The sequence below is a fragment of the Trifolium pratense genome, linkage group LG4, assembly GCF_020283565.1.
Source record: "Trifolium pratense cultivar HEN17-A07 linkage group LG4, ARS_RC_1.1, whole genome shotgun sequence".
Taxonomy (NCBI): Eukaryota; Viridiplantae; Streptophyta; class Magnoliopsida; order Fabales; family Fabaceae; genus Trifolium; species Trifolium pratense.
The window spans coordinates 32,763,429-32,816,574 of NC_060062.1; the positions used below are offsets into that span (position 1 = coordinate 32,763,429).

The 53,146-nt window shown below is 34.1% G+C and overlaps 5 protein-coding genes, 1 long non-coding RNA gene and 1 other non-coding gene across 8 annotated transcripts; 2 read left to right on the forward strand and 5 right to left on the reverse strand.

Moving 5' to 3' along the window:
• Nucleotides 1-2,085: 2,085 nt before the first annotated feature.
• LOC123922506 (putative FBD-associated F-box protein At3g50710) lies at nt 2,086-3,478 on the reverse strand. Its single transcript, XM_045975221.1, has 4 exons — nt 2,786-3,478; nt 2,501-2,665; nt 2,354-2,415; nt 2,086-2,299 (listed from the first exon to the last, which is right to left on the reverse strand). Exons 1-4 carry the CDS (start codon nt 3,476-3,478, stop codon nt 2,086-2,088), a joined length of 1,134 nt encoding a protein of 377 aa, XP_045831177.1.
• A 9,405-nt stretch (nt 3,479-12,883) lies between these two features.
• On the forward strand, nt 12,884-15,462 carry LOC123923141 (cytochrome P450 71A1-like). 2 transcript variants are annotated; one of them, XM_045975803.1, is made up of 3 exons: nt 12,884-13,427; nt 13,611-13,852; nt 14,577-15,415. In XM_045975803.1, the coding sequence occupies exons 1-3, from the start codon at nt 12,926-12,928 to the stop codon at nt 15,189-15,191; spliced, it is 1,359 nt and encodes a 452-aa protein (XP_045831759.1). In that variant the 5' UTR covers nt 12,884-12,925; the 3' UTR covers nt 15,192-15,415. The 2 variants fall into 2 exon arrangements, with proteins under 2 accessions (XP_045831759.1, XP_045831758.1); XM_045975802.1 differs by having other exon boundaries at nt 12,884-13,852; nt 14,577-15,462.
• Nucleotides 15,463-22,338: 6,876 nt separating this feature from the next.
• Nucleotides 22,339-23,282, reverse strand: LOC123923147. The gene is made up of 2 exons (XR_006814285.1): nt 22,665-23,282; nt 22,339-22,521 (listed from the first exon to the last, which is right to left on the reverse strand). It is a non-coding gene; the product is annotated as an uncharacterized LOC123923147 (long non-coding RNA).
• Nucleotides 23,283-26,040: 2,758 nt separating this feature from the next.
• On the reverse strand, nt 26,041-29,151 carry LOC123923144 (serine/threonine-protein kinase Nek1-like). Its single transcript, XM_045975809.1, has 9 exons — nt 28,750-29,151; nt 28,506-28,672; nt 27,516-27,562; nt 27,358-27,403; nt 27,163-27,243; nt 27,019-27,061; nt 26,893-26,942; nt 26,725-26,806; nt 26,041-26,426 (listed from the first exon to the last, which is right to left on the reverse strand). The coding sequence occupies exons 1-9, from the start codon at nt 28,949-28,951 to the stop codon at nt 26,422-26,424; spliced, it is 723 nt and encodes a 240-aa protein (XP_045831765.1). The 5' UTR covers nt 28,952-29,151; the 3' UTR covers nt 26,041-26,421.
• Nucleotides 29,152-36,187: 7,036 nt separating this feature from the next.
• LOC123922507 (F-box/FBD/LRR-repeat protein At4g26340-like) lies at nt 36,188-37,615 on the reverse strand. The gene is made up of 3 exons (XM_045975223.1): nt 36,938-37,615; nt 36,555-36,713; nt 36,188-36,472 (listed from the first exon to the last, which is right to left on the reverse strand). Exons 1-3 carry the CDS (start codon nt 37,613-37,615, stop codon nt 36,188-36,190), a joined length of 1,122 nt encoding a protein of 373 aa, XP_045831179.1.
• Nucleotides 37,616-48,292: 10,677 nt separating this feature from the next.
• On the reverse strand, nt 48,293-48,399 carry LOC123882512. The gene has a single exon (XR_006799842.1). It is a non-coding gene; the product is annotated as a small nucleolar RNA R71 (small nucleolar RNA).
• On the forward strand, nt 48,293-49,398 carry LOC123922508. Its single transcript, XM_045975224.1, has 2 exons — nt 48,293-49,276; nt 49,375-49,398. The coding sequence occupies exons 1-2, from the start codon at nt 48,293-48,295 to the stop codon at nt 49,396-49,398; spliced, it is 1,008 nt and encodes a 335-aa protein (XP_045831180.1).
• The last annotated feature ends 3,748 nt before the right edge of the window (nt 49,399-53,146 follow it).

The following is a 53,146-nucleotide window of genomic DNA, read 5'->3' on the forward strand; positions in this document are numbered from 1 at the left end:
ATTTAATTAATAGATACTCTAAGGAAACCAACTATCTATAAGCTACCATGTATATATCATGATGAGCGCAAGACCTATCAAGCTGATAGGCGCAGCTTAGACTCAATTTGTTGTAATTGAAAGGTGTTTCAATATGAATACATGTTTTAATCAAGAACACTTCTATGAAAATGACTTGTTATTTTAGCATGTGTATTTGGCATTAAAAATGTGCTAACTCCACCACATTATAATCAAAATTATGGAAATAGTGAGCACCTTTACTGTTTTATTAAGATCAAGGGTTTGTGCTTGTCCAATAGTAGACTGTAGAAGCGGAAGGTTACTAAATATTTTATTCTGGTTGAAGAATATTTTAATGACTACGTTTATGTGGGAGTGGATTTATTTATAAAAGTTTGTGCACTATGCTACTGTTAGACTTCTTATTAGAGTACAATATATACTTAATGGATGTAGGCCGCTTGCTAGTTATTTTCTGGTGTTTCCTTGCATACTTATATGTTAAAATTAGAATTACAGACTACAATATGTTACTATGGGAACATAATGTTTGTTAAAATGAAAAAAAAATAAAAAAATATTGGGGACGGTCCTCTTCATGTCGTCAATCCACTTGTTATACCGTTGTTTTTGTCAAAACAAAAGCTAGTTTAAATTGAATTTGACAAAATGAATAAAAGTAAAAATGCAGAAACTTTATGTGTAAGGCAAGTTAAGAATTTGAAAGATAAATTGCGTTCGAATGTAACAATTTTACATTAGATAGTTTACATAATCTTACATTTGGCCTTGGATATTCGTTTCTCTCTTTTACGCGGATGCTTTGAATATTTGGTAAGTTTTTTTCTGTATGTGATTTGTAACCCCGATTTCAAATAATGAAACCAATATATATATTGAAATTCTCCATTCTCCCGCGCGATGTTTGGAAAAGAATGGAGGAAGGACGTTGTCTCCGTGACAGACGGAGACCGATGGCAGCGGCAAAAGCAAGAGGAGATGAGGCAATCGAAGATGGAACGGAACAACTAAAGAAAAAGAGCAAGGTTTTAAATTGCGGTTGCGGTCGTGGATGCGGTTGCGGTTGCAGGTATTGCGATTGCGGCTAATGCGGACATTGCGATGCAATTGCGGCCGTTGCGACATGAAATAATTTTTTATCCGCACAAACACAGAAAAAATACTATAATTATTGTAATTCCTTATATATCTTTTACTTATAATTCTATATAAATTTTAATTCATTTTTAAGTCATCGAGACATAAGAAGACAGAAACTCTAAAATGAAAGGACATAAAAGGAAAAAATAAAGGTGAGATTCTCTAAATTTTTACGAAAAGGAATATTGGATTGAACCGTTGCGGCCGTTGCAGTCAAAACTCCGTTGTGTTGCGGTGAAATGCTGTTTCGTTGCAGCATCACGTGTGATTTGAGTTCACACCGCAATATTGCGGCCGCATCAGGTGATGCGGTCCGCAATTTAAAACCTTGAAAAGAAGACAACCAGGCTATTTTTTACTTTTTGTTAAAACAAATAAAACAAATACTTAATTATACTGTTTTAACAGATACTCATTATATTAGGCGTGTTCAGGTGTCGGACACTGACATATGAATATATTTTTCAACTTCCTGCTAATTACATCCATATGACTGCTAACCCTTTTTCAGACTAGTTTTTACTTCAACACATAAACAACTTCGGTCCATTATGTGATGTAGATCTGATGTGTTAGCATATGTGCTGGAACCGCTCTAACAAAACAGAGTGACTATCAAATGAGAGTGCAAAGTTGCAATATTAGAAACAACTTAAAGATAAAATAAACTATCATGTAATATATGGTAGCATATAGATAGTTTATTTCAGAAAAATAGAGAGATTAATATAATCTAAACAATTCAATAAGTTAATATGTCCAGCCACTTATTCAAAAAAATAATATGTCCAGCCAATAATAAAATATAGTGTATACGAAGCAGTTCTTCCACAGCAATGGCGGTTCACCGTCAAATTAGATCATAATAAAAATTGTTGCTCATGTTCATTTATTTGAAGAGACAATCCTACCTCCATCAAACTACCGCCAAAATTCATATTCGGTGAAACTAATCGAAAGTTCACATTCGGTAGAAATCCTCGGACATGATTCTAATTCTTTTAAAGCATCCTGATTTGAACGTGGTTCAGCAATGGCGTTGATCTTCATGACTCGTAAAAGTGGTGCATTCTTTAAAATATATGTTGCAAATTGACTTCCATCAATGATGCCGTCTAAGTTTAAAGTACAAGATCTAAGGTGAGAAGAAATGCACTTACTCACCAAAAAAAAAAAAAAAGAAATGCACTTTGGAATAGATTTTGGGTTTTTCCAAATTCTGTCCAAAGTTTGGTTGTATAAGTCAAACAACTGCAAAACATATACCAAAATAAGATTTATGCAACAAACACAAAGAAAAGAAGGAACAAAAAAATCCACAAAAAACAAAAGAAACCTTAGTAATAGTAAGAATTTGAAGCTTGGAGCAATTTTTGAGCACTTTCATTACATCGTCGTTCCAGTGATGAATGTTATTAAAGCGTAATTCAAGGTGGATTAAGTTTTGAAGTACAAGAAAGTCCCTGTAAAAGGATTTGATCTCTCGGTCGAGATGCAAACCCTGTAATAGTTTTGAATGTTATTAAACCTTTTTTAAATGGCAAAACCAATCCTTAAATTTCAACATTATAAATTGTTCCAGAGGGAACAACATATTCATCAAATGAAATCAGTATATTACCTGGAGATGTAAAACTTGGACATTAGGAATTGCTTTAATAGGAACATAACATGTACTGATATTGGCTCTGGTCAAATTGGATAAGGTTTTAACCCTACCAGCACCATCCCGTTGTTCTGAACAGTAAATATCACGAGTTTCCAAATCCTCCAAAATGGGACACCCATTAAGAAGCTTGTTGAAATTGTCCTTAGTTGTGAAATTAACGTAAATCAAACGAAGGGTCTTAAGCGAAGGAAGATCGACAGAGATAAAATCATCAACTTTTAGGCTCGTCAATTTGAGAACAACAAGTTTTGGAAATATGAAATTACTTGGCCGCAAGGTGATCATAAGGTAGTGAAACGTACTACAGAGTTCAAGATTCTCGAGAGGGTGCTGTTTTGCAGCTTTGATCCAATGGTTGAAACGGTAGCTATGTTTAGAATGACAGTTCAGGTGAAATGTTTTGATAAGTTTTGTGGAGAATATGACTTTGTCGACGAAGGAACTGAATGTTATGTCACTCAATGTTATCCAAGCAACGGATTCGTAGTGGAAGTGGAGAGTTGTGAGTAATTTGAAGAGTGGGGTCCACCGCTTCGAGAGAACGGTAGTGGTGAAAGCAACTTTGGTTGGAAGAAAAGAGAGTATGTGACAGAGTAACTCATCCGGTAAATTGCTGATCCTATCAATGGGTGTTGAGTTCTCCATAGTCAACAAGAGAGAGAGAGACAGAGTTTGGCTTTGTTTGGAGGTTCCCTTATGAATACGGCGGAGTCTTATTTAGGTTTGAGCGATAGATAGGATCTGTTTTGAGAAAAAAAACAAAAAAAACAAATATATAAAGAATAAAAAAAAAAAACAGATGATATTCTTAAAAATTGAAACAAATTATAGATTCGAACAAAATAGAACAATTTATATGTCATAAAAATAACAACAAAACAGATACATACGATCAACTGAAGAATCTATTAAAAGATAAAAGAGTATTAAATAGTCAATGAAAAAATAAGATAAATATGCATAAAATTAGGAATACAGAAATAGAAACATTCCGTAAAAAAAAATAGAAACATAAACAACAGTTTTTAGAAAAAATAAGATGAGTATTCGTAAAATTTAGAATATAGAAATAGAAACATAAATAATATTTTTCATAAAAAAAAACAAATAGACTAATTTTATTTTTTGAAAAAAAAAATACTATTAAAGATTAATAATAATAATAATCTATAACAATATATAAAAAGGATAGGTGAGTTTGGGATGAACTTTTCAATATACCTATTTTACCCTTGACTTAGTTTCACATCTTCCATTAACTAATCAGTTTAAAAAAAAAATTCAAATCATAAAAATGTGAATAAGTGGCAAATGGGTTGCCTATACATGAATGATTACCAAATTAATACTACATTTATACTATATAAAAAGAGAATACAAATATTTTTGGTGTCGATTTTTCATAATACCAATAATATCCTTATTTTTTTAGCAATAAAAATCTTTTATTAACAAATTCATCATAACATAAGACATTTTTTTTGGACATAAGTTAGACACGGCAGGTGCGGAACGCGCCTGTCTGACCCGCTAGTAATAATAATAATAATACAATAAAGTTATGGACAAAACTTAGAAACACTACCATATGTACTGTTCTTACTGTTCTCCTCTAATAACATGACAACTAGAATTTTTATCTACGTCAAGCCTAGCAAAATGTTAGCAAACACTCTGTTTCTGTTAAAAACAAATGCCGTTAACTTTCACTGACCATTCCTTGAAAGAAGGTTTGTGATCTTACCGGATCAAAGAGACGACTTCGCTGGCGTTGTTCCGTTGATACCCTCGGTGAGACGGAGAGGGGTTGTGTGTACCTACAGACACTCTGACGCTCAAGTCAGTTTTGGTGTGGAGTATAGGTTTTATCTGAGTAGTAATGCGTACCTTGTGAATGGTAGTGAGGCATGTATATATAGTTTCCCAGCGCTGGGCCAATACCCTTGATGGCATTAATGACCATCAAGTGGCTGTCGGAAAACGGCTAGAAAAGCCATGATGAGCAATTAATTGTCATCATTTCGGTGTTCGGCCGTTACAACGCGTCGAGCGTTGTGGCCGTTTGACTCGTAGAGACTGTTTATGGGCTATTCCTCATTGGGCCTTGCTCGACGGCCTAATTTGCAACTCCTCAGTTGTTGGGCTTCTAGGCCAAATCCAGAACAGGAGGCCAGGTCCCAACAACTGAGGAGTTGGAAATTAGGCCGTCGAGCAAGGCCCAATGAGGAACAACCCATAAACAGTCTCTACGAGTCAAACAGCCACAAGCTCGACACGTTGTAACGGTCGAACACCGGAATAATGAGCATTAATTGCTCATCATGACTTTTTCTAGCCGTTTTGCGACAGCCACTTGATGGCCATTAATATCATCAAGGGCCTTGGCCCAGCGCTGGGATCTATATATACATGTCTCACTACCATTCACAAGGTACCTATTACTACTCAGAGAAAACCTATACTCCACCGAGATCGACTCATCGGATTTTGTATTTCTCCGCAGACTTTTAAATTGATAATAACAATTTGCCTTTAAATTTACGTTTAAATCTTAATCCCTCACTGCAACACATGTCAGCTGATGACGTATCGTCACACTCTCATAATCCACGCTTATTCGAGGAACATTAGACTTATTTTAGAATTTTTAAGCAATAAATCAAGAGAAAATCAACTCGGAAGCAAGGTTACTTGAGATACAAGAAAGCAGGAAATTATGCAGGAAAAGTCACAGTTGAACTACGCTGAGGGCGTAGTCCATCACGCGCCGCGTGATGATGATCTCAGATCACGCGCGACGTGAAGCCTTGATCAAGAAAGGGTGCTCTCTGACTAGTGACCACGCGCGGCGTGGGAAGGATCACGAGCGGCGTGATGGATGAAAATTGAACTACGCCGGGGGCGTGGGGAGTTACACGCGCGGCGTAGGATGAAGATAAGCAACCACACGCGACGTGATGGATCTGACGCGCGGCGTGGTTGCAATTCCTATATAAGAAAACTGGATTTTTCTGCAACTGGGTCGAATTTTTCTGCACTGGATCATATATTCTGAGATTTTGAGCAAGAACGAAGGCCTGATCCTGGAACAAAGGGTACAACTGCAACATCTTCAACACAATGGAGTCAAGAACCATGAAGTTGGAGATAGAAGCTGATCGGAGCACGATGAGGAGCTAAATTCTTCATCGAGGTAGGATCTAGGATAGCTTAGAATGTAGTGTTCTTATGTAATCTGATGTATTCGTGTGGAATTACTCTTGTAATAGTATTCATTTAATGCAATTCTGTGATTAATACTTTATGAATCTTGATCAGCTTTATAATGAACTTAGATTTGAATCACGTATGAGAATATTGATTTAATTTCTGAACTGATTGCATTAAGCACTTGAGTGTTTCCGGTCGAGAGATTGAAACATAGAGTGTAGCGAATGATTAACGCGTTTTTAAATACTTCGTAGTCGGTAGCTTACATCCGAGAGATCGGAGGAGTATCGACAACTGATAGGGTGAATTTTGACAAGAGATTGTGATTCGCCATATTGTTGATCTAGTTGTGAATACTTGAGTGATTCCATATGATATGTTAGAATGCATGTGATAAACTATAGACTAGGTGATTCCGATGATTCTACCTCACTTTTCTACCATTTGAACTAGCACATTTTCTTACCGTCAAACTACTCAACTAAACCCCTAAACATGTTTGTTAATTTCAATTATGTTCATAGACACAATTCCGTCGTATAACCGCGCAATCCCTGTGGATCGATATTCTTTTATTACTTTGACAATATTTATACACTTGCAAATTAGTAGTCATCAGCCATCATGTCTAATTCATATTTGAAACAAAAAGCACCATTTGTGCTTTGATTTCCATCTCTTGAAATTTTGTTCTACAAAATATATGTTGGATGGGGGATCTTATGAATTGTTATGCGCAGCGTTAATCGACATTGATTTCCTTAAAAAATAAATTGTTTTGTTGCTCTGTTCAGTGTTATGTATAAAAATGGGTATCTCAAAATCAAAATCCGTCATCATTGTAATTGAATGAGTCGTGGTTCCCACACGATTTCAATAGGTTTTAAATTCGAAGCAAGTGGTGTCGGCTGCCGGCGAATGATAACTCAGGCTCGTTAGAGAGGGAAGTGAGTGAGTTGGATAATAAGAGGAGTGGGTTATGGAAAACGAGTTAGAAGGAAGTGGGTGAGTCGTTGTTCTGACTTGTGAGTGACTGAGGTTCCGAATGAAAACTCAGGTATGTTAGAGTTTTTTTTATCATTAACCGGAATGAGCACGGACTTGATTTGACGTGGATAATATTAAAATTTCATTTGTCATGTTATTAGAGGTAAACAGTAGAACAGTACATAGGGTATTGTTTCTAAGTTTTACCCTAAATTTAATTACTATAAATTTTTTTACTAACTATCCTAAATACTCCTAATCAAAATTGTAATATTTATTAAAAAATATACACCGGATTATAATTTGTGAAAGTTGCAATGAACTTTGAATCATGGAACTATTTTAATAACTTCTCCAAAGCAGAGGAAGTATGCAATAAGTTTAGAGAAAATTAAACATGACAAACTGTTCAATAAAATACCCTACACTAAAATAAGGATTTTGCATTAGAGTATCTACTAAATTTTTCAGTAGCATTCTATAAAATATATGTTGCAAATTGAAGTACATCTACCTTTTGGTTATGGTATATAGTACATGATTTGAGATGAAAAGAAATGCATCTAGGAACAGAATTTGGGTCTTTCCAATTTCTGGGCAAATTTTTTGTTGTTTGAGTAAGTCAACTGCAAAACAGAGAGACTAAAATAAGATATGTGAAACACACGCGAAGAAAAGAAGGAAACAAAAGAACCCACAAGCACAAGAAACCTTGGGGCAACTGCGAAGCACTTCAACTACATTGTCCCAGTGATGAAAATCACAAAAGGATAAATCAAGGTGGATTAACTTCTGACATACAAGAATGCCTCAGAAATAGGAACTTGTCTCCTCGACCTCCGAAAGCGTCCACATCATCTACGGTTAAAAGTTAGTTCAATGCAAAAAAAAAAAAAAAAAAAGTTAGTTAGTTACACTATAAAAATGAACTTGAATACTATTAACATTAAAGGTAACATATATTTATAGTTAAAGTTTAGGCTAACATGGCTTAATCAGTAAAATGGTCCTTTAAAGACATTTTTGGTTTCAGATTGATTCCTTAAAGAAAAAAAGGTCCAAATAGGTCCCTTAAAGAAAAAAAGTCCGAAAAGGTCCCTTAAAGACCTCTTTTTAGGGACCAAACTGATTAACGGAGATGTCTTTAAGGGACCTATTCGGACTTTTTTATCTTTAAGGGACCTATTTGGACCTTTTTTTCTTCAAAGGACCAATCTGAAATCAAAAATGTCTTTAAGGGACCATTTTACTAATTAAGCCTAAAGTTTATGCAGTTAATTAAACACATTGATATTATATATATATATATATATATATATATATATATATATATATATATATATATATATATATATATATATATATATATATATATATATATATGCACTGTTTTTTTTTAAAAAAAATTAGTTTAAAGACCCGTGTATTTGCACGGGTCATTGACTTTTATTCGATATTTAAATTTTTCATTATATTATGGTAAAAAAATTGTAACGACCCAATTTTCATATTATTAGTTTTCGTGTGTTAAAATATTTTATTTAACGTGGCATTTTAATTAAGTTAATAACTTGAGTTATTTATCGAGTACTTTAGTTATTAAGCGAGTAGAGTGAGTTAACGTGTTATTGGGCCAAGCCAATTGGGCTTGAGGCCCAATGGGCCTTGTGTGTGTGAGGGGCGCCCATAAGGGCATAGTGAGGAAGAGAATTCATTTTCTCATGTTCTTGTGTTCTTGAGAGAAGAGAGGAGAGAGCTTGAGGAGCTAGGGCAAGAAGAAGAGCTAGGGATTCAAGAGCTTCGTCGTGTTTTCTTCGAATCCAGGTAAGAGAGTAGATTTCATATTCGTGGGTGACTCGAGGAAGGGGAGAATGTCGATTTCTCCTCACCCGAACTTCCTCCACCCCATTTTCATTTTAGTTTGGATGGATTTTCTTAATGGAAATCGATTCTAAGGTTCATAACATGTTTAACATGCTCTTATCATGATGTATGAATGAATCTAATGGTTAAAAACGAGATTTATAAAGGATTAAACTCAAGAACATTGTGTTCTTGAGTGTTTTGAGTAAAAGTGTTCAATCTTTACTTTTTCGATGTTTATGATGTAGATCTGAGAAATGAACTGTCCTTTTGTGTTTAGATATGCTTGTTGCACCTGAATATAAACTTATTTGGGGTTTATAACATGAAAAATGGGATTTTTGGGTGAATTGGTGTGGAAAACGCAGGTTTTGAACTGTCCTGACAGGAGGTGTTCGCTCAGCGAACGTGTGGCGAACAGCTCGCCACAGCTCGTTGCAGCTCGCCACGAGCAGGTGTCTCTCTGGCGTTGTTCGCGTAGGCTCGCTAAGCCTTCGCTCAGCGAATAGTTCGCTGAAGCTCGCCAATGCTCGCCATGAGCAGGTGACTTCCTGGTGAGGTTCGCCATGTCTCGCTGAGCCTTCGCTCAGCGAAGGCCTCTGCGACAGCAAATTGTTGTTGATGTTTATAAGTGTAATTAGGCACTTGTAACATGGATTTAAGGTATCCTAACATGCAATTAAGTGTTTGTAACCATGATTGATTGCTTGTTGATGAATAATGAATTGTTGTTGATTATGATTATGATGATGTTTATTTAAATGTCAAAGAAGTATATTAAGGTGTTAATCAACTTAATAAAGAAGGATATTAGGATTATGTTATTCTAATAAAGAAGTATATCGAATTATGTTATTCGATAAAGACGTATATTAAGGTATAGTGTTATCTTAATAAAGACGGAATGTTGGATAGTGTTCCACATTTATATATGACGAGCTTAATGCTAATTAAAATGATTGTGAGTGAATTCATGAAAAACATATACATGCATTCATGAATTGTTGTTGTATATTGGCTTGTCCAATAAAGACGGATATCGAACTATATTTGTTCGATAAAGACGAATATTAGAGGTGAGATACTCTAATAAAGACGATGGTACCACATGCATTAGTGGTGTCTGGAGGACATAGCATGAATGTGAAGCATTATATTGCATTAGGGATTATGTGTGCATTTTATGATAAATGATGTTTGACACATACTTGGTAAATGTTGATTGTTAATCCGTATGTGAGGAGCAGAGTCCGTCATGACTATAAAATGAACAACGCAGGGTCCGTCATGACCATAATCTGAACAATGTATTTGTGGTGTTAGATTACATTAGGAAGTTTATGTATATTCCTATTTGTAACTGAGTTATGTGATATTTGTGGATGTTTTGGTATTGTCCGAAACGACGTGAAACTATATGTTTGGTGTATTTTGGGGATGATTGATTATGTGATAAATGAAGTATATGCATGATATATGAATATGCATGAATGATGGTGATGTATATGTATAATGTATGATTATGCATGTTTTTATGAAGAAGTGTTTAAGTACCATTTACTTACACTTGTATGTTTTGAGTGTTGTCTAACTCTCTTTTATGTGTTATGTGCTGGACCGTTGGGGGTCCAGATTGACAGGTTTTTGTGGTATTCGATGTCGAGTCGTCGGTGAAGCTCTGCTCTGATTGTGACACGGGAAAGGGTTGTATTTAGACTATAGGGTCTTTATGACTTTCGATATTTATTTGTAAAACTATACATTTTGATAAATGATTATTTTGTATAAACACTGTTTTTACTAATTTAATTACATTAGTATTATTTTGATTGAAGAGTGTAATGCTCGAACCATGACTTTTATAATAACAAACTTTGATTTTCCGCCGCGTATTGTGAAGGAAGATTTTACTAAAGGTAGAAATATATAAATAATGGGTTTGGGTGTTACAAAAATTATTTAGAATAAAATATTTAAAAAATTATTATATACTAATATCTTGACTGATTATGAACAGTGTCTCATGGTGTTGTTCTTGCATGAGGAAAAAAGCTCCAAATTTGGATTCCAATTTCTGATTCTTGCATGTGAGGAGATTGGATATATGAACTTAGAAGATTATGGTTGTTGTTGTTATGATCTCGTGAGAGAGAGAAGAAGATTGGGGAGCAAATGACTTGTTTTGGTTTTATTCCATTTGCATGTGTAACCATTGGTCCAATATAAAGGTGAATGGGGGTGTGGAGAAAAGAGAGGGCTGGTAGAGAGATATGGAGGAGTGGTGAGAATCTCTGAAGCCCCAATACTTCAAAAATGACGAAGTATCGTGTTCGATACGTACTCGATACTGATATTCGTTTTGATACTTTCTGATACACGTATTGAAGAAGTATCGGCAAATTTTTTTTTTATCAGCAAATAATTTGATTAAAATACACCGCATCGTACAAGATGTACAATGAGGCAAAGAGTACAGTACAATCCCAAGGGGAATAGGGACGAAACAGAAAACATTACAAAAGTCACCAAGAAAAACAAGCCAGTACCTAATAACAAAGTGGATCAAAAGGCCAGTCCCTATGCTGAACCAGAAAAACAAGCAAAAATAGTATCGGTAATTAATATTATTTTTTTAAAAAAATATAACCGATACTTTTCCGATATGCATATCGGAAAAGTATCGGGCAATTAATGCTCTTTGATGATGGAAATGTAGGAGAAGAGACTGATACAATTCAAGTTTCATTTTAAGTATCGAATGTTAGAGTATGATGTTCTTTAAATCAATAAATCAACTACTATTTATTAACCCACAAAAAAAAAAACTACTTTCATAGTAATCCAAAACTCCCACATTCAGTGACCTTGAGAAATACAGTGTAAATTAAGATTATTTTTCCCATCGTACTGTCACCTTTTTATTTTATTTTTTGATAAATCGTTCTGTCACCTTTTTATTTCAACATGTTTCATAGCAATCCAAAACTGACACATTCAGTGACCTTGAAAAATAGAGTGTAAATTAAGATAGCTTTTCCCATCGTTCTCTCACCTTCTTGTTTCAGTCTGTTTCATAGTAATCTAAAACTCCCACATTCAGTGACCTTGAAAAATACAGTGTAAATTATTATCGCTTTTCTCATCATTCTCTCACCTTCTTGTTTCAACCTGTTTCATAGTAATCCAAAACTCCCAAATTCCATACCTTCCTTTGCTCACGTTCCCTATTTCAAGTTAAATCTCATCTCTCTATTGACCTTGCCCACATTCACTTTTTGCCACTTTTTTTTTGGTTAGAAATTAAATGTCATCGACCCTTGATATTGTACAACATTTTGATACGAAAAGTATTGTTAAAGTAATTGTCAGATGGTGATTCATATGCTCGTTGATTACTATTTGATCTTTCATTTAAGGTGAAATGTTGGGATACTGAAATTATCTAACTATAAATAGAATAGAACAATCCATTTCTTACTTTAAGGGTTTAGAATCAAAACTCTAAATTAAGAATTAAAAGTTAATTTCGTGTAATAAAAAAAGTTTATTTATATTAGTTTCTACTTTCTACGGTTATTTTAATTGACAAATTTCAACATAATTAATATAATTTTGTGGTTATTCATTAGTTTATGTCTGACACGACTTGAAAAACAATCAAAATTAATGTATTATCAAATAAATAAATAAATAAATGTCATCAAAGAAATATGATTTAAACGATAAAATTTAATCTCACAATAAGTTAGACAAAGAATTTAATCTAACTATTACAACATGAACTTAATTATAGAGATAGAGATACCCGCCTACCTGACCCGCTAGTGTACATAATAGAGATAGAGATACGTTTAAATATTTAATCTAATTATAGTTAAAAATAGTCTGTTTTTTAATATTTTAATTTAATGAAAAGTAAATTCATTCAAAAAATTCATTCAAAAATTAATTGATTTGACTACTTATACCTAACAATCACAAATTAAAAGCACTCAAAAAAGAATAACCAAACAGAGGCGATAAGGTTGCATCATGGGGTTTCTCGTGCTTCTTTCTCTCTTGTCAATCTTTATTCTATTCATCATCCATATACACAAAACAAAGAGTAGAACATCATCAATTCCACCACCAGGTCCTAAACCACTACCTATAATTGGAAATCTACACCAAATTGATCCTTCATTACCACATCACTCCTTATGGCAACTTTCCAAACACTATGGTCCTATCATGTCTTTGCACCTTGGCTATATCCCAACCTTAGTTGTTTCTTCATCAAAAATGGCCAAAGAAGTAATGCAAACCCATGACCTTAAATTTTCAAGTAGACCATCTTTACTAGGACTAAGAAAATTGTCTTACAATTGCTTAGATTTGGCTTTTGCACCTTATAGCCCTTACTGGAAAGAAATGAAAAAACATTGTGTTGTTAATCTCTTTAGCACTCAACGTGTTCATTCTTTTAGATCCATTAGAGAAAATGAAGTGGCCCAATTGATTCAAAAGTTGTCACAATATGATGGTGATGAAAAAGGTGTGAACTTGAGTGAAACAATGATGTCTTTCACAAATACACTTATATGTAAGATAGCTTTAGGAAAAAAATATTTTTTTGATTATGAGGAAGAAGTTGAATTGGGAAGTGAACAAAGGAGAAGTAGATTGAAAATTTTACTTAATGAAACTCAAGCTTTGTTAACTGAATTTTACTTTTCAGATCATTTTCCTTTGTTGGGTTGGGTTGATAGAATCAAAGGAACTCTTTGGAGGCTTGATAAAACTTTCAAGGAATTAGATTTGATATACCAACGAGTCATCGATGATCATATGGATAATTTAGGAAGGCCTAAAAGCAAGGAACAAGAAGTAGTTGATATTATTGATATATTATTGCAGATGATGAATGATCACTCACTTTCTTTTGAGCTCACTCTTGACCACATCAAAGCTTTGCTTATGGTATGAATCACATTCTTGTCTCATTAAAATCATTTGACCTCTAGTTTTTTTTTTTTTCCCACAAAAATTTGAATTTTGGTTCATTTGTGAGAAACTAGTCAATTCTGCTAAACCTATTAAAGAGCTATGAAATTGTACGGATTAATTAGTAGATTTCAGTGTAAATTCATGGAGGAATTTGTAATTTACTCCTCATATCATATGCAGTGATGAGATGTAGTGACTGCAAGGAACCAACCACTATAAAATAATATAATTCATGTAATTAATTGCAGAAGTATTATGTTTTACAATTTTAATGACTATGGCTATACATTAATTAGACTCACAAAATGATTAATTATCTGCCTAAAATTATTTTATATGGATTTGGATTGTGTGCAATGTGACTGCATGTAGTTATCCACATTTGGACCGTAATGTCGTTACAAAGCTTTATTATTTACACCACACATAATCGAAATAAGTTTTATATATGTTGTATTATTGTTATATTACTCAATTAGATAATTTGGGCTTCGGCCCTTGTAACAAAAAAAAAATTGAAAATTTGAGGTCAGAAAAATCATGTGAAATTTTTCAATTCATCTGTCTACATCTGCTACTTCAATAAATAAGATAAGGGTCATGCTAAACAGTGCCTCCGGGACACTAGTTAAGCATGATAAATATATTGATTAATAGTTAAGTTTATGCAGTTAAATAAACACATTGATCTATGCAGAACATCTTTATAGGAGGAACCGACACAAGTACAGCAACAGTGGTTTGGGCTATGACAGTATTGATGAACAATCCTAGAGTGATGAACAAGGTTCAAATGGAAATCAGAAACTTATATGAAAACAAAGATTTCATAAATGAAGATGATATTGAAAAGCTTCCTTATCTTAAATCAGTGGTCAAAGAGACATTGAGATTATTCCCTCCGACACCATTATTATTGCCAAGGGAAACTATACAAAACTGTAACATAGATGACTATGAGATTAAACCAAAAACTCTAGTGTATGTTAATGCATGGGCCATAGGAAGAGATCCTGAGAATTGGGAAGATCCTGAAGAGTTTTATCCTGAAAGATTCTTTATGAGTTCAGTTGATTTTGAAGGGAATAGTTTTGAGTTGATTCCGTTTGGAAGTGGAAGAAGAATGTGCCCAGGAATAAAAATGGGAGTGCGCACTGTTGAACTTTCACTTGCTAATCTTGTTCACTCTTTTGAATGGAAATTGCCTAATGGTTTTGATAAGGATCAAGTTTTGGATACACAAGTGAAACCAGGGATCATTATGCATAAGAAAATTGATCTTTATCTTGTTCCGAGGAAAAGGAAACAATAGTGTTTTGTACTATTGACACTATGTTCTTGCTTGCATCAAAGTTCTACTATTGGGTTACAAATTAACAAGTCTGGCCCGACCTATATGGTTGGGTTAATGGACCAACCCGGTCAATTTTATTTTAATTTTTCCTTTTATTCACTTTTTTTTATGCCGCTTTGATGTATTTGTTTCTCGCAATTATTAATTTTATTGAGATTCAATGCAAGTGTAAATAATTTTAAATCAACACTAAATATAAATTAAACTCTAGTTTGATTCATGTAAAAAATTTGAATAAATTTAATGAATAATAAACTTAATTAACATTTAAAATTTTTAGTTAAATATATCCCTTTTATTAAACTTAAATATTTAAATATATTTTTATAAATAAATAAACTTATTATAATTTTTTTGATAAATTAGTTAAGAGCATCTAGATATTTAAATAGAGATAGAAATCCAAACTCAGTTGCCACTCCTTCCTCATCCTCCGATATTGACCACTTAATAATCCGGCCTTATTGTTTAAAAAAAAAAAACCCGGCCTTAGCCGTGAGTATTTGAGCCCATATACACTTCATTGTTTGTGTCATGAGAGTTCCACAACTTAGCTAATTCTCTAGAACTTGAATTTGTTCTTTTAATTCATCGCGGTTGCTATGAATAACACACCGAAGCACATTGTTTGATACCCTAAGCCTTTTTGAGCCTAATGTATTTTTGTGATCTTTCCCAAGTTTTTGTGAAAAAGAAAAAAAAATGATTTTCTTGAAGTTTAGATTTCTTTTCTAATGATTTATGCACATCGCAAATCATTAAGTTTGGAGTTGCCTTTAAAATTAGCAACTCACTAAGATTAGGGTGGGTGTACTAGAGAATTTTGTAAAAAAAATTTGATAAAAAAAAAAACAAAGACAAAAGTTGAAAAGGAAATAAAGAGGTCAAAAAGTGTGCAAATATTTTTTTTTACTAAAATTAAACGATATTCATTCATTCAAATTTAAACAGTACATCGATGCAATACAAATTCAAATTCCTAAAAACAAAAAGGATGAATCTGCGAATAAACTCACAACATCCATGTTAACAGCAAATTACATAAGCCTATGAATATGACTATATTGAAGTGTCTGGAATGTCCATGTTTCCAGATATGTAGCGTTGATGACACAAAAGTTGACATTGAAATATGAATTTGCACTTGATCGAAACTAATCCTTCAACCCGAAACAAATGAACACCGCACAAAGATGGGATGACAAAATACACCGCACAACGGCGGGACAATACCGCACAAAGACAGGACAACAAAATACACAAAAACAAACAAATATGTGAAAATCACACTTATTTAATATAACGAGAAAGAAAAACAATTTGGAGGGGTGATTTTAGGTCAAGATATCACCCCTCTTTGGTAAACTAAGAAGAAGAAAAAGAAAAAGTGGTGACGGCTAGGGTTAGAAGAGTTGAGGAAAAAATGTGTTTAACTATAAGACAGCTAATTCACAACAAATCTGTAGCTAACCCTGTTTTAGTGGAGATTAGCTACGAATTAGTTACAAAAGCAGTTGTAGCTAATCCCGTATTTTCTTGTAGTTAAAGAATAAAGAAAAGTAAAAGAATTACACATAAACATTGATGATGAAAAGCTTCAACTCCAATGATTGTTGTTGTTGTTGAACAACAACTTCTCTCAAAGCTTAGCATAGTGTTTCTCTCAATTTCAATTAAAATTCTCATAACCCTAGCAAAACATGACTTTTTTGCTTAAATAAACCAAAATTTCGTAACAATATAGTACCTCAGCATGGCTGACATTAGTAATCGGGGCGCCTCGTGTAATAAAGTGGTGCCTAGGCGTGGATTTTAGGGTTTGGGCGAAAAACAACAAATTTAAATCTTTTCCATGGTTCGGATTGGTGGGGGTAACTAGGAGTGAATCCTATTTATTGGATCAAATCTAGGATGTGGAAACTCACACTGGGGGAGGGGATTGTTGGTTTCAAGTGTGAGTAATTAAATCCTACATCGAGTATGAATGGAAATTTTTGTATTTATCAAAGGAGATGACCCATATTAACCTAAAACGTTACGGTTTTGAGTGGAGATATATGACGTCTCTCTCTTGTTATCCTAGAGCTTTTGACCCGATGTTTTTCCGAACTTTTCTGAATAAGTGTCCAATAACACTTCCACAAAGTGCACCCATTGAATGCAAGAATCATTTTTCTTGAACAAGTGAATACAAGAATCAATTATTTTTTTTGAACAAGTGAATGCAACAATCATTGACCGGAAGAAATTAGATATATGTCTTATGGAAGCTATTATGTCCCTTAAAAGCAATAATAGACGAGAATGAAAAACTGAGTGGCATGTTGTAGTGTAAACTAAGATTTTATCAGATTTTGTTTTTTTTAAAAACTCAGTATTCGGTATTAGGACCGATAAATTCGAGGGGACCAATCCTACCACCCACATGTGGGGGACCCATTTAAAGCTAGAGGTTTTTGCTCTGTATGAACTAGCCCGCCGAATTTTGCACAAAAGGGAATCGAACCTGAGACCTTGAGAGTTGCATACTCCAAGACCCAAGCCAACACCACAAGTCCAACCCTTGCTCTAAGATTTTATCTGTTTCTAGTTTTTCTTTTTGCAGGTTTGGAGTGTTTGTTTTATCCTTGTGTAAAATATGGAATATATAAAAGTTGCAATGACCTTTGAATGATGGAACTATTTTAATATGGATGTTAGCTAAAGGAAATAAAAGTGAAAGTGGTGAATTGCCTCTATAATGCATCCTCTCATACAGTCATACCAAATATCTGAATTGATTTGATTCAGACTTTTTTGCTCTTAAACAAGCTCTCTTATGAATCTACAACATATACAATTGAAATATGACTTCTATCAAACTCAACAACATATACAATTGTTCTATAACTTCTCCAAAGCAGAGGAAGTATGCAATAAGTTTAGAGAAAAGTAAACCTGACAAACTGTTCAATAAAATTTCCTACACTAAAATAAGGATTTTGCATTAGAGTATCTACTAAATTTATCAGTACAAGTAGCTAAATGAAATTTTCTTGTAGGGAAGGGAGAAATTTGCAATTTCTAAAAAATAGTTTAGAGTAAGATATATAATAATATATTCATCCAAAAATAAAATATAAAGTGCATAGTTCTTCCACCACAATGAAAATTCAGCTAATTAAAAGCTTACAGTTGGGAGAAATCCTTGGACAAAGGGTTAATTCTTTTAAAGCATCCCGATTTCTCAAAGCACCAAATATATCCGTGACGATCTCCATGACTTCTAAAAGTGGCGCATTCCGTAAAATATATGTTGCAAATTGAAGTTCATCTACCATTTGGTTATAGTTTATCGTACATGATTTGAGGTGAGAAGAAATGCAACTAGGAACAGAATTTGGGTCTTTCCAATTTGAGTAATGTTATGAATCATGGAATCGAAGGGATAAAGATCATAGATGTCAGAAAGATAGAGTATATAAGAGTATTCATGAGGAAAATACCCATAAGAATTCATATTGAATGAATGTAGATTGATAAAAGAATGAGTAAAATGTACAATAGAGTGATTTATTTATAGAGCTACTTGGAGTAACTAACTCTCTAACTAACTTTATAATCTTCTAACCAACTTGGTAACCTACCAACTAACTCTAGTTGATTAACTAAGGATCTATATTCTTAACAGCCTCCCTCAAACTCAACATTGGAAAATTTACCAATTTGAGTTTGAATTACAATTATTCTCCAAGTTTGTGTGAAAATTGCAATCTAAAATTGCATTGCTGCAAACATCATGATGAACCAACCAGGTCAACCAACTTCAAGTCCAAAAAGCTGCTCCTTTAGCAAAATCCACATAAGGCTTTTGTAAGAATCTCTTTCATGACCATCAATGCTGACAGATGCTAGGCAACTCAAAAGGAGCAGTCTTATAACTCCAATAAGCTGATACAACCATATTCAAAGAATATTCAAACCAGTCCTTTGCCCATGCTCTAACACTAGCTCAAAACTTTGTATGGTGTAGTATGTATCAAATACCGACAATCAATCATCAGTATGTAGGAGAAATGGATCGACTAGAATGAATATCAGAAGACCAAATAGTATTGTGCCTTAAGCAGATAGGCATAAAACATGGCAATAAACCACTAATATGAAACTGAGAAAGAGGATAAAGCTAAGATCCACAGCCAAATCAAACCAGCAACAGTTACAGCATACATTCAACATTCCATAGTGTAATTTTCTATGCAACCAAATCCCAAAACAATTTCTCCAACAAATATGTATTCACTCACTAACTAAATGGAATGAAACCCAAGTTGATCAGCAAGAATGGACAGGTAACATGGAGCACAAACTAACATATACCAAGAGGATTTGATGTACGTGAAGCCATAACCAACTAACCATCAAACAAGCTTGAACAATGTTGCAGAACCAAAACTTCTATATTGTAATAGCCTCCCTCAAACTCATAGTAAGAGAATTCTTGGTATGAGTTTGGATTTTGGAATACAAAGCCCAAACATAAAATGACAAGAACATCAGAAGTATAAGCTTCTAGTAAATCAACACAAAATCCATTGAATTGAGCCTCTATGAGATCAATATTCATTTAGTAAAATTCAGTAGGGGAAGCACTAATTAACTTGTTGCTGATGTATGATGCATTTATCCAAAACTTGAAACAACACAGTAGCAGTGTATGACAACCTATGGCACCGTAATTGTTGAGTAAAGCACCACAGAAAATTGATTCAAAAGAGAATAATGCTTCTGGATTCTCGAAGCTATAATTCTCCGTCATCTTCTTCCCATGCTCTATCAATCTCAGTTGAATCTTGATCTTATTTCCAAGAACAACCTCACCATGAATCAACTCAAATAGCAAGAATATTGTGTCGGCTCTATCTAAAATTCCCTTATACCGCAAAATCAACGGCGAACGGAAATCATGGTGATTGCCGCCGGGATCGAAGACGAAAACACAAAAAGTGAAATATATCGAAATGAACTTTGACAGAAAAGAGAGCGTAACAGAACTGTAAATCATTGCCATAGTTCCACCGGGATCAAAAACAGTGATGCATAAAACACGATAGGGAAAAAAGAAAGTGATGCTCTTCGAAGGCAGTAGCAAATCAGAAAGTAGTTCACCTTTCTTGCCGTTCAGATCGTGATCTTGCGAGAATCGGACGTTTCCGTCGTGTTGACGCTCGACCTTGATTGGAGAAGAGAACGCTTGTACACCGGATTGATTCTGCAATTTCTGGCCGACTGCAGAAAGTACCAACTCAGTTTCGAAATCCTTCGAATGCTTGTCTTCTTCCGAAACGGTGATCAAGTGATCGACATCACAGCAAGAATCACCAAGAAAACAACGTATCTCCCCAATCATGATGGAGCATCCATCAAAATCTGGTGTAATTGAAGGAATAGAAACCGGAATAATTGGACTTGCGAAGCTGCCAAAAAGAATTGAATTTTGTGAAGTTGAAGACTCCAAATTTTGAGTAGAAGTGTTGAGAATTTCAACATCGACGGATTCATCTTCTTCACAACTTTCAGAATCGTAAGCGGAAGCGCAATCTTCGTCTTCATCCCTCGGGTATCGCTCTGATACCATGTTATGAATCATGGAATCGAAGGGATAAAGATCATAGATGTCAGCAAGATAGAATGCATAAGAGTATTCATGAGGAAAATACCCATAAGAATTCATATTGAATGAATGTAGATTGATAAAAGAATGAGTAAAATGTACAATAGAGTGATTTATTTAAAGAGCTACTTGGAGTAACTAACTCCCTAACTAACTTTATAATCTTCTAACCAACTTGGTAACCTATCAACTAACTCTAGTTGATTAACTAAGGATCTATATTCTTAACAAGTAAGTTAACTGCAAAACAGGGAGACCAAAATAAGATATATGAAACACACGCGAAGAAAAGAACGAACCAAAACAACCCACAAACAGAAGAAACCTTATTGAAAGAAAGAATTTGAAGCTTGGGGCAACTGTGAAGCACTTCAACTACATTGTCCCGGTGATGAAATTCACTAAAGGATAAATCAAGATGGATTAAGTTCTGACATACAAGAATGCCTCTGAAACGTTTTGATGAGTTGGGTGGAAAGCAAGACTGTATCTACAAAGCCACAAAAGCGAAGGAAGGTGTCTAAGTCTACAGAATGAACCGAGCCATGGTAGTAAAAGCAAGTTTGGTTGGAAGAAAAGAGAGTACGTGACAGAGTAACTCATCAGGTAAATCGCTGATCCTATCAACAGGCGATAAGTTCTCCATCATCAGGTGTGTGCCGAGGAAGCTGGTGCCGGCCCTTATAGGATTTATTAGAGTTGGAAACGAATTTTTGTGTTATGCTGCTAAACCTAGGTGGATACGGCACTAATTAGAAATGATATATAAACACAATTTTTAGAAACAAACTAGACAAATATACACCTTTTTATTTTTTAAATAATATAATGTACTTTATAGATTTGCGTGCGCACTTATTCCCTCTTGTATTAATACGATGTCAAATACGTGTCAATCAAATTTGTGTTTAAATAACACAGCTCCTCTCATGACGTTGACTTGAGTGGTAAATAGGATTTGTTATTTTGTTATGGATTTTTCAAGCTAGATAGATACGGTATAGTCTTGTCACTACAAGAAAAAAGGTACTTTGCGACAGTCGAAATTGCAATTTGCAACGGTTGAAACTGTCGTAATTGTACATCTGCGACAGTTAGCGAACCGTTGCTGATTTGTGTGTCGCAAGAGAACTTTGCAACAGTTTTGAAAACCGTCGTTACAACAGTTTCAAACTGTCGCAATGTTTTTTTTCCACGTAAGACTGAATTTAATAGCAGAACTTGCAACGGTTTCAAAACCTTCGCAAACTGTTTTTTTTTTTTAAAAAATATAATAATTTAAAACATTTTAGTGGCTTATTAAATAACAAATACATATTCATACAAGAGTAAAGAAATTAAAATGCACAAATATATAAATATAAATAACTTAATCTCATTTATATAATTCATTCAGTAGTGATAACATCCATACATCAAAAAATTAATTAAAGTACTTGAAGTTCCCAACGAAAAAAAAATCAATGTAGTTCAAACATTGAAAAACTAAAACATAAACATTAGTATAGTGGTTAAACATACAAAACATTATGGCAAAATAAGTTCTTAAAATATCTAAACATTTCCTAGTTATTGATGTTGCTTCATAATCCTTAATTAGTGCTACCATCTTCTTGACTCTTCTTATTCGGTTACCTAGAAAAACATAACTATTAGGATACTTAAAAAAACGAATGGACTCAATCATCAAAAACCCCAGACCTATAGCACACACAGAAATGACAATAAATAAGGGCAACAAAATTAAGCTCCGTCTGGAACCACATCTCCCACTGCACCTGGAGCCATTGATTGAAGATAGTGATGCTGTGGTAGCAAACAACTTTCGCGTTGCCTCACGGTGGTCTCGCAGAGGGTTCGCATTCAGACTTCAGAAACAGAACTGTGAAGCAACCAGAAACATAGTGAGAAGCACAAAAACCAGAAACTTATGCAGCAGCAACAGCAAGAACATACTATAAGTAACAGAAAATAAACAAAGAGAAATTAAAATCGAAAAAATCACAAACGCGTGATTCGCATAATTCAAATTCCGAAACCGATAATTAGTTCGAATATGAAACCCTAAGATTGCGAAATTGAAGGAATAATATGGAATTGATTAAACCTTCGTGCTGAACGGATTGACGCTGGCCTTGAGGTGTACGATTAGCTACGGTATGATTTAGGGGTTTCAAAGAGATCGAAGAAGACGATTTAGGGATTTAGGGATTTAGGGTTTCAAAGAGAAGAATTTTATGTGTTTGCTGTGATTTGGGATTTAGGGATTTGGGATTTAGGGATTTCAAAGAGTTTTATGCCATGATTTGGGATTTCGAAGTCACACAATTTGGGATTTGTGGGACAAAGACGAAGAAGACGAAGTCACTGCGTTTCGCGAAGTCACTGCGTTTGGATGAAAACGAACGCATGTGTATGAATGAATTGAATGAAAAGAACATAGCATAATTCTAAGTTAAGAGATTTAACTACCGTGGAAAACCACATCAGTAGTGAAATCCGATTAAAACAAATTTCAACGTAATTACAACATTACCACCGTGTCTACTTTTCACTACTGATTTAAGAAAACCAGTAGTGAAATCCCTTGTCTATGAACTTTTCACTACTGGTATTCAAATATCAGTAGTGGAATCCTTTGGTCAAATGTGTTTCACTACTGGTATTCACATACCAGTAGTGGAATCCCTTATCCAAAAGTCATTTTTCTACTAGTGCAATCACAATCACAAGTTCTTCGTTTTCACCTAAAACTGTTCAAATTACTCGTTCAATCTTCAGATTCAAACTCGCGTGTGAGTAACGAAAGCACAAGATTCAGATTTTTCGTTCGATCTTCGTTTGATCTTCCTTCAGATTCAACCTTCTTCTTACCCTAAGTTATTCAATCTTCGTCTTCACCCTAAGATTAAGATTCGAATTCGTTCGTTTCAATCTAAGCTTCAGATTCAAACAACTCGTTTGTTCAAAGTAAGCTTCAAATTCTCCTCAAATTCTTCAATTAACCTTCAAAATCAACTTCAGGTTCAGTTTCTCACTTCGTTACTGTTGAATTTTTTACTTATTGTTCCAATTTTTTCATCATATGGTAGATTAATAAATTGGTAATTAGGTATATGAAAGTTATCTATTCATTTGTTATATGTTTTGATTGAGTATGAAGAATTAGGCATTTAAAATTTATGAGAATTAGGTATTTGAAATTTATACACTTTTTGTTGTATTTTTTGATTGAGTATAAAGAATTAGGTATTTCAAGCTTCTTATATGAACAGAGCTAATATTTGACAATATTCCATTAGCATCATCTAAAAGAATAAAATGATTAATTCCGTTAGTACCGAGCTTCTCAGTATCGCAGTAAATAGGCCTTAAATTCCTTTTCCAATTATCTACACTACAACATTTTAGGCCTACAGCAACGCCTTAATTTTGGGATGTAAAAAAACCGTTCTCATAGAGTGTCAAAGGCAATGGAGTTCGTAAACCGTTGTGATAGTATATATATTTTCGCTAACTATACGCAACATTGGAAAACCGTTGGTCAAATTTGATTCTTCTCTTCTACCAGGTTTGATTCTTCTCTAATGTATTCCTCATGTTATTGCTATTTGTCTCTTCAGGGCTGTTTTTCTCTTATATATTCTTATTTTAAGAACTTATGACTTGCTCATTTATGCCTATTATTCCATGGTCCTACTTATTTGTTAAGAAGGGCTTCAATTAACTGCAGTTTTGATGTTTGATTGATAAAGAAGAATAGACAAATATATATAGCATTGGTTTTCCTTTTCATAATCGAAAGGAATTTTCACACACATACATATGCCACTTTGTGTTTTCTTGTCATGTTTCTTTTTCTTTAATGTAGTCAGAAATTTAATAAGTGTTGGATTTCCAGAGCCAAATCTCCAAATTGAACAAATATTGCTCTCATCATATATGTGGAATACCTCATTGATATAAATATATAACCATATATGTTCAATTTGAAGAGGAAGGTGTTTTTTATTAAGAAAAGATTCCAATGGTTAATATTGCAGATTCTATTATATTTTGTTTTTTATAACTATTGATTGAACAAAACACTTTAGATATGAAAACAAAGTAACAAGACTTTAGATATGAAAACTATTGATTGAACATGTACATGGATTTTGTCATGTGACATGTTATATAGCTAGATTTTAGAGGGGATGTTTAGCATTTGAGTTGTTTGGGCCTGTTTTTGTGTTTTTTTTGCTTATTTGTTTCTTGCTAGGCTAAGAGGCAATGTAGTTCTTGTGTGATTTATGGGTTGATTATAAGAATTATTAGTTTGAGAGTAACTCTATTTATTCTCTTATAAATTTTAATTTGTTGGTTGGAACTCTTTCTTCTAAAGGTTGGCAAATGTTTGCCCAATGATGACAATGCACAAACGTAGCACTATAACATTGGCATGTAAATCCCTTAATCATTATATCAATAGTTAAATTTAGTTTGAAATTGAATGACCCTTTTTGTTTATGACTGGTATTAGCAGAGTGAAACTTGCTGTATTATTTTATGTATAAGGTATATACACTAGTGCAGAAAGGGGTTTCCACTACTGGCCAAAGGGACTTTCCACTACTGGCCGTGGCCAGTAGTAAATGCAGGCGTCGTTGTAAGTATGTACTTTCCACGTCGGGTCTTTTAATACCCGTCGTGGTATGTAAATTTCTTCTTTAATTATTATTTAAAATTATGGACTTTCCACGTCGGTTTTTCCAATTACCCGTAGTGGTATGTATGGGATTCCACGTCGGTTATAATGAATACCAGTAGTGGTATGTATGGTTTCAATTTTTTTTAATATAAATCATGGGGATTCCACTACGGGTATTTACACATATCCGTAGTGGTATGTATGGTTTCCAGTTTTTTTTTAAAGAAATGGGGATTCCACTACGGGTCATTACCTTTACCCGTAGTGGTATGCTTAGTTTTCACGTCTATTTATTATAAATATCAGTAGTGGTATGTTAGTTTTATTTTATTTTATTTTTTTCGTTTTTTTGTAGCTTCCTGTGCATTAATTATATCGTCTACACTTTTCCGGCGCAGAAATTATACAACATAATTTCAAGTCACTGGTAGCTAATAACGCACAACAAAATTACTAGTAGCTAATAACGCACAAGAAAATTGACATAATTCCGAATATTATTTTCCACAAGTCATTGTCAATTCCTAATTAACAAGCTAACAAAGTTACATTCAACACATTAAAAGTCAATACTTAACATTATCACTAATTAATTCCAAGTCTAATTCCAAGCAGACAACCCATTAATATGAAAAGCCAAAACTCTATCCATAAAACCAACTAATTTACCACCAATGAAAACAACAGGAAGCTAGCAGAGTTTCATACTCCACAAGTAGCAGAGTTTCATACTCTACAAGCAGCAGAGTTTCATCATCCTTCTCCTCCTCTTAGTGTTCTACTCCTCTGTTGAAGTTGAAGCATCAGGACTCTGGTCAGCACTCCTAGCCTTTCCCATCAGAATATCAAGCTACACAAAGCAGTAATATCAAATAATCACTTACATGTTATTAGCAAATTGAACAATTAAGTGATAATCTATAGATCATAGGAAAATGAAAGATGTACAAACCGCAAAAATTAGTATGGGCTCAGAAAATCATTAACAAGAAAAGAATCAAAATTAATACTTATAACTACAATGCAATAATACAATTTCTACTTCATGAACAAGAAAATCATTAACAAGAAGAAACAAGAAGAAAATCAATAAACCAATACTAATAGATAGTTTATGGAGAACAAATCATCATAACACAAGTACTAACCCAAGGACCAAATATCTGATTTAGAACCATAAGGTATATCAGCAAGGAGCTCAGGGCACATGTAGCTAGGAGTTCCCACAACCTACATTACAAGAAAATGATTAATTGATGATTAAATGTAATCAATATCAGGAAGGTAGATTCATTCACGCATTACACATTTCTTACAGAGGAAGCAAGATCATCAGAAGTCAACATTTTGGCAAGTCCAAAATCACCTGCTTCATCATTGATCACTTGTAAGCAAAATTTCAATGATCTATACCTTACTTAAAGAACCATAGAATAACTTACCGAGACGTATGTCACGATCTTTCGTCAAGAAGATATTTGAACAATGATGGAATCATGTGATTTTCTCATTAGTATATAGCTTAATAAGATTTAGTTGGAAAAAGAAATACCCCTTCTGTGTACAAAGATAAATCTATGACGAACCTTGACATCACGATGAAGAATGTGATTCATGTGCAGGTAGTCAAGTGCCATTAGAAGTTGAACGAGCCATCTGCAAAGTTTCTGAAAACAAATTTTCCTTTTCAGAATTTAAATGCAATAATTCAAATGATATCCTTATTCTTGTCAAGAATTAAAATATCAGCAATGAGAAAAAAGAAAAGAAAAAAAAATAACCTCCTCCGGAAACAGAACACCGTTAGTCTTCTTTATAGCTTCCGCCCTGGGTTACATAATAATGTATTTCAAATATTTTCAAACTCCAATTTACAAAAGCTGAAAGAAAATCGAACTATAAAATGCACCACATTAGAAGGCAGAGAAAATAGACTTACATATCTCCACCCTCACAATAACCTATAATAATGCAGACATAGCAACCATGAGAAGGAAGAAGCCAAAGATCAATACTTGAAACATCTCAAAAGTTTTTATGATTAAAAAAAGAAAGACCTTCCAGCCAATCTTACAATTGAAGCTTGTTTCAGCAAGCTTATAGTAGAAGCCATTCTTATTCTTATAATTAACCAAAAGATGGAAGACATGTAAACAATAAGAAAGAACAAAAGGTAAGGTAGGCTCCATTCTCACATATCTACATAATCAAAACACATAAATTAAAAAAAGCAATACTAATAATGATATACATGATATCATACATCGTAATTTAAGGAAGAAGAACAAAAGGTAAGGTAGGCTCCATTCTCACTTTTTCTTCTCATGTTTATGTCTCACAAGAAGTGCAGAACCAAAAGCACCTTTTCCAATTTGCTATATTTTAGAAGAAACTGCCCAAGGTAACCAACAGTAAAGCACCCTTCAATCCAGAATATGATAAACTGAGAAATATAGAAACCGCTTCTTGTTTACAATATGACATCCTCCCAACATTAACATAAGGGTAACAAATAAAGTTACAACTCAACAAGATTTAGGCAAGCATTAAGGCCCTGTTTGGATAAACCACTCAATTAACCGCTTATGCTATAAGCCTATAAGTAAGCACTTTCATATAAGTACTTATGCATAAACTATTTCGATAACAAAAGACAAAATAAAGTCAAACTATTTTCAAAGTTATAAACTGTTTTCATAAGTTATCTTAGAGAGCCTATGAAAATAAGCTGAAAATAAGTTATGATATTTAGTTGTTTCGATTAGCTCACTCAAACGGTATCACAAGTGTTCATACAAGTAGATAAGCTAAAACAAGTCAATTCAATCAGACCCTACATATAATTCTAGTTGATAGTGTGATTAGTTCATGATATATTCATCTTAGACAGATTCATGCGCAGTAAGCCATAAAGTGAGAAAGAACTTACAGCTTTAGCAACAGTAATCCAATGGAAAGAACGGAAGAAATCATCATTCTGAGAAGGAACATAGTCATGGTTCCAATACGTAATATCATTAAACGTAGCACTAGTCTCCCAAGAATCAGAGCTTTCACCGGATTTTTTAGACGAATTTTTCTTTCCCAGAACAAAACCTACATAACATAGCAATCATCACAATCATATTCAGAAAGAAGACTTTAAAAGAAAGTGAGAAAAATGAGATACGAACCAGAGTAGTTAGGAGGAAGAGGAAGAGTAGTAACCTTCGAGTAACCTTCTCCGACGACGCCGGTGGGTTTAGGTTTGAAATAGTGAGAAACTTCGGTGGGACCGTCGTGCTTGATACAGCAGGGAAGTAGATGAACACGGCCGCTCAGATCCTCAATGCCGTCTCGCTTTAGATCTATCGTCGCCTCACCGCCCTTTTCCATTGCTTTAGATCTAGGGTTTGGAGAATGAAACCGAATCAAAACGAATGAAAACGAAGAGATTGGAGAATGATTGAAGAAATTGGGAATGATTGGATTCAATGAAGATGGCGATTCAATGGAAATTGGGATTTTTAGGGATTTGGCGATTTGGGAATGAAGATACGCGTTCTCGTTTTTGGCTTCGCGTAAGGGATGAATGAAGAATGAGAATGAATAAATTAATAACACTAATAGGGATTCCACTACGGGTGAATCCTAGATCGGTAGTGAAATACAATTAAAACAAATTTTGATGTAATTACAACATTGCCACCCTGTCTACTTTTCACTACTGATTTAAGAAAGCCAGTAGTGAAATCCCTTGTCTATGAACTTTTCACTACCGGTATTAAAATATCAGTAGTGGAATCCTTTAGTCAAATGTATTTCACTACTGGTATTCACATACCAGTAGTGGTATCTCTAAACCAAAAGTCATTTTTCTACTAGTGATATCATGACAGATCTTATAAATTTGGCCTCAAAATGCTATCTAAAACCATGTTTTGTTGTACAGAACTGGATTTAAGGAGGACAAGAATTTCCAAGTTGTTTAAATTTTGTAATAGCCGACTATTATCATGTCACTTAGTATCTGGGATCTGCTGCATTTAATAAAGCTATGCAAGCTCATGATCTGCACACAGGTGTTGATGTTTGTATTAAAATTATAAAGAACAACAAGGATTTCTTTGATGGCCTTGATGAGATCAAACTTCTCAAGTATGTCAATAAGCATGTTCCTGGAGACAGTATCACATTTTGCAATTATATAATTATTTCCATTATAGAGTAACTGATTCTGGATGAGATCAAAGCCTTGACGACTAATCTTATTCACATTGTTGCATTTTACTCTCAATCAATTGTGTTTGTGGCTATGCCAATTTTTAATACTTTCACAATTATGTTAATATTTTGGGAAGATTTGAATTACATTATGAGGTAAAAAAAGAAGGAAATTCCAAAAAAAAAAAAAAGGAAAAGAACAAATAATTGCATGAAAAAGAGGCCAGAATTTTTTTTTATAAAAAAGATATATATTGCGACGGTTTCCAACCGCCGCTAGAGAGATATATAGAGGGACGGTAGTTCAAAACCTCCGCGAAATAGTTCAAAAATTGCAGCTCTGTTTTTGCGTATGACGACGGTTTTAACCGACGCAAAATTGTTTACGACGGTTTGTGTGGCAGTTGACAAAATTGTCGCAATATAAGGTGACGACGCCAGGATTTGCAGCCATTGGACAACCGTCGCGATGTGGTGTTGCGGCGGTTCATAACCGCCGCTAATAGCCTCTAGAACCGTCGCAAAATTCAATTTTTTTTGTAGTGTATGTATCTATAATCTATAGGTACCTAAGTACACATACACACGTGCATTAAAAAAAAATTACACATGCATATGTGCCCGTTATCTATATTTTTCCTAAAAATAAATCGATAAATGTTGAAGTACAAAAGTAAGTATTTTTATCGTCTCCACAGGGACTGATGTGATATCGATGTCGTTCAACTATTAATATAACTTTAAGTAAAGTGATTGAAAGTGTTTTTTTGTGACAAAGTACGAAAATATGGTGATGGTGAAGAAATGATCGAAATCACAAAGAGATAAGTTTGCTGGGATTAGATTTCATTAACTCATTCATTTGTATTTCCCTAATCAGTTATATAGATTTTAGTCATCTACCAATATTATCACTTATTGTTCGTCGTACGTTTCCGTGTCCAGATAACGCCGAGATGTCTATTATACCTATTAACCTCTGATGTCTCGGATGATCAATCAATATAATAGCATTAAGATCCAATACTTTGAGTGAATATTAAACCTAAATCTATCTCTAGAATTTAGAGCTCAATAGATATAATCATGGTTCTTAGATTCAAAAGGTATATGTCTATAACAATTCAAATCTAAAGATAAAACATTGAAATCAAAGATAATATCAACATTAATAGGACTCACAAGGTAAATACATATATAGAAGATAAATACAAAACACCATGATCAAGATAAATACATATTAATAGAGTAAATTACATCTAGTCCCAACAAAAGAGAGATTAGCTATTCATTTTCATGATAGTTTTATAAAAGATAAGAAGAAAAGAGAGATGAACACACATCAATGATAATTTCCCAACAAGAGTTGTAGATCCACCCTCAAATCTCTTTGATTCTGGCTCCTGGAGTCTCTCTCTGCTTCTGGACGTGTTTTTGAGTGGTTGAAAGTGAATGGGATATGAAAAAATGAAGTCTGATGACCTTTTATAAGTGACAGAAAAGTGGATCTTCGCTTAGCGACAGAGGTTTTCTTCGCCCTGAAGTACTCTTTAACCGCCACAGCTTCGCTGGCTCTCGCTACAGCTCGCTCAGCGACGCCCTCTCGCTATCCCTCGCTATCTCTTGCTACAGCTCATCCTGCCACTGACTTGACTCGCTATCCCTCGCTCAGCGACGACACTGATTTTTCTGCATTTTCTGACAGTTTGCGTCGCTTTGTCTGTCGCTTTGACATCGCTTAGCCAACAACTCATACTCAAAATCTTGATTTCTTCATTCCAAATTTCATTAAATCCAAATTTTCCTACAAAAAGTGTTGGAATTAGATAGAAATAGCAAAAATAACTATTTTTTTCATTAAAACTAATATTTACAATTAGGTGGGTTTTTATATGAAATTATTTTTAAAATAAGTCAATAAGTGCTTAAAATATATATGTAAAATTACCAATTTTTGGCACTTATCAATAAATCATAAAATATCATATAATTTTATTAGAATTAAAAAATATTCAAACATTTTAATGTTGAATAAAATTATGAACAAAATTATTACTAATATCATGCTAACGTTCATATCATGTTTTAAATAAATATGTTTATTAAAATTGTGTAATATAGTTTAATAATATTATATTATATATATATATATATATATATATATATATATATATATATATATGGGGGCTGCTAACTTAGACCCAGTTGGGTCTAAGTTAGCAAGGTGCATCTTTTCAGTTGGACCAAAATACTCATTCTTTTTAATTAATTAACCAAATTACCATCAATGGACGCGGATACAGTGTCGCGCGCGTACCGCAGTACCATGGTTACAGGCCGTTGATTTCCATCAGACAGCCAAGATCTGATCTCATCAAGACTGTCTGATCAATCAGACAGCCCAGATCATCCGAATCCATCAGATTCCAGCGCGTGCACCACACTGGATTACACCCTGGAGAGAGAAGAATCTACTTTTTAAAAGCAGGACACGTGTCGCTGTCTGATTGGCTGGGCGTGATTTTTTTCCATTTAATACTTTGAACTCAATTATTTCGTTGTAAATTAATTTTTTATTTATATTTTTTATACCAAAATTCATAATTTTTTTTTCTCTACAAATAGAGACTTGGTTCGTTTGATTTGGACACAGAAAAAAAAACCCAATTTTTCACTACCTTAATCTCATTTTTCACTACCTTACATCAACTCACTGAAACCATTCTACCAGCAAAATGGTTTCAGATTACAACTCTCTGAAACCATTGTACCAGATAAATGGTTTCAGAAGCAAACACAATTAATAAATTACTCACTGAAACCATTCTACCAGTAAAATGGTTTCAGAATACAACTATGTGCAACCATTCTACAAGCTAAATGGTTTCAGAAGCAAATAACTAATAATCAACTTACTGAAACGATTCTACCAGCAAAATGGTTTCAGATTACAACTCTCTGAAACCATTGTACCAGATAAATGGTTTCAGAAGCAAACACAATTAATAAATTACTCATTGAAACCATTCTACCAGTAAAATGGTTTCAGAATACAACTATGTGCAACCATTCTACCAGTAAAATGGTTTCAGAAGCAAACATTAGTTTTTAATTACCGTTTTATCTCATTTAATTAACTAAAAATAGTTTCAGGTCTCCAAAAATTTCATAAAATATACCAAAAGTTCCAGAATATTATCTACTATTTTCCTGGTATAATGGTTTCAGTGAGTTGGTTGAGTGGTGCGTGTTAAATTACAACACACAAGTAACGTATTTAGTAGACAAAAAATGAGATTAAGGTAGTGAAAAATTGCGTTTTTTTTTCGGTGTCCAAATCAAACGAACCAAGTCTCTATTTGTAGACAAAAAAAAATTATGAATTTTGATATAAAAATAAAAAAATAAAAAATTAATTTACAACGAAATAATTGAGTTCAAAGTATTAAATGAACAAAAATCACGCCCAGCCAACCATTGTGTGACACGTGTCCTACTTTTAAAAAGCAAATTTTTCTCTCTCCAGGTTGTAATCCAGTGTGACGCAGGCGCTGGAATCTGATGGATCAGGATGATCTGGGCTGTCTGATTGATCAGACAGTCTTGATGAGATCAGATCTTGGCTGTCTGATGGAAATCAACGGTCTGTAACCATGGTCCTTCGGTACGCGCGCGACACTGGATTTACGTCTACTAATGGGTATTTTGGTTAATTAATTAAAAAGAATGGGTATTTTGGTCCAATTGAAAAGGTGCACCTTGCTAACTTAGACCTAACTAGAGTCTAAGTTAGAAAACCCCTATATATATATATATATATATATATATATATATATATATATATATATATATATATATATATATATATATGAATCAAATGGAACTTATTGCATTTCTTCAAATATAATAGAAAACATACGACTCGAAGGTTAATAATAATGAGCAATATGGGGCTAGATTGAAATAGTTCTAGTAATGTTATGAGAAATTCTATTGGCTTGCCTTAGACCAAAAGTTATGTTGTAACTAGCATTAGAGTGAAGTAAAGATCTACAAGAGGATAAGAGAGTTCCGAGCTCATTTTCATGCATACAATCATTCTTTAGAGCATTTACAACATGTTGACAATTACTTTCAAAAATAACCCTCTCAAACCATTAGATACATCTAGCAGATGAGCATGCTTCAAAGCGGTGGCTTTGCATTCAGGGGCTATGACTTCAAAAGGAAATAAAAGTTACAAAGAACACAAATAGTTTGACATTCAAAACCACGTATATGAAGGATGACACAAGTTGGGAGGCATCTACGGAGCTAGAACAAAAATAATTGAGACGGTAAAGGAAGTTAGAACAAATGATTAATAAATATAAACAACGAATTGAAGAAGAACAAATCACGAGCAATCAATGATGATCTAACCTGATGATCAGAAGATGGCTGGTCCGTTGAGCAAATTGTGGGTTTGTACCTGCAGGTGCTCCGATGCCTAAGTCAGCAAAGAAAACGAGAGATACTAGAAGAGAGAGAAAGTAGAGAGTAGAATGATTCAGAATACCTGTCTAGGAGAGCTTATATAGTTGCCCTCGGCGCTGGGCCAAAGGTTGGTCTATTGGGCTGGAATAACCGGCCCAATAGGCTCAACTGCCAAGATAGTCCTTGTATCGTAGGGGAGGCGGTTATTCGCCTCTATCTTGGTTGGAGTCGTTCCACTATTCACGGGTAATGGATAAGCTCCTTGACGAAGGCGTGGTTGAATGAATCAACATTCGTGGATAGATGAGCACGTGTTTAACGTGCTGCCTATCCGTTATGTCGTGGAGGACACGTCATTGGCTGACGTGTCGGGGAAGCCTCCCCTTATTGAGCTTTTGGCCCAATGCTGAACAAATGATTAATTTTTTGATTTGGTAGAAAACCTATTTTCTAGATCTCCAATTTTTCTGAGACTGGATTAATGATTTTCAAAATTAAAAAAGGGATTGTTCTTATTTTATGATTACAAATTAAACCCAAAAATAACCGTCGTTTTGCATTATGTGGAGAGAAAAATGAGTCGGGTAACATTTGGGTTGATCATGACCCGTTTTGCAATCACAATGGTAGAAGATGATGTTCTGCAAAAAAAAAGAAACTGGAAGATAATCTAGTGTTGGGTAGTCTATGATAATCATACCTAGTTCTTTTTTTAAAACGGTGTTAATGGAAAAACTGACGGAAAAAACTAACTAATTAATACAAACATCGGAAACGTAAAGGACTAAATTAAAATTTAAAATAAACATAAGTTAAGCCTAATGCTTAGAGATTTCTCTTGTAGACAAGAAGGATCTCCAGTTTATGGGTTATTCTGCTGCAAATTCAGAACCGCCTCCTACTTAATAATACTCCCTCCGGACCTTTTTATAAGAAACACTTTGGAATTTTTATTTGGTCCTTTTTATAAGAAACACTTTGACACAATTCCATTTGTAACCTTATTAAATACAATCAAATAATTCATTATAATGCTAGTGCATTAATTAGAGAGACCTATTTCCCATACTAGTCAAAGGTTAGTTTTGGAATATAACATAAAATGTTAGAATCATTAATGAGAAAATTTACCTTCCTTGGTCTGTGTGATTTTGTCAAAGTGTTTCTTATAATAAGGACCGGAGGGAGTATCTAATAATACTATTGTGTAAATAATAATAATGATAGTGATCATTAATAAATAATAAAACTAATTTCTAGTGATTGTGCTAATGAAAACGGCCATAGGAATAAGGCTTTTTTCTTGTAGTGTGATTGTTGATCATGATGACATTTCTTCTAAGATGCTTCTTGCAAAGTAATGCGTTATCTTGCAAATTACCGGGCCGGGTTCCTTGAAAGAACACAAGCTGTAGTCTAACTTTGTAATACTATTACTAACATTCTAATAGATTAGAGACCTACATGTTATGAATGTCACAAACATGCCGTTCAAACAGCTGATAGAAACTGGTAGATAGTGAACTGAATTAAGGAAAAGAATTCATAAATGATAGAACAATTCAATAAGATAATTGATATGGTAGCTTATAGATTTGTACCAAAAAAAATATGGTAGCTTATAGATAATTGATTTGCTTAGAGTATCTATTAAATTTATCAGTAGCTAGGGTTTAGTTTGCAATTTCAGGAAAAAAGAGAGATTAGTATAATCTAAACAATTCGATAAGATAATAATAGGTCCAGCCAATAATAAAATATACAGTGTATACTAGTTCTTCCACTACAATGGCAGGTCAACATCAAATTAAATCATAGTAAAAATTGTCGCTAATGTTCATTTGTTTGAGGCGACAATCCTACGTCCTTCAAACTACCAAAATCTAGAAGTTACATATGTAAAATCTTACTAAATCAATAAATATTAAGACACTAGGTGAAAGTAATTGAAAGTTCACATTTGGGTGAAATCCTTGGATGCGACTTTAGTTTTTTTAATGCAACCTGACATGACGATGATGGTTCAGTAACGGTGATCTTCATGACTCGTAAAAGTGGTGCATTCTTTAAAATATATGTTGCAAATTGAATTTCATCTATGGAGCCGTCATAGTTTATAGTACATGATCTAAGCTGAGAAAAAATGCACTTAGGAACAGAAGTAGGGAGAAATGCACCTAGCATATAGTACAAACCTTTGTTGCATAAGTATGTCCACTGCAAAACATATAGCAAAATAAGATTTATGAAACAAACACAAAGAAAAGTAGGAACCAAAAAATATACAAACACAAAAAACCTTAGTAACAGAAAGAATTTGAAGCTTGGGGCAATTCTGGAGAACTTTGACAACATCATCCATGTTATAATAGCATAATTCAAGGTGGATTAAGTTTTGAAGTACAAGAAAGTCCCTACAATATGAATGAATCTTTGGCTGAAGAGACATCCCCGTCATCTACAGTTAAAAGTTAGAGTATAAAATTACTCAAAAGGGAACATATATGAAATTTAGTATGCATAATATTGATATTAAAATCAGTACTTTTCCGTCCTGTGAGCCTAGCTCATTTGGCAGGGGTTAGGGTTCGAAGTTCTAATACCGATCATCCCGATTTATACACCTTAAGAGTGAAATATCTAGCCACTAGGTTCTTGACAAAAACAAAATCAGTACTTTACCTTAATCTTTAGAAAGTGGACATTATAAATTGCTTTAATAGGAACATCATATGTATCGATATTGGCTCTCATCAATTTTGGTAAGGTTTTAAGCCTAACACCCTCGCCTTGTTCTTCTATATAGTAAACATCGTAAGTTTGCAAATCTTCCAAAATTGGACACTCATTAAGAAGCTTATTGAAATTGTCCTTATTTTTGAAAACTACATGAATCAAATGAAGGGTCTTAAGAGAGGGAAGATCGACAAAGATATTATGAACCACTTTTAGTTTCGTCAATTTGAGAACAACAAGTGTTGGAAATATGAAAATACTTGGACACAAGATGATCCCAATGTCATGAAACGTACTGCGGAGTTCCAGATTCTCGAGAGGATGCAGTTTTGCAGTTTTGATCCAAAGGTTGAAACTGTTGCGATGTATAGAATTACAGTTGAGGTGAAATGTTTTGATGAGTTGGGTGAAGAGCATGACTGTATTGACGAAGCAAGGGAAGGCCTGTTTACTGAAGGATTCATCGTCAAAGTGGAGAGTTGTGAGTAATTTGAAGAGTGACGTCCACCGCTTCGAAAGAATGGTGGTAGTAAAAGCGAGTTTGGTTGGAAGAAAAGAGAGTATGTAACAGAGTATCTCATCTGGTAAATTGCTGATCCTATCAATGGGTGCCGAGTTCTCCATCGTCGGGAGAGAAGAATGAGTTTAGCTCTCGGGAAAATTGTTAGAGTTGGAAAGTAAATAAGGAATTTTTTCAATATTGCTAAACCTAAGTATAGGATCGGTAGTCTTATTTTGGTTTGGTCGGCAAATAGGATTTGTTTTTCTTTTTTTCTTTTTCCTGAGACTCAAATATGATTTGTTTTACGTGAAATAGAAAAATATATAAAAAGTCATGGTTTTAAAATTTACTGTAGAAGCTATCCTCTAAATTATGCTATATATCCCGTAAAAATAAATACTTTTTTCGGGTATAATCACAATTTTAACCCCATTACTGCACTTGAAAAAATTTAAATATTAATTAAATATTTTTTTTTTGTAATATCATACTTATAAACAAATTCAATCGCGCTAATTTTATTATTTGCGTTTTTCTTCTTTGTATGTTTTCTTTTTTTCTACAATATTTGATAATTTTTTTTAAATCTAATATTAATTTTTTTTTAAGTATATTAAGTTTCTATTTCTATTTTACAATTTTTTTTTTAAAATCTGACATGTTATTTTCTGTTTTTCTATTTTTAAATGAAAATGACATGTTAATTCCACGTCTTCAAAAATCCTAGTCAGCATTTGTCAAATCATCAATTACTTGACATGTCAGTCAAAAATTCACCTCAAGGACCTTTTTAAAAAATTTGGTATTTTGCAAGAATTAAAATCAAATTTTTTATTTTACAGGGGCTAAAATCAAAACAAGCAGAAATCTATCTTTTCATATTTAAGTCTTTTATTAAACACTACAAATCTATTTTTTACCAACCAGCTGACGTCTACCATTTTTTACTTCATACGGTGGGATAACTTCTTTTTCATAAATTTAATTTTTTATTTTTACTTTTTCTCTTTAAAAATAACTAAATATTCTTTCTCCACGGATTAAGCCATGAATTTGGCGTGATTAGTTAAATTTGGAGATATGCATAATATTTTTTTTATTGGATAAATCTATTGATCAATATTAATAGTTGAGGTATTGATATAGAGAATTCGGAAGGAGAGGATCTAGATCCCTTGATCAAAACCTAGCTAATTTACTTACACCATAAAAAAGAGGCCTATGCTCTTTCTTGTCATTCTGCCACCAGAAAATCCATCGTCGCTCTCTCTCTATAAATCTCCAAACAAATGTCACTGACGATGATAAAGAACTCAGGACACGTTGATAGGATCAGTAACTTGCCTGATGAGTTATTATGTCACATACTCTCTTTCATATCATGGCGGCTGAATTTCGAATGATGCCTTTGTTGCCAAGTATTTTCAGTTTCCGCACACTTGTAGTTCTCAAATTGATCATGAAGAGGGCAAAGGTGGTTGGTGATATCTTTGTCGATTTTCCCTCGCTTAAAACCCTTCATTTGATTGACATTTAATAAGGACAATTTAAAATAAATCTCTACAAATTAAATAACGAAAGGAAAAAAATGTTCACTTTATAAAAAAAAATTATAATTGGTCATATTTTTTTCATTCCAACTAATCTTTTTTTTTTTTAATTTGCTACAAACTAATTAAGCTCTCTTTTTTTATTTTTTTTATTTTTTTTTGTTTACAATGACATGGAAATCGAACTCAGTATCTATAGCGTATTATCCAAACCCCTCACTACAAAACCAAATCTAGTAGCTTTAATTTTTTATTTCTTTGTTTCAATTATTTGTATATTATTATTATTTCTCTGTGTTATGGAAATTTGACTATACAAACTATTATAGCCCTGTTTTGTAAAAAAAAAAATAGTGGCTAGTTAAACAAATATTAGAAGAATAGTATTGTATTATAAATTCGTCAAAAAAAAATTGTATTATAAATGTTTAATTTTTTTTTGTTACAGTATAAATGTATAATATAAATTAAAACATCCTTCACCTTGTTAAACTTGAAATATAAAGGAATAATGCAAAAAAAAATATAAAAATCACATAATAGAAACTTGTGAGAAATTCTTGTGGGAGTCCTCACTTAAACATTAATGGTTACACACACTCAATCACATAATTAAATTGTTCTATATTGTTTTCCTCTTCCTAGATTTTGTAAGTTACGGTTATTTACCAACAAGAAGAAACAAAAACATTCCACAAACTCAAGAAACCTTAAAAAGGTGAAGGATGTTTTAATTATGTAACCTTAAAAATTCCATATAGAAGCTTATGAGAAATTCTTGTGGGAGTCCTCACTTAAACATTAATGGTTACACACAATCATTCACATAATTATAAATAATTAATAGTAAATTCTTTTTATAATAAATAATTATTACTAATTAATGAAGTAGTCATTAAAACTAAATCTCTAAAAATAAGGAAAGAAATAATAATAATAAAAACACGTGTGCACTTTAATTTTTTATTTTTCAATCCTCATATTTTTTTGTTCCAAAAGCTCTAGTCTTTTCACAATCAATCACATAATTAAGAAACCTTAAAAAAAATATTTTGGAGAATTTGAAAACTTACATTTACTGTATAGAACAAGACCATAGACATGTTAGGGTTACAACCTTATCCAATTTGATCACGGCCGATATACTTGCATTTGAGGTTCCCTTTAGAACAATTTATAATGTTCAGATTTTAAAACTCACGGTAAGCTACTGAATTTTCATATGGAATATATTCACATTCAATTTCATTTGTATATGTAACTAGTTTTTGTGTTTTGAACTTTTTATTATTTGTAGATGACGAGCAGGCTTTCAAAGATCAATTCGTATTGCAATGACTTTCCTGTATTTCGAAACATAATCAACCTTTCCTTATGCTTTTATGACTTTCGACATTGGGATGATGTAGCTTGTAGCTGAAGTTTTCCAGTATTGCCCCAGGTTTCAAATCCTTAATATTTTTAAGGTTTCTTGAGTTTGTGGAATGTTTTTGTTTCTTCTTGTTGGTAAATAACCTTAACTTACAAAATATAGGAAGAGGAAAACAATTTTTTATTGAATGAAAATCTACTATTTAATACAAAGTTGTAAGTGAAATAAATAACAAATAATGAGTAAAAAACTCCTAAACTTCAGCGACTACTTTATTTGCTAATAAGTAGCTGGAAAAATAAACAAACACTTGGTCAACAAATGCAGCTAGCCGTAACAACTGCTGATACACACGTTCAACACTCCTCCTTGTATCAGCTGTTGGATATTCCAAGTTTCTCCCTTAGTAACTCAAACCTGCTTCTTGGAAGAGCTTTTGTAAAGATATCTGAAAGCTGATCTTCGGTCTTGCAATACTTCAAACACACAGCTCCATCCTCCTGTACATCTCTTAGAAAAAATAATTCGATGCTAAAATTCTTTGTTCTTCCATGAAAGACTGTATTTTTGGAGATGGCTATGGTTTCCTGGTTGTCCACCATTACCTAAGTAGTTTCCCTTAGCTCCAAGTGCATATCAGATAGTATTTTTCTTAGCCACAAAGCACACCAAGAGAATATCCCTGATCCAGAGCTAAAACAGTAGCCTGAAGTGCTTTTCATGTCATCTAAAGATCCTACCCAATCACTATCAGAGTAATCTTGCAATTTGAAATTTTGTGATCGACAGAATTTGATACCATAATTTATGGTCTCCTTGACATACCTCAACACTCTTTTTGTTGGATATTTTGATATTATAATTTATTTTAAAGTTATTTAAAATAATTTTATACATTGTTTTACATAAATTAATAGTATTTTTTTAAAAATATATATATTTTACTTTGTGAAAGTGTAACTTATTTTTTAATTAATATCAATACTCATTCATTTATAATTATAATAGGACCGATGGCTTTTCAATTTGGAGATGATTTTAGAGTTATAAGAATGATATATGGAATGAGAAAATACTCATGGAGGAGATTGCTTCCTCTTCCTTTGTTTTATATGAGAACAAAAATCACACTATTAAAATAAAAAAAATTATTTTCCTCTTCACATTGAGTTATCTTCCTGAATTACATCACCGGTGTTTAATTATTTCTTGCTAGTTCTGTCACCTCGGATATGATTCGTATTCGGGAAGGACCTGTTGAATCCTGGGGATTTGCGCTTATGAGGCGGATAAATCCTTAAGGACAGTGAGATCAACACGCCTCAGGTATTATTCCATGGTTGCTTACTTCGCGGTAGTGCCAACAACGATATACAACAATCATAGATAAGTTCTATAATCTCTATTTTATCTTATTATCATTCATATTTGATTAATTACATAAATTAATATGTTGTTTATTATTATGGATGTGATGATAGGTCCAATTTTACAACAATCTTAAGGATTTATTTGATGCCCTTTGGTAGAATTCATCTCGATTTGGAAACTATAAAAAAGCAGAGAGGTCAATTGATTTCACCAAAACCATGTTGAATTATGAGACTCATTACTGGTGCTCGGTGAACTTGATTGTATTGAGAAATGGTGAATAAGTTTCTGAAAGCTATACCTCATATACTTCATTCAGGTTCTATCTATTTCAATTTTTTTTAATTTTTATTGTTTACAATGACTCACTTGTGTTAATTGCAAACTATATCCATGTTTGGGTGTCTATTTATGGGTGTTATGTGGATGCCTGTTCCTATTTCTAGGTGAATACAAATACTATAGTTTTATTTATTCAAAATTATTAGTGGCCATTAAATTGAAGAAGTAATATTGTATACAAGGTTTTCTGTTTCTATGTGACACACCTCACAGTCCTCACAGTGTTTCTAGATATTGAAAAATTATGTGCAGTTAAATGTGTAGAATTGAGGGAACTGGAAATTTATTTTGCATAAAATTGAATTAGATAGATGTGTATAATTCATAGAAGATTTGTAAAGCTGAAATTTCTTCGTGTGCACTTCAACTTGTTTAAAATGGTTTTTTAATCTGGGGCTTATCTCATTACGGTCAAAATTTATTTTGAGTATAATTGAGAAGTTTATGGATAAATTTTCTGTGAAGTGTATGTTTGAGTAAATATAAATTGATGTAAAAGTTTTGTATATCTTTAATCTTTATGATACTTGGTGGTTCACAATTTATATTGCCCATTCAAGTGATGCTCTAATATTAGTTTCCACTAAAACATGTAAATTTGTAGAGCATTATCGAAAGCAAATTTCGGAGATATAATATTGAAAAATTCATAGAGTTACATATGTGATAAAAATATTGTCGCTTAGAAATATTCTAAGTAGACCTTAACATGAATGTGATTCATGAAATGTTTTTGAGATACCATAAACTATAATATGGTATATTGTGGGTTATCCATTGTATTAAAATAATACAATGATGTTTAGAAAAATTGTGGATTATCCATTGTATATAATACAATGATGTTTAGTGAAATTTGTTTATGATAAAATATATCATAATGTGCAAAATTATATATTGTCCTTATTGAGGGGGCACTGCCACTTGAAATAAATTCAAGTAGATCTGAATAAAAATTCACCTATGTTATCAAATGTGAGGGTGTTGTCGCTTGATAGCCTTTCAAGTAGACCTATATAATAAATCAAATATTGAGTTTCATTTTCTCATTAGTAGAGATGTTGTCACTTAGAATTTGTCTAAATAGACCTGGTGAATTATATTATGAAAGTTAGTTTGACAATATATGAGATATCGTTTAATGCGATGAGTCATTGTATTAAAATAATACAATGATGTTAATTATGAAAATAAAATCAATAAATGAATTTTATTATTCTAAGTGAGAATGTTGTCGCTTAGTTAACTAAGCAGATGTGTATAAATTTATTGTGAAGAACAAGCTTGTTGTTATAAACTTGATAAATATGAGATTAATTGACTTAGAGACGTCTTAGTCAATATTATACTTGATGGAAGAAAATTATGTCTTCATCATTTGTGTAAAGTACGTACTAAATAAAGTCTCTGAGAAGAAATAATTTTGTGACACATCGAGGGGAATCGGACTTAAGCCATTTGAAATCAACAAATGATAAGAACCCAACCTTTGTGATTGGAGATCCCATGAATAAGGTTCATATGGGTAAGAACAAGTTACTTGTTAGATCTGCTAGCACCAAAAATTAATTAATTAATTTTTGTTTAGTCCTTTTTCTATGGTGTGAGTGAGAAAGTGCTAGACACTGCATTATTGAGAGGTTAAACTTACTATAAAGTTTTAATGAATTTCATATCCCTTATGGGTGGTGTATGATTTGCAGCAGACACTTGATGAAATCACCTATGTGAGTGTCAAGTGGGGCCGCTTGTATGAGATCTTGGCGAAATCTCTAGAGTGTTGGAACAAAATTGATTTAAAAATGTTTGCCCCTAAATCTATTAAGGTTTTGATGATAACAAAGTATTAATATACAATTGGAAGGACTAAAAATTTATTTTAAGTGTGCAGAACTTAGCTTCAGATAAGCTCTAAAGAAAGCTCAGAAGACGAGTATTCAGAAGTTCACAAGGTTTCAGAAGATAATGGTCCTCAGTAGTTACAAGCATGAGAAGATGAAGTCATCAGAACTTCTTAAAGTCTGAGCTTCGTCAAACTCTGAAGATCTTCTTGAAGTCTGTGAAGATTCTCATTTGAAGGTCAACTCTCCTACCAATGAAGAAAAGGACCCTTCAACCTTGATCAGAACAGCTAATCTCTTTTTGTCTGTCCACTCTTGAGAACGCGGGATATCAGACTTATTAGCTGAATAAGGAAAGTCTTCTCTGCACATGGTCAAAGTGTCTGAAACTCTTACTCTATTTTGGAAACGACCAAACTGCATCAGACAAGTTGCTTGAAGACAAAGGATATCTTCATCAACGGTCATCTTTGCAACGACTCTTTCTCAGTCCTATATATACTAGAAGAATCAAGTTGCAAAGTAATCAATATCTTACACGCGCTCGAACAAACTCCGATTTTCGAATACAAGCTCTGAACCTCTGAACTAGTGTTTTTAACTCTTAGTCCAAATACTTTGTATTCATTGTATTTGCTCATTAAGGTTCTCTTAAGAGCAGTTGTATTCTGAAATTCCTGGCACACAGTGGACAGGTGTTGATCAAGGTGTATCAACACTTGTCTGTTGTAGACAGATGTTGTTACCGGTGCGCCAACACTTGTCTATAAACAGAGCAAATAACATAAAACAATACAAACAGTAAAGTAAATAACACACGAGAGTTGTTAACCCAGTTCAGCCTAAAGCCTACTCTGGGGGATACCAATCCAGGAATGAAGTCCACTATCAGCAGTATTACTTCGAAGCTAAACTCACCCGTTTACAACTTCTCACTTAATCACTACCCAATGATACTTCTACCTAGGAACTCCTAGATATGAGACCCCGTCCCAATTCCCACCTTAACAACACAGACAGCGTTGTTATTCAATTCAACAATCACAACAGGTGGAGACACACTCCTAAGAAACTAGGATTCACTCTTGCTTAAAAGCTTGCGAGTAAACCACACAACACACTAGAACAATCTCCGTACTTCAAAGCTTAGGAGAAGTTCACACTTACAACTCAATAAACTCAGGTCCTAAGCTTGCATCAATGAGACACAAGAAAGGCTCACAATTAACACTCTAAAATCCCTAAAAACACACGCTTTGTAAGACAAGATTTTAGATGCTTGAAACCATATGCTTGCCTTCGTATTTATAGCAGTAGAATGACTTGGGCTTCAAGACAAAATTAGGGCTTCTAGAATTGCGGCAGCTGTGATATATTTTTGAAAACAATAGTTATATTTTTTTGAAACGCAAAAATATATTTTCCAAAAATATAATTCCTTAGGAAAATAAAACTAGGGTTTGGCTGCCTCATGAAACACATTAAACACGTGTGCCTTCCTCTGTAAGAAACCTTGAAACAATTCTTCAAACAGATCTTCAAAAGATTGAGTAGAAATTTAAACCCGCTAGCTGGCGCGCACAGATACACAGACAGGTGTTGTTCCAAAGTGTACCAACATTTGTCACAACACTTGGGGTGAGCACATTTGTCTCAACACTTGGCTAAAATATGTTTTTGCAAAATGTAGCCAACTTACAAAAACCCAACAATCTCCCCCTTTGGCAAATTTTGGCTAAAACAATATTAGACCAGTATATAGAGAGATACAGTATTACCTTTCCTTCGAGTCAACATGATCACACAACTAGGAAAGAAAGTAACACATAATAAAACTACTTCCAAGAGAGGTAAGTAGCATCAGAGGCAATGCAACAGCGGAATAAAACAACTAGCCACATGGAACAACACAAGGGAGAAATAAACTCCCATAGTAGATGCTAAGAAGTAGGAGAAATAAACTCCTCATAGTGTAAAGCGCATTTCTTCAACATAAGAACATCAGGGAAAAAATAAATTCCCATAAACATCTGAGAAAAATAAATTCTCAGTCATAGTGGATAGTGGACTCAATAGTCAGGTGCCATAACACTTGGCACAACATTTGTCATCAAATACATTCAGGCGATCAAGAGATACTATCACTGATAACACTGAAAAATATAGTATTTATTTTATAATATTAGTTTAATATTTTATTATTTTCCTTGCATTTTAGTAGTATTATTATCATTTTTTATTGTGTATTACAGGTATTTCCGGAACTTCTCGAAATAAAAAAAGGTCACAAAATTAATGTCAAAGTGGATAAAAAAAGACATTGGATCAGATGGAAGAGAAGCCCAAAAGAAGTTGGACGAACAAGCCAAGCCCACATGCACTTGGCATGTGCCAGGCACATGTGGTCCACATAACAACACATGGCGTTGGCCATGCTTGTGGCACTCGCCACACCTATAAGCCATGGCGCCGGCCATGTGCCTTGTGGCACCCGCCACAGGCTTTGTCCACATGGCGCCCGCCATGTGCTTTATGGCACCCGCCACGTAGTGTTTCCTTCCTACTTTCACGGGCACGTTTCACACGGCTTTATCCTCAACTCAACTGCTCCTCAGATTTCGGTGGAAGTAACTACGATATGCACGTTTCTTATAACGGAACAACGAATTCGAAGGAGATATTTGTATCTCATAAAGACTATAAATAGAGAACACTAGTCAGTGTTTTTCACACATTATTCTACGCAGACTTAAGAGAAAAATTCAGTTTAAAATTCAGTTGTTAAGTGTTTTAGTTTACGGAAAGGTGTGGTGTTGCTGCTTACACTTCCAGTTCCAGTTTCAATCAGTTTGTCTTTGATTTCCTTTGTTCCTGTGTACCTGTACTAGTTTCACTAGTATTTGTAAGTTTTAATAACAGTACTTTTACTTTATTCAGTTTCAATATTCAGATTTATGCTTTGATATAATTACCAATTCAAGTTTAATTTTATTATATTCCAGTTTGATATTCGTATGCTCTGTTTGATTTACTGTTACTCTGTTTAAATGTTTCGTTTAACTAAGAATTATTTAATCAGTATCTTGTCAAATAAAATCATGCGCAACTAAATCTATTTAACTGGAATGTGAATTAGGAAGCTAATCTGGATTTGGTAATTAATCTGTGACTTAAGTTTTTTTTTCAATCTAGTTTTCTGTTCAGTTTTTAATAATTAAATTAAAGATTTTGCACGAGAGTAAAAATTAACTAAGGTATAAATTAATAGCGCGACAGTGTGAGATTTATATCGGATAGTAAAAACTGAACATTATTTTTAAACACCGCGACAGCTCTTTAAAGATAATTAAACTATATTAGTTTTCAAAAAGTATTTTATAAATAGATGTGAGAACGAGAGTGAAGCATTCATTTATATAATATAGTATCAGTTCAATAGCGCGACGGCGTGAGACTATATTTTTAAACTAATGTTGTTTTGAGAAAACTAGATCTTTTTAATTAAATCGAATTGATTTTCAAAAAAGTATTTTTATAAGTAAGTGCGAGAGCGAAAGTGAAACATTTATTTTATATCTATACGATATTACTCATTAGCGCGAGAGTGTGAGACGCGTATCTTTTAATCAATTTCAGTTTATTAAAAAGTAACATTATTTCAAAACGCAGTTTAATTACCGAATCCATTGAAGCAACTTAATTCACATTCCGGTTAGTTTAATAATATTTTATTTAATACAGTTTAATTAATTATCTAAAACGCCTTCTTTAATTAATATCTAGCCTTAACCTTACGATATATTAAAAACATAAGCGAAATATTAACAAATAGTCCATGTGGGATCGATAATCTTTTATAACTACACGATATACCTGTGCACTTGCAGAGTTATCGCATCAAGTTTTTGGCGCCGTTGCCGGGGACTAATTTAGTAAATTTTCGCTAAATAGTTTTTAATTTGTGACGATTAAGGCAACCCTTTTTCTTAGGTTGTATGCCCAGTACTCGTACCTCCGAGGAATCATTAGAACAACCTATCCCTGAAATAGAGCGTTATATTCATTTAAAACGCCGAATCCGCGAATTTCAAAAACAATTTAACCTCATACCGATGGCTCAACGCGAACGTCCTCTCAAGGACTATGCCGTTCCCTCCGAAGTGGAACCTCATTCGAGTATCGCGCCCCCTAACATCGAAGAAAGGAACTTCGAATTGAAACCCGCGCTGTTGCAAATCGTGCAACAAAACGAACTCCATCACTACATGGAATGAACTGAAGAAGCAATTCTTGGCCAGATATTTCCCGCCAAGCAAGACAGCTATGTTAAGAGCCCAAATCAACGGATTTAGGCAAAAAGATGGAGAATCACTCTTCGAAGCTTGGGAAAGATACAAGGATATGATGAGACTCTGTCCACACCACGGTTTAGAACAATGGCTTATAATCCATACCTTCTATAATGGGCTGCTATATAACACTAGACTTACCATAGATGCGGCCGCCGGTGGCGCGCTAATGGATAAACCTTACCAAGAAGCCACCCAACTTATAGAAAACATGGCCCAAAACCATTATCAATGGGGAAGCGAACGCGCTGCCATAGAGAAATCCCAGACGAAAGGTGGAATGTACGAAGTAAGCGGCATAGACCAAGTCAATGCAAAAGTAGAAGCCCTTTCTCAGAAATTGGAAAGTTTAACTCTACCAGCTACCGTAGTTGCAGTGCAGCCAAACTGCGAACTATGTGGAGTTCCCGGACACATGCCCTCCGAATGTCAATTACTTGCCGGACTCGACCAAGTAAACTATGCCCAAGGGAACCCCTACTCCAATAGTTATAATCCCGGTTGGAAGAACCATCCTAATCTCTCTTACAAAAATAACAATGCCTTATTCCCCCCTAGTCAAACACCTCCAGGTTTTCAAAAGCAAATGGGACAACAAGCTGCAACCCAACCACCTAAAAAATCCAACTTTGATCTGATGATGGACAAATTCCTAAACCAAAATATTCATACGAATGAATTAGTGAAACAATTATCAAACAAAGTAGATGCACTAGCCACCCATAACAAGATGTTAGAAACACAAATTTCTCAAGTGGCACAACAACAAGCAGCTCTCGCCGCTCCAGCCGGCACTTTTCCAGGCCAACCCGAACCAAATCCTAAAGGGCACGCGAATGCCTTACATGCTGTAACAACTAGGAGTGGTAAAGAATTACAAGACCCAGTTGCTCGTATTGTTAAGAAACCGGAAAACAATGAGAGAACCGATGAGGCAAAGGAAACCTCGAAAGATGCCGTAAGAGAGTCGGAAAGCGCTAAACCGGAGGACAAGGAAGAAACAAAAGAAAAAGACCCACTTCCTGTCTACAAAACTCCTATCCCCTTTCCACACAGACTCGCAAAGCCAAAAACAGATAGTCAGTTTAAAAAGTTTGTGGAACTTCTAAAACAACTTAACATAACTATACCTTTTTCCGAAGCCATAGCGCAAATGCCAACATATTCTAAGTTTCTTAAGGAAATTCTGTCAAACAAGAGGAAACTAGATGATGATAGTACCGTTGCACTTACTGAAGAGTGCAGTGCCATATTTCAAAACAAGATGCCACCAAAGCTAAAAGATCCGGGAAGTTTCTCGATTCCTTGTGTAATCGGCAACTTTGTAATAGATAAAGCACACTGTGATTTAGGAGCCAGCGTTAGTCTTATGCCCCTCTCAATTAGCAAAAAGTTAAACTTAAATGATCTAAAACCTACTAGGATGTCCCTTCAATTAGCTGATCGCTCGATCAAATACCCTGTAGGTATCTTAGAAAATATTCCAGTAAAAATTGGCCAGCTATATATCCCTACAGATTTCGCTGTAATGGACATCACGGAAGACGCCTGTATTCCTATTCTATTAGGAAGACCTTTCCTGGCCACTGCAGGCGCAATAATAGATGTGAAGCGAGGGAAACTCACTCTTGAAGTGGGAGAAGAGAAAATTGAGTTTATTCTTTCTAAATTCATGAAAACACCCGTAATAGAAGACACTTGTTACGCCATCGATATAATAGAAGAGTGTGTTAAGGAAATAGAGAAAGAACTACCTCAAGAAATAGAAATTTTAGAACCTCCTATAAATGAAGGCCAAGCTTCACTAAAACTTAGTGTAGAAGATAACTTGAGAGAGGAACCTCCATTCGAACCCAATCTCACGCCAGAACCTAAACAATCTTCGCTAGAACTCAAACCGCTACCAAAAAACCTTAGATATGAATATTTAGATGATGACCTGAATCGTCCAGTCATAGTAAATGCTGACCTAAACCCTATAGAGACCGAGAAATTACTAAACGTCTTAAGAAAATACCCTGCAGCCTTAGGGTATAACATCTCCGACCTAAAGGGTATAAGCCCTTCTGTGTGTATGCATCGTATCTTACTAGAAGAAGACGCAAAAACCTCTAGAGAACACCAAAGAAGAATAAATCCTATCTTAAGCGAAGTAGTGAAGAAGGAAGTGTTGAAACTTCTTGATGCAGGCATCATATACCAAATATCCGATAGTAAATGGGTAAGCCCTGTTCATGTGGTACCTAAGAAAGGAGGACTTACAGTAGTGAAAAATGAGAAGGGAGAAGCTGTTTCAAAACGAATCGAATCTGGCTGGCGAATGTGCATAGACTACCGGAAGTTAAACAAAGCAACTCGCAAAGATCACTTTCCTTTACCTTTTATCGATCAAATGCTCGAGCGTCTAGCTAACCACTCCTATTTCTGCTACCTAGATGGGTACTCCGGATTTTTCCAAATCCCAATTCACCCCGATGATCAAGAGAAAACTACCTTCACCTGTCCTGTTGGTACCTTTGCCTATAGGCGAATGCCATTTGGATTATATAACGCCCCTGCGACTTTCCAACGATGTATGATGGCTATATTCGACGACTTTATAAACAACATCATGGAAGTCTTCATGGACGACTTTTCAGTTTATGGGGAAAGTTTCGAAGGTTGTCTCGCCAATCTAGAGTCGGTTTTACAAAGATGTGTGAAAGTAAACTTAGTACTTAATTGGGAAAAATGTCATTTCATGGTTCAAGAAGGACTAGTACTAGGACACATAGTATCCAATAGAGGGATAGAAGTAGACAAAGCTAAAATAGAAGTAATTGAAAACCTTCAACCTCCCAAAACAATTAGAGAAATACGAAGTTTTCTAGGACATGCCGGTTTTTATCGGCGATTCATTAAAGATTTCTCTAAAATAACCAAGCCTTTAACCGGTCTTTTAATGAAGGACGCTGAATTCATCTTCGATGATAAATGTATGGAAGCATTCCAGCTCCTTAAGCAAGCCTTGATTTCCGCACCTATAATGCAACCTCCTGATTGGAGTGAACCTTTTGAAATCATGTGTGATGCCAGCGATTACGCTATAGGAGCCGTTCTTGGCCAAAGAAAAGACAAAAAGCTACATGCTATTTATTAAGCAAGTAGAACTTTAGACGCGGCACAACTAAATTATGCCACAACAGAAAAAGAACTCTTAGCGGTAGTTTTTGCCATCGACAAATTCCGCTCTTATTTGGTAGGAGCTAAAATCATCGTTTATACTGATCACGCAGCAATCCGCTATCTCCTAAACAAAAAGGATGCAAAACCAAGACTCCTGAGATGGATACTGCTACTACAAGAGTTCAACCTAGAAATCAAAGATAAGAAAGGAATAGAAAATACAGTGGCGGACCATTTATCTAGACTTGATGATATCAAAGAAGATAAAATCCCAATTAATGATGATTTCCCCTGTGATAGGTTAATTGCCCAATCTGACCTTCCTCCTAACAAAAATGAAATCAGCCATGAATACACAGAAACCGCATTTGCACAAATCGTTGTTCCATGGTACGCTGATTTCGCCAATTACTTAGCCGCCGGAGTTTTACCACCTGAGCTAACCTATCAAAAGAAGAAAAAGTTCTTTCATGACGTCAAACAATATTATTGGGATGAGCCTCTCTTATTTAAAAGAGGCGCTGATGGAATTTTTCGTCGGTGTATCCCTGAAGAAGAAACAGAGAGCGTTCTCAACCACTGCCGCTCATCACCTTATGGCGGACATGCAAGCACGTCTAAAACCGCCCATAAAATACTCCAAGCAGGACTCTACTGGCCTAACATTTTCAAAGATGCCCACGCTTTCATTGCAAAGTGTGACCAATGCTAGCGAACTGGAAATATTTCCAAAAGAAATGAGATGCCACTTAATAACATTTTAGAGGTCGAAATCTTCGATGTTTGGGGAGTAGATTTCATGGGACCTTTTCCATCCTCCATGGGTAATAAATTCATACTCGTAGCCGTAGACTATGTGTCCAAATGGATAGAAGCCATAGCTTCACCTACAAATGATACGCGAGTAGTAATTAAGTTGTTCAAGAAAACCATTTTCCCTAGGTTTGGAATCCCTAGGATAGTTATAAGTGATGGCGGATCTCACTTCATATCAAAGCAATTCGAAAATCTACTAAAGAAATGTGGAGTGAAACACCGAGTTGCAACACCTTACCATCCACAAACAAGCGGCCAAGTTGAAGTCTCTAATAGAGAAATCAAATCAATCCTAGAGAAAACTGTTTCCACTTCTAGAAAGGATTGGGCCGCAAAGCTTGACGATGCTTTATGGGCTTATAGAACAGCTTACAAAACACCCATAGGAACCACTCCATTCAAACTCGTATATGGAAAGTCATGCCACTTGCCGGTAGAATTAGAACATAAAGCCTATTGGGCAGTTAAAACCCTTAATATGGATTATCAAGCTTCCGGTAGAAAAAGGATATTAGATTTGCATGAACTAGAGGAATTAAGGTTAGACGCCTATGAAAATGCCAAAATATACAAAGAACGAACTAAAAAATGGCATGATAGGCACATACATAATAGAGAATTCAGAGTGGGAGAACTTGTACTCCTTTTTAACTCTAGGTTACGATTGTTCCCTGGAAAACTCCGATCGCGATGGTCGGGACCTTTTGAAATCAATAGAGTTTTCCAAAGCGGCGCTATAGAAATTAAAAGTCAGTCAAAACAAACATTTATTGTTAATGGGCAGCGTCTAAAGCATTACTATATCCCAAGCGATGGAGAATACTCCTCTAGCTTTAAGCTAGATGAT

Coding starts and splice junctions, on each gene's coding strand:
- LOC123922506 (XM_045975221.1), bottom strand. CDS start 3,478: ATGGAGAACTCAACACCCATTGATAGGATCAGCAATTTACCGGATGAG. Junction 2,416..2,500: donor AAATTCTTACTATTACTAAG/GTTTCTTTTGTT, acceptor TATGTTTTGCAG/TTGTTTGACTTATACAACCA. Junction 2,300..2,353: donor AACCCAAAATCTATTCCAAA/GTGCATTTCTTT, acceptor TTCTCACCTTAG/ATCTTGTACTTTAAACTTAG.
- LOC123923141 (XM_045975802.1), top strand. CDS start 12,926: ATGGGGTTTCTCGTGCTTCTTTCTCTCTTGTCAATCTTTATTCTATTC. Junction 13,853..14,576: donor ACATCAAAGCTTTGCTTATG/GTATGAATCACA, acceptor TGATCTATGCAG/AACATCTTTATAGGAGGAAC.
- LOC123923144 (XM_045975809.1), bottom strand. CDS start 28,951: ATGGAAAAGGGCGGTGAGGCGACGATAGATCTAAAGCGAGACGGCATT. Junction 27,244..27,357: donor GTGTTCTGTTTCCGGAGGAG/GTTATTTTTTTT, acceptor ATTTGTTTTCAG/AAACTTTGCAGATGGCTCGT. Junction 27,062..27,162: donor TTCTTCATCGTGATGTCAAG/GTTCGTCATAGA, acceptor TGATTCCATCAT/TGTTCAAATATCTTCTTGAC.
- LOC123922507 (XM_045975223.1), bottom strand. CDS start 37,615: ATGGAGAACTCGGCACCCATTGATAGGATCAGCAATTTACCAGATGAG. Junction 36,714..36,937: donor TCCACTTTCTAAAGATTAAG/GTAAAGTACTGA, acceptor TTTTAACTGTAG/ATGACGGGGATGTCTCTTCA. Junction 36,473..36,554: donor AAATTCTTTCTGTTACTAAG/GTTTTTTGTGTT, acceptor TATGTTTTGCAG/TGGACATACTTATGCAACAA.
- LOC123922508 (XM_045975224.1), top strand. CDS start 48,293: ATGTTAAGAGCCCAAATCAACGGATTTAGGCAAAAAGATGGAGAATCA. Junction 49,277..49,374: donor AGGAAACCTCGAAAGATGCC/GTAAGAGAGTCG, acceptor CTTTCCACACAG/ACTCGCAAAGCCAAAAACAG.